General features: G+C 32.6%; 4 protein-coding genes across 4 annotated transcripts; 1 reads left to right on the top strand and 3 right to left on the bottom strand.

Moving 5' to 3' along the window:
- The first annotated feature begins 13835 nt into the window (after window positions 1-13835).
- Window positions 13836-29212, top strand: LOC134237614 (perlucin-like protein). The gene is made up of 4 exons (XM_062719781.1): window positions 13836-14163; window positions 24135-24214; window positions 24537-24633; window positions 29016-29212. Exons 1-4 carry the CDS (start codon window positions 13836-13838, stop codon window positions 29210-29212), a joined length of 702 nt encoding a protein of 233 aa, XP_062575765.1.
- Window positions 29213-30009: 797 nt separating this feature from the next.
- Window positions 30010-35359, bottom strand: LOC134238004 (DC-STAMP domain-containing protein 2-like). Its single transcript, XM_062720169.1, has 10 exons — window positions 35293-35359; window positions 35052-35117; window positions 34404-34617; window positions 33824-33981; window positions 33193-33357; window positions 32465-32632; window positions 31916-32156; window positions 31445-31572; window positions 31108-31207; window positions 30010-30926 (listed from the first exon to the last, which is right to left on the bottom strand). Exons 3-10 carry the CDS (start codon window positions 34583-34585, stop codon window positions 30440-30442), a joined length of 1629 nt encoding a protein of 542 aa, XP_062576153.1. The 5' UTR covers window positions 34586-34617; window positions 35052-35117; window positions 35293-35359; the 3' UTR covers window positions 30010-30439.
- Window positions 35360-37113: 1754 nt separating this feature from the next.
- Window positions 37114-41206, bottom strand: LOC134237537 (DC-STAMP domain-containing protein 2-like). Its single transcript, XM_062719662.1, has 5 exons — window positions 40978-41206; window positions 40063-40244; window positions 39171-39353; window positions 38474-38644; window positions 37114-37304 (listed from the first exon to the last, which is right to left on the bottom strand). The coding sequence occupies exons 1-5, from the start codon at window positions 41094-41096 to the stop codon at window positions 37114-37116; spliced, it is 846 nt and encodes a 281-aa protein (XP_062575646.1). The 5' UTR covers window positions 41097-41206.
- A 2386-nt stretch (window positions 41207-43592) lies between these two features.
- Window positions 43593-70141, bottom strand: LOC134237898 (uncharacterized). Its single transcript, XM_062720074.1, has 33 exons — window positions 69993-70141; window positions 68786-68995; window positions 67757-67984; window positions 67126-67251; window positions 66912-67049; window positions 65261-65419; window positions 61214-61354; window positions 60897-61046; window positions 60673-60813; window positions 57685-57834; window positions 57467-57607; window positions 56925-57074; window positions 56436-56576; window positions 56020-56157; window positions 55680-55814; window positions 54810-54918; window positions 54623-54687; window positions 54052-54245; window positions 53537-53630; window positions 53192-53259; window positions 52807-52843; window positions 51916-52013; window positions 51405-51533; window positions 50867-51015; window positions 47879-48014; window positions 47491-47640; window positions 46809-46902; window positions 46306-46379; window positions 46042-46176; window positions 45632-45757; window positions 45232-45383; window positions 44726-44861; window positions 43593-43896 (listed from the first exon to the last, which is right to left on the bottom strand). The coding sequence occupies exons 1-33, from the start codon at window positions 70075-70077 to the stop codon at window positions 43762-43764; spliced, it is 4314 nt and encodes a 1437-aa protein (XP_062576058.1). The 5' UTR covers window positions 70078-70141; the 3' UTR covers window positions 43593-43761.
- Between the last annotated feature and the right edge of the window lie 1948 nt (window positions 70142-72089).

The raw sequence follows: 72089 nt of genomic DNA, 5'->3' as shown, positions 1-72089 counted from the left end.
TCGATGGCTTCGTGCAGTCGTAAGTCAATTTTATGAATAGAAAATAATATTTTTTGAATAAATACCTGATTAAAACATTGTTGAATCCTTTGGATTTCAAAGTTTCATTTCTTTATTGTTTAGATCGAAAATCAAACCATTGAAAGTATTAAAGCTCAAAATATTCATGAGAGAAAGGTGTAAGTTTGTTTTTTATTTTATATGTAAGTTTTTGAATAATACATTTAAAACGTAGAATTATTTAAGAATTTGAGTTAAGTAATGTTTTGTTACTATTTACGTATACAGGTTTTGCTGGGTAGAGTTACCCATGCGTGTATTGTTCTATTTTTGTGCAATGTAGTAAGTTATGTACGCACGTAGGCTATTTTGTTTTGCCGCTTATAAAGTCAGTGTTGTGGGTTTAATTGTTAAAACCACTTTTGTTAAGAAATTGTGAATATTCAAAACGTTGCCTTTAAATTTGACAGTGTTTGGTTAGAATTACTAGTACTGTTTGTACGGTGTGCCATTAGTGAAATTGAAGTCAATGTTGACTAGTGCTTTTTTGTATACGTAACCTGTGACTTAAAAGTGTTATTTTCTCATACCCGCACTTTCTAAAGAAAGTTGGGCTATATTGTTGTTACTCATGTCCGTCCGTCAGCCTGTCCGTCCGTCCGTCTGTCACACTTTTCTTCCTTGAACGCCTTCTACATTTTACACAGTAGCTTAATCATCTTTTGGGAGATGGTTGGTGGTGTCAGGTAGATGTGCAGTAAGGTTTCGGAATGGGGGTCGAAAAATGACGGTTTTTTAATGCAAAAAGCCCTGTCTTCCCTGAACTCCTCTTACATTTTACACAGTAGCCTAATCATCTTTTGGGAGATGGTTGGTGGTGTCATGTAGATGTGTAGTAGGGTTTCGGATATTTGATTTTGCCCCGGAGGGGGGGGGGTCAAATGGGGGTCGAAAAATGATGTTTTTTATGCAAAAAAAACGTCTTCCCTGAACTCCTCTTACATTTTACACAGTAGCCTAATCATCTTTTGGGAGATGGTGGTGGTGTCATGTAGATGTGCGGTAAGGTTTCAGAATGTTGATTTTACCCCGGGGGTTCAAATGGGGGTGGAAAAATGATGTTTTTATGCAAAAAGCCCCGTCACCCCTGAACTCCTCTTACATTCTACTCAATAGCCTAATCATCTTTTAAGAGATGGTTGGTGGTGTAATGTAGATGTGCAGTAAGGATTCGTTTGGAAAATGATTGGTTTGTTTTGTGTATGTGTAAAATGGTTTCAAAATTTGCATTTTCATGTGGATGGCAAAAAGTGGCAGGAAAAAATAGCCACTCCCTAACCCAGGGGGTCATGATTTGAAGAAACTTGAATCTACACCTCTTGAGAATGCTTCCATATTAATCATGCTTTTGTTGTTTTTGAAAAGAAGAATTTTGAAGATTTCTTTCCTTTTATTCGTAAATAAAACTTTGATCCCTAATTGTAGCCTGACCCTAGCCTTTGAGGTCATGATTTGAAAAACTAATAATATGTCTATAGGACATGAATGTCCCGCCGGATGTATATTACTAATGCTACATGAAAATTTGTATTAGTGTTTAAGTTTGATGAAGATATCTAGAGCAGTTTCTTTTATATTGAAAGAAAAAATCTAAATAAATTGGATATCGATGATAAATTCTCACCAAATTTTGTATAAGTGCATGCTAAACATAAAAAATGTCTTCAATTATTTCTTTAAAACTAAGCAAATACAAATTAAAGAGGAGGGAGGTCAAGGTCACAGGAATGTGCAAGGTGAAGTTTTTGATGCAGTTGAATAGCTCTCACTAATACATATCAGCATGTTATGTTCGATAAAAATATCTTGAAAGATTCAATGAAACTGAGCTTAACATTTTTTTTTAGAAAAGAGAGGTCAAAGAAAAAGTTGGGTCAAAATGTTGTTGCAGTTGAAAAGCTTACATCGGTATGAATTTACTATTAGCATATGAAGTTTGATACGCAGGGGGAATAAGGAAGCATACAAAATATTTTACCTTGGCTAAATTAGTGCTGCATTATGACGTCATAGTAGGCAAGATGACGTCAATTTTAGAAATCAGGTTTTCGTAATATTGGTATTTAGCGATGTAATTTAACTCTAAAAAATGATTAGAAACCTGTAAACATTAACAAAAATATTTTTTTTTTTATTTTGCTATGCTGTAACAGTCATTATGATTGAAATCTACCATCGATGACGTCATATGTGTACATCAAGTAACTTGGAAATTGATCATGTCGTGTAAAGAGAATTTGGCTAACACAGCATGTTCAAAGATACGTAAAATGGAGTTTAAAAGGAAATATCAGAAAAACTATGTTAAATTCATATGGAGTTCAATTAATTTAACATGTATGCTAATCTATTTTCATCGATTATATTATCTTTCGAAGACAGTCAACTATATTACGTATCCCGGTCGGCCTATCGTCCGTCATTCTTGGCCATAAAATGCAATAGAACAACAATAAGCTGGATATTTCAAAACATACGATTTGTACAGATTGAAAGTTTCTGTTTTGACAAACTTGGAAAGTGCTGCTAGAATCCTGAGTTAAGCATGGTTATACGAAAAATCTCGATGCATATGTATAAAATTCAAAACAAAGGGTAAGGTTTCGTGCAAATATGTGGAATAAATATTTTACAGACAAGATAGTGGGATTCTAGCAGCACTTTTTAGACAATATAGATGTTTCTCAGCCATATTACATACTCAAAGAAATTATCAAACTCCGGGGTATTGTTGTTCTGTAAGCCTTTTTATTAAGGAAAATTTTGCTATTAATAGACGTCACGTGATGCCGTGGCGGTGATGCACGTCTTTGCGTTAGACACGCTTTTATCTGTATCCAATAGTAAATAACAGTTTACGTTAATCAGTGGTTTTAGTAATTTAATTTATAAAACTAAATTTTCTTCCAAAAGTCTAAATTTACCGAGAAATTCCTTATATGCTTCCTTAACATACCCGCGTAACACTATAAATAACGGTTTATTTAAAACTTAGATAAACACATATTTTAAAAAGTGAGGTAAAGATCAAAGGAAAATTCAAGGTCAAAATAAATTGATGCATTAATAGCTCTCAGCAATATGTATCAGCATACGAAGTTTGATAAATATATCTTGAATGTTTAGTCAAAACTGATCTAGACATCAATTTTAGAAAAGTGAGGTCAAGCTCACTGGAAAGGTCAAGGTAAAAAAGAGTCAAGCATTGTAAAGCTTACATCAGTATGTATCATCATGTGAGATTTCATTACACAACTTGAATGGTTTCTTTAAAATAAAGCTAAACACTAATTTAAAGAAAAGTTAAATGAAGGTCAAAGGAAAAGTCAAGGTCAAAAAATATTCCTGCAGTTGTATAGTTTACATCAGTATGCATCAACATATGAACTTTGATAAAAATATCTAGAAAGTTTCTTTGAGCCCGAAGGACAGATAGAAGGGTGGAGGACGGACATGACAAAAACTATACAGTCATGTATTCCTAATCATGGTGTGGCATAAAAAACTTAAATCTACATTACATGAGGTTGTTTCCATATCAAGACTATACAAGCAAATTCAAAGAATTGTGGTCCTCTGCTTTCTGTGTTTTAGTGAATGGGATGCCATAATTTATGGCAGATTGTGTGTCAAATATGCACCCCTACATGTATCATATGTCAATTTTTGAAAATTAGGTCAAATGGGAAAAAATCATAGCATGCTCAGAAACATTTTGTTGCAGGTAATGTACATGTCAAATATGAAAGTCCTATCTCTTTTCAATCAAACGATATATATATAATATATTATTTTTTGAAAAGTAGGTTAAACCTCTAGGTTAAGGTCACAGAGTCAAAAGTCATGATATATTTGGAAAAATCTTTTCACATGTAATATACATGTACAAATTGAATGCCCTATCTTTTCTCTTTCAAAATGATCAATTTCCAGACCCGTGTTTGTTCATGTATGCAAACTACTTCTTGTTTTTACATTTTTAAAAAATGTTTATATATACAAATAGCTTAACGTGGTCCATCTCTTTGAATGATTTTCATTCCTAATTCTGGAAGGATAGGTTGACACAAATTCATGAATAAAATGTCAAGCAATCTTATTATTGATGCAATTTTATTCAATTTAATTACAGTCATATTGTGAACATTTCCAGTTCATAAGGAGAGTGGGGATGACTATTTTACCCAAATCTTTACCAAAACTTGTACCTACCGACTGTCATACATGTAGGTCCTATCAACTTCATGAAATATAATCCAATTAAAACACAAAATGAAATAATTCCTACACACATACATGCAATGATGTGTACACCACAATGCACGTGCAGTGCAATCTAAAATGATATTGGTAAAACTAGTACTTAAGTTTGGTACGTGACGCAAGTCCAACGTGATGCAGGTGTTCAGATGCATGTATAGTACAAAGAACAAATTTAAAATTATCATTTATCTTAACTTTGCCATATAGGCCTATTTCCAAAAACAGGCAAATGGGCTGTGTTTGCGTGTGTGTGAGTTGATGGGAGAGGGGTGGGGGTTGACTAAATATATTGGGTATATGGCAACTTTCAAGGAGTTTCTGCGTAATCAAATATAAAAAAAAAGTATGGACATTTAGAAAAATTCATAAAAAACGCTATACACTAATTTGAATAATATTATTTGTTGTTGATCTATATGAGAAAATAGATTTAAAAAGTTCCAATTTTGGGCCAAAAATTTATAAACACCCCCTGCCCCTTTATCAAACCTTATCTACATAATTAATTAAAGTCTGTTGTTTAATTTCAGACTGGCAATGAATTAAGAATATGAAATATCTATAAGATCGAGGCCAATTGGACACATAGTCACCTGAGCATATTATGCTCAATTGTATTATGTAAATTATTGAATTATATTGACCTTTTCCTTGGTAAAGCCCAATTTGAAGGTGTGTGCATTTAGAGGCATACACCTTAATGCAGGTATTACTGTCTCATGACAGCATCTAGTTTAAAGGTTTGTGATGTAATCCAATTATAATCTAGCCATATGTGTGTTGGTGACGACCTAAACCAGACCGGGATACCCTTTGTGAGCCAGTTGGCGGGCGTCCGTAGTAAAACGGGGCGTGTCTGTGTGGACGTGGTTCTGAGCCAGCACTAGGATGATATTGAGGATTAAAAGAGACTTTAAGTTCTGTTTATTGTAAATAATAGCTGTAAAAATATGTTGTGAATATTGTTTTTATTGATTTTATTTATAGATTAAATTTGTAAATATAAAAAAAATCCTGTTATATCTGACTTAACAGAGCACAACGGCTGTCATGACACGGAGCTCTTATCTCGTACAGTACTGGAATGTTATTTCAATGATTGTTCGTTAAACAGCACACAATAGATTCATATTTATTGTTACATGTAATTTTTTTTTTTGTATTTTATTCTGATTGCCGTTGAATTAAAACTTGATTATTTCATAATATACTCGTAGATTTTTTTATATATATAATTGAAACAGGTTTAGAAGGGTAAATAATTCTATAATAGTCAGATATATTTGGGACCAAATACATGTATTCGGATTCACACAGACTTCGCCTCGTCAAATACGGATTTCCATTTCTCACCCTGTATGACTCCGTATTGGGCCACTAACTGTCTGTAACTGATAATATGGAATGTTTTGATACGAACAATATATTATTGTCTTTTCCAGGTTGCTCTGTCGGCTGGGTTCCTTTTAATGGACATTGTTATTTCCTGAACAAAACTATGACAAATTGGTACGACGCTAAGGTAAAATAAAGCAAAACCAAGGTAAAATAGAATGTCAATGTCAAAAAACGAAGCTTTGCATCTCTACTTAAATGCAAATTGTGTAGGCTGATCTCTTAGTATCTATTGCTGTGTATGTAGTAGTAAGAATACGTAATAAATTATACGAATTGTGTTCTCATGGAATCAACTCTTCGATGTTATCATCAAAGCAAAGAATTACGGTGTAATTAAAAAGTATGGTCTCTAACTTTACTCTGATGTAAAAGAGTCGATATAGAAATGTACATGTAAATATATCTTTTTCATAATGTAAGTTAATTTTGACGCAAATATATTACAGGTAGAGTGTGAACAAAATGGAGCCCACCTTGTAGAGATAGATACACAAGAAGAAAATACATGGATAATGGAGACCTTTCTTTCACCTTGGAATGATGGTAAATTGGTTATTTCATAGAGAAAATATAAACTTCCCAAACTTCTAGGAAAGCATTTTATTAATATCTGGTTTGGGAGGATTTCATGATAAATATAACAACATATTTACGTTTATAATCTTACTTTTCACATATCTCTCCTTTCAATTGCTACAGACTTTTAAGTAAGTGTAGATGACTCTGATGTAGATTCACCATTTACATACACATAGGTTTTTTAATCTTATTATTACCTGGAAAGCGCAGGTCTCATTGCATCATGTAAGAACTGCCATGGCTTCTGAGGAGAGTAACTGGTATTCATGCAGACGGATTTATTTCTTCTTGTTTTTGCTAGCATCAAACAAGTCTGATGAAACCCCTGTAGTATCATCCTATATGTTCGTAGCCTTCCTTTGGTTTGAATTTTCCTTTAGAACATACCTTTGACTTTGGGGATCTTAACTTAAAATAAAAAATATATACACGAGCAAGTATTATACAGAAATAATTCAGCTTTGTATAAGCATCCTAAAATTTTTATTTGTTTTCTCCATCTAGTAAAAAATCACGAGAAAGAAGAGTTATTTAGAATATCATGTTCCCCAACGAAATGAAAACTTAGTAAAGTAAATACCATATATAGTGAAACCAATAGATGAATTAACCATTTATATAAAAATATGTACGTTTTGAGAGATTATGAAGAGTTATGAAAACGCCATTGCCATAGATTAGAAAAATTGAATGAATTGATCGTTGTGGTTTATTTTATTTGACTGTCCATAGTTTATTACAGTTGACTGTCCAAAGTTAATTACAGTGGACTTTCCAAAGTTAATTAAAGTTGGCTGTCCAAGTATATCAAAGTTGTCTGTCCAAAGTTTATTTCAATATAGTTGACTGTCCAGATATAATTTCTGTTGACTGTCTAAATTTTAGAGAGGTTTAGCAAACCGACATGTACGCGTACGTGTACGTGTAGCACCTGAAATCTGTGCATTACGTCATCACTTTTACTTATGACGAACTTTCACACGTATCTTCTCACGCAGGTTACGTGTAGATTGCCAAGTAAACGTTCGTCAAAACTTGTAGCTTATAATTCTTTAACTGCTGCTTATTTTTCAAAAAACGTGCGTTTTTTCTAAAACCTGAATATTTATTGCAAATACTGTTTAAAAGAACTGAGCGTCAGTAATTGAAAATCATTAGTTTATAGGGAGTTAAAACCACAACATCAAGCTTTTCGAAACAGGCTTTGACCGAGTAAAAACATAAGAAATCAGTACAATCTTTTTTCTCATAAGTACATGCATGTATTTATGTAAAACGGTAAAATACGTATTAAACTGTTTGCGTTTTCGGGTGATTTTTTAATGTTAACCACTTTAACATTTGAAATCTTACAAGAACAAGTACAGGTTAAACTTTGCTAAACAAGACGTGTACGTGTAATTCTTACTTGTATTTACAAGTACATGTACACGTACAGTGAGTTTGCTAATTCTCTCTTTTATTTTGGTTGACTGTCCAAAGTATATTACAGTTGACAGTACAAAGTCTGTTACAGTTGACTGTCCAAAGTTAATTACAACTGACTGTCAAAAGTTTTTACAGTTGACTGTCCGAAGTTTATTACAGTTGACTGTCTAAAGTTTATTACAGTTGACTGTCCAAAGTTTATTACAGTTGACTGTCTAAAGTTTATTACAGCTGACAGTCAAAATTTTATTTCAGTTGACTGTCCAAAGTGTATTCATCTGACAGTCCAAATTTTATTTCAGTTGACTGTCCAAAGTGTACTACAGCTGACTGTCCAAACTTTATTTCAGTTGACTGTCCAAACTGGTGGGATTGCTGTGAGCACTGGGTAGGAGCTACTGATATGGACGAGGAAGGAGTTTTTATGTGGAATCGTCGTACCAACGTCACGTTTACAAGCTGGAATGAAAATCAACCTGACAATATTAACAGTGCAGACTGTGCCAAAGTTTGCCGGAATGGTCAGTGGGATGATGACCATTGTGAAAACCCTTACACATTCATTTGTGAAAAAGAGTAAAAGTCTGTTCTAAAGAACTCGATTAAAATATTTAAAACCAGATCGATCCACAATTCGTGTTCGACTGTTACGTTATTCTTCCTTTAATTGTTTCTTTTTTACATGTATTCTTAAGATATTCAAATAAAAATTTGGAGAGTTCGCCAAAACATTTTGTTTTGTTTTTTTATTTCGAAAATAAGTATAATTATTGAAACAGCATAGCTAGTACACTATACATGTACCAGAACATTAAAGATTTACGGAAATGTGGTAAAATTTTCATAACGGACGAATCCCATTGTGCCTTAAATATTCCACGTTTCTAACTATCACTGATATACATGACAAACTTTACTAATTAGACAGTGATTCTTTATATTACAATTTCATTGAGAAATAAAATAATATTTAGATTTTTAAAAATATGTTCTAAAGATTCAAGTATAACAAAGCATCCATATAAATTTAATAGGCCCGGCCTTCTGACGTGAAAGAAACACAGCTGCTCGAGATTTACATACAAATATTGCATCCGTGGCGTCAGACACAAAGACAGCTGTTCGAGATTCACATACCGATATTGCGTCCTTGGCGTCAGACACAAAGACAGCTGTACAAGATTTATATGCAAATATTGCGTCCTTGGCGTCAGACACAAAGACAGATGTACGAGATTTTTATACAAATATTGCGTCCTTGGCGTCAGATACAAAGACAGCTGTTCGAGATTTACATACCGATATTGCGTCCTTGGCGTCAGACACAAAGACAGCTGTACGAGATTTATATGCAAATATTGCGTCCTTGGCGTCAGACACAAAGACAGCTGTACGAGATTTATCTGCAAATATTGCGTCCTTGGCGTCAGACACAAAGACAGCTGTACGAGATTTATATGCAAATATTGCGTCCTTGGCGTCAGACACAAAGACAGCTGTACGAGATTTTTATGCAAATATTGCGTCCTTGGCGTCAGACACAAAGACAACTGTACGAGATTTATATGCAAATATTGCGTCCTTGGCGTCAGACACAAAGACAGCTGTACGAGATTTATATTCAAATATTGCGTCCTTGGCGTCAGACACAAAGACAGCTGTACGAGATTTATATGCAAATATTGCGTCCTTGGCGTCAGACACAAAGATAGCTGTACGAGATTTATATGCAAATATTGCGTCCTTGGCGTCAGACACAAGGACAGTGCACGAGATTAAGGTATTCATTCCCTAATAGGAACAAATTCAATGAAATTGAATACATTACAGATATGTAGGCACTGAATACTCAGTTTAATTAGACATACTTCCCATTTATTACTATTAGTATGTATAGTGGGATATGTCCTAATTTCTTACCTTGAATATTGGTAAGAGTTATCTCCCCTTTTTTTATTAATTAAAAAAAATCAATTAAAAAAATGTAGCCAGTAAAAAAAATTGTTCTCAATTGTCATCCTATTTTTAATGTTTCGATGCATCTTTCCACCGCAGGATTTATTGATATTCAAAGTAATTGAATTTTCATTTTGAAAAAACGCTTTTCCCCATAGACTTCAATGTAATCTTTGTTAATTAATTACTGCTTAGGCCTAAAATAAAATTAAGTTTGTTTGCAGTTGCCTACCGACCCACTGAAAATGCACCCGACCCAAACTTTTTTTAGCCATTTGGTAATTTTTTTTTTTTTTTCAATTTTTCAGAATATTGAAACAGTTTCATTTTCAAATTTTGACACGTTTTTTATCAATCAGTGGTTTATAACAAGAGGTGAGCTTATTCATGTCTAGTAAGTGTATGAAAACCTCTTTTATTTGTTATCTAACAAAAATCTGATTTTTTTCCAAATAAAAAAAAAGAGAATGCCTACCTACCGACCCAGTCTAAAAATTACAGGTTGGCAACTGCAAACAAAGAATTTTTTAAGCTTGGCCTTAATTAATGAAATTTTTGAAACTTTCTCGCGGTCAATCTTTTTCCACTATAAAATACTTTAATATAATATCAGAGTATTATGTACTTGACGGACATTTAAGGGTAGGGAATTTGGTCCCATTAGGGATGGAAATCCTTAACATGCATATTAGTCCTCCTCGACTCCTGACCTATCGCTTGGCGGAAATTGGCTTCCGGTAGTTTGATCTAGAAATCAACTCCAATAACGTTTGAGTGTTATCGGAGAGAAGGCAAAATATAGATAGAAAAAAATACACATACATTATACGGATGCTATTGAAGTTGGACGGAAGTTAGTGCTTATTTTGTACTTGCAGCTAATTGTATAGTTGATATCATTACGGAAAAGTTTAACCTGGTAATTAAGACAACTGTAATCCTTGCTTGCCCGGATCTAGAAGGGGGGGGGTCGCCTTAAATTTGCAGAGTAATCAAATGTATATTGGAAATCTAGTAAATAGTAAAAGTAACCTTGGATACCCACCTTGAAAACGGTGACCCCTCCTCAGAGAAAGGATCTATGTAATAATGGTATGAGAGTTCATTTGAAGGAAGCATTCACACAGCTTTTAGCTGTTCTGACCATGTGGTTCTTTAGAAGAAGATTTTTTAATCGATGTTCCCTATATATTACAATGAAATTCTTTGATTCCTAATTGTGAACCATTCCAAATTCCCAGGGGTCATGGCTTAAGAGTATAGAATCAACACTACTTCAGAATGCATCCACGTAGGTTTCAGCTATCCTGGGTCAGTTGTTCTTGAGAAAAGTATTTCTTTAAAACATCTCCATACATTTCATTCTTAAAATTGGACACCCTTTCTTGGCCCCGCCTACACTTATCCACTGGGTGTGAGTGGGATTGCTCTTTTATTAAACCCGCGTCAGAGAACTATTTCCCAAGGGCTTGCCAGATGTATAATATATTTCTTAGATTTGATTTTTTCAGTGAGATAATTCTGCAAGTATAATCTGAAATCCTTATGACGTCATAATGCTACTGAAATCATTAAGATATCATGAGTTTAAAGAAGTATCGCTGGAAATCAAAATTGACGGCAACAATTGCTCGAAACTTTTCTGAGTGTGGATAGTATACAGTTATGGAATGGGTACGAGGGAAATAGCAAATCTATAGTTCCCAGAGGGAACCGCGGAGGGAAAGTTTCCTGTCGAGGGGGACCATAAATTTTTTGCTATTTCCCGAGTTCCAAAATCATAACTGTTTTATTATACCGAAACAATCATAGGCAATATAATTTTTTATCAGATATTCCGAATTAAAAAAAAACACTGTAGTGGCATAATTACAAATGCATGCGGTTTAACACATTTTATGATAAACAATGCATCCTGTCCTAAAACAAATTATTTTTAAAAAGTATTTTCACTGACATTCCGAAGAATTATCGTTGTTTTCATTTTGCTAGAATTCAGGTATGATTTTGACATCGTTTGTCGAAATGTTTTGATATCATAGTTACATATATAGCTTATAACATGATGTCACAGACTCGAGATTCCTTGATCGCTCCGCCCACTGAACACTTTGATTGGTTAAAATTGCTAATAAATATGCATAATGGAGTAGTCCCAGGGAAAAGCTCTGATTTTCCAGGGTCTTCAGATGATGGCAATAGTCTCTTCGTGGGGGAATAGACAGTTTTATGGTATTAATTTTATAAAGAGTAATTACAGTAGAGGTATAATAACAAAAAATATACCCCGGTGTATAGCTTTGCTTTGCATGGACTATAAAGGATAAAGGATACCCGGTAGTTATTTTACCTTCCCAACTTTATATAAGAAACATTTACCAGAAGTATAATAATCTAAACTACCCCTGCATGCTTCCAACTCAATTTCAACTTTCCTGACCCAGTCGTTCTTAAGAAGATTTTTGAAGATTTTTCGATTCCCTACCGCGGCCCCATCGGGGGTCATGATTTGGAAAATTAAGAATCTACACTACCCCAAACTGTTGTTATCAGTTCTGACTTAAAGTTTTGAGAAGATTCTTCCTATCTTTTTTTCATTCAAAAGAAAACTGTAATAATTAAGTCCGGACACGACAAAGTACGGACTTTTACGCATATGTACCCTTTCGAAAAGACATGATCTTAAAAAATTTGCTGAAGTTTAGTGGGATTTTTTATTCTCATTTCAGCATGTTAATCTCAACTTCCACAATGTTGTAGTTTTATTATAATCTTCTCAAAAAACTAAAAATCCCATGGAAGAATGGGGGGATTTTTCAAACTTCTTGAAATCTCACCAAAATCTTACTGGAGAAAAATAAACTTTGAGGGACGTTTCCTCCCATGGTATTTATAATTAAATATTTTAAAAATTGTATTTTATCTTGAAGTTATTAAAACCCAATATTCATGAAAACAATCAAAGGAAGATTGTATAGTTTGTCATGGGAAATGATATTAATTAGTGTCTTAGGGGCATATCTAAATATAAGTATACTGATTTTATCTGCACAAGGGTAGAAAGACCTAAGACAAGAATTAATAAAAGGTAACAGGGAATGCCTTAAGGGATTAAGACTAGTAGGACTATGCATTATGTACTTTTCTTGACAGGCATCTTGTGACATAACACTCCTCGGTTTTCCTGTCACCTCAGAGCGAATATTTTGGTATGTTACCCTTGTAATATATGTTATAAGTTAAAATAAAAAAAAATTAAAATCATTTAAAATGCTTTCTTGGCGTTAAGAATAACGTTCCGTTGTTTACATTTGCATAGCAACCGACGTCATAAAATCTCAAACCTGAGATTAAATACGTAATGTAAAAACACGTGAACCTGATAGAGAGGGTGATATAACTGTTTCCGGCGTGTGACATAACTGTTTCCGATGTGATTCAGCATTTTCCAGGGTTTATAGCGAAACTTATTACATTTGTGACATGATAGGAAAACTTTTCTAAAATGTTATATTATGTATTATTTATTGATTAACCTTCGTGCCCTAAAAACCAGCTTTTGTTTGTTTTAATCTTGTCATGTAAAATTTGAATTTGTAATTGGATCTTGCAATATAATAAAAAGATATTGATTGTTCTATTTTTAAAAAAATGGTTCAATTCAATCAATTGACGTACGTGGATGCACTGCTTCATCAATCCAAGAAAAAATGAGAAATTAGTTCATTTATTCATTTAAAGCAATTAACATGCATGAATCATTAATGCTGTTACATGACCATAGGAAAAAAAGATGTTTTTTTCTCCCAAGAAATACGTTACTGCAAGTACATGTACAATATGTATAGAAGAGTACTTGCACTTGTTTGCAATGAAATATAAAGATTACAATTATTTTACAACGTCACAAGTCCAATAGAACAGCAAAACTGTAAGCAAAGCAAACACGGCAACCTCAGGGACAGGATTAGGTGCCACAGAGGAGAATATATTCCTTATTGCTAATAATTTCACATTTTGGAGAATATTTACAAAAAGGCTTATTCTTTTGTATTCAGTAGAAATTGGAAATATCGTTATCTTTATTTTTCTTAACAAGACAGTGATTCGAAAATTACCTTACAACGTCTGCAATGATGCTGCAAAGAAAAATGATACGATTTGTTGTTCTTGCATGCTTTCTCCTGAGTGTCTTTATTAGAAAATTCTCGAATTCCTTTTCCTATCAAGGAGAACTGACGAGAAACGTATCTTTGGACAACATTTTGCCAACGAACACCCTTTATTATATAAAGATGATCGAGAGCATAAGTCTGATAAAATGCAGTTCACAATGCTTTCTGCTGAATTCAGCATGTGTTGGTATCATATACAACAAGATATTCTTCTCATGTCATCTCCTGAAAAGTTATTTTACTGAACGATCAAAAAACAAGACGAGTGTTGAAGTTGGATGGGAAATTTGGCTAAAGAAAAATTGTAAGTATAATTAAAATAAATTATATAAACCTAAATGGAAATTTTTTCGATGATATGTTTCATTTATTGAGATATAAATAAAAAAATCCCTAAAACTCCCGAGTGTATTTTCTATATTTTTCCCCCTATTTGGTTTTTGATTTACCCATCATTCAAGCTGATTGTTTGGGTGTGTTTTTTTTTAAAGAAAACTTTCGCTTTGCCCATACATTTTGATTGATTTGGAGTTTTAATCTTACCAGACTGTAGGTTTAACCTTTCCTTTACATTTGAACTGTGAGTGTCAAAGTAATGATTCCTGATATTTTTATTTCTTGACACTTGAACTCTCATCAAATATATTTTTCTCACCTTTTGAACTTGGCCTTTGCATTTTGATTAACTTTGAATATCATTTATATACTGTATACAGGTTTTTTTTCGCCCTGTCTTATTTTCGCCTTTTTCACTCTTGCTAACAATTTTGCCCCGTTTCAAATTCGCCAAGTCATAGTTTTGTTTAAGAGATTATACTGTATTCTTTGAATTCGCCCCGTTTTAAATTCGCCCAAATGAGGGTAGGGCGAAAGGGGCAAAAATAAAACGAGGGCGAAAATTTCCCTGTATACAGTATAGATCTTTCCTTTGGAACCAATAATTTTGATCCTTTGACCAAAACTTTCAGTTTTATTTTTTTCACCAAAAAAAAAAAAAAAAAAAAAAAAAACTAGCCTTAGCGTATGAAGTGTTTGTTCAAGGGCTTTAATATTTAATTAGAACATATCTGTTTAAAAAAAAAAACTTTTAAATCAGTGCATTTTTTAAAATCTCGTATAAAGCCATTTTAGCCATTTTATCGGTATGCCATTTGAAAGCATGTACCTAACTGATATTGAAGATGCCTCACAGTGCAGTTTCACGAGGATGTAAAAAAAAATTTAAATTGAAAAACAGCAGCACTTGTTTAAGCTGAAGGGTGAAGTTTTGTTCAGATATCCTGCTTATATATAAAACTCTAGGGAGAACAATTCCATTGTATATAATAATGACTGTTGCATAAATCAATTACATAAAATTTTATCGTTTCATCTTAGAAACATGGTCGGGTCAAGGTCATCATTTTTTTCCTTTACATTAAGAAAAAACATAATAATTTCAGTAATGTGATGCCTTCTTCTACTTCACAAGAATAAAATGTTACACATAATGAAAACAATGTGACAATTTATTCATAAGATTTTTTGTATGAATTACTTAGTAATTTGTAACAGTAAAAGTTTTACAAAACACAACATATTTATCTAAAAAATATATATGTATGTTTGACAATATGGAAATTTTGTCTCATTTATTGTTCTTATGCATTTAAGAGAAATGAGAACTAAATTGTCTGATTTATAATTAATAAATTAGAAGCCATACACATTGTTTAAATAGAAAAAGAGGTTTTAATCGGGGTTTTTTTTGTTAGTTAGGTACATGTATCAATGTTATTCTTCACTAATTATGAAAAAGCCAATAAAAATTGGACTATTTTCAATCATTGCACTGCAAATATCCATGTTTCATTAAACATGATAAAATTTATTACGAAATTATTTATTTTTTCAACATAATTTTTTGGTAATCTTTTTTACATGTAAACACTATGAAAATAAACACAAGATTAGTAAAAGGTTTTTCTGTTACGTAAGTATACGAGCAATGGATAGTTATATAATAAAATCGGAAAGTCAGTGAAAATAATTGTGGACATTTATACTAGTCAGAAAAATTTAATTATTAATTTTTGAAAAGCTCTGATAGTTATGAAAATTACATGTAGAGTCATATGACAATCAACTTTGCTCTTTAATTGTTCCATATACATGTACTTTATCTAATTCTGGCAGAAAAAAAATTCAGATTTGAATTTTCATAAAAAAAGTGTCCGTATTAAACCAATAAAAGTCACAGGTTTAAACATTTTTATTTCATTTGGTGTAAAATTAATGTTTGCATTCAATTCTTATTGTCGAATCGGATTTTATTGGGAAATTTAATCTAAAAAAATCGATGGCTTTGTGCAGTTGTAAGTCAATTTTATGAATAGAAAATATTTTTTGAATAAATACCTGATAAAAACATTGTTGAATCCTTTTGATTTCAAAGTTTCATTTCTTTATTGTTTAGATAGAAAAATCAAACCACTGAAAGTATTAAAGCTCAAAATATTCATGAGAGAAAGGTGTAAGCTCGTTTTTTATTTTATATGTAAGTTTTTGAGTAATACATTTAAAACGTAGAATTATTTAAGAATTTGAATTAACTAATGTTTTTGTTACTATTTACGTATACAGGTTTTGCTGGGTAGAGTTACCTATGCGTGTATTGTTCTATTTTTGTGCAATGTACTAAGTTATGTACGCACGTAAGCTATTTTGTTTTGACGCTTATAAAGTTGGTATTGTGGGTTTAATTGTTAAAACCACTTTTGTTAAGAAATTGTGAATATTTATAACGTTGCCTATAAATTTGACAGTGTGTGGTTAGAATTACTAGTACTGTTTGTACGGTGTGCCATTAGTGAAATTAAAGTCAATGTTGACTAATGCTTTTTTTGTACACGTAACCTGTGACTTAAAAATGTTATTTTCTCATACCCGCACTTTCTGAAGAAAGTTGGGGTATATTGTTGTTACTCATGTCCGTCCGTCAGCCTGTCCGTCCGTCCGTCTGTCACACTTTTCTTCCTTGAACGCCTTCTACATTTTACACAGTAGCTTTATCATCTTTTGGGAGATGGTTGGTGGTGTCATGTAGATGTGCAGTAAGGTTTCGGATATTTCATTTTGCCCCGGAGGATCAAATGGGGGTCGAAAAATGACTTTTTCTTATGCAAAAAAATCCGTCTTCCCTGAACTCCTGTTACATTTTACACAGTAGCTTAATCATCTTTTAAGAGATGGTTGGTGGTGTCATGTAGATGTGCAGTACGGATTCGGAATTATCATTTTGCCCGGAGGGTCAATGGAGGTAGACATTTGTTTTTTGGTTTTTTTTAATATTTGATATTATTACATGTAATTACCCCGTTTTCAAGAACTACCCTAGTATTTTATGCATTAGCTTTAAACCATGATCGTTTGGAAAATGATTGGTTTGTTTCGTGTATGTGTAAATGGTTTCAAAATTTGCATTTTTATGTGGATGGCAAAAAGTGGCAGGAAAAAAAACAACTCCCTAACCCAGGGGGTCATGATTTGAAGAAACTTGAATCTACACCTCTTGAGAATGCTTCCATATTAATCATGCTTTTGTTGTTTTTGAAAAGAAGAATTTTGAAGATTTCTTTCCTTTTATTCCTAAATAAAACTTTGATCCCTAATTGTAGCCTGACCCTAGCCTTTGAGGTCATGATTTGAAAAAACTAATAATATGTCTATAGGACATGAATGTCCCGCCGGATGTCTATTACTAATGCTACATGAAAACTTGTATTAGTGTATAAAGTTTGATGAAAATATCTTGAGCAGTTTCTTTAATATTGAATGAAAAATCTAAATAAATTGGATATTGATGATAAATTCTCACCAAATTATGTATAAGTGCATGCTCAACATAAAAAATGTCTTAAATTATTTCTTTAAAACTAAGCAAAATACAAATTAAAGAGGAGGGAGGTCAAGGTCACAGGAATGTGCAAGGTGAAGTTTTTTGATGCAGTTGAATAGCTCTCACAAATACATATCAGCATATTATGTTCGATAAAAATATCTTGAAAGATTCAATGAAACTAAGCTTAACATTTTTTTAGAAAAGAGAGGTCAAAGGAAAAGTTGGGTCAAAATGTTGTTCCAGTTGAAAAGCTTACATCAGTATGAATTTACTATTAGCATATGAAGTTTGATAATAATATAATGAACGGTTTATTTAAAACTTAGATAAACACATATTTTAAAAAGTGGGGTAAAGATCAAAGGAAAATTCAAGGTAAAAAAAAATTGATGCATTAATAGCTCTCAGCAGTATGTATCAGCATATGAAGTTTGATAAATATATCTTGAATGTTAAGTCAAAACTGATCTAGACATCAATTTTAGAAAAGTGAGGTCAAGCTCACAGGAAAGGTCAAGGCAAAAAAGAGTGAAGCATTGTAAAGCTTACATCAGTATGTATCATCATGTGAGATTTCATTACACAACTTGAATGGTTTCTTTAAAATAAAGCTAAGGTCAAAGGAAAAGTCAAGGTCAAAAAATATTGCTGCAGTTGAATTGTTTACATCAGTATGCATCAACATATGAACTTTGATAAAAATATCTAGAAAGTTTCTTTGAGCCCGAAGGAAAGACAGATGGAAGGGTGGAGGACGGACATGACAAAAACTATACATTTCTGATCATGGCGTGGCATAAAAAACTTAAATCTACATTACATGAGGTTGTTTCCATATCAAGACTATACAAGCAAATTCAAAGAATTGTGGTCCTCTGCTTTCTGTGTTTTAGTGAATGGGATGCCATAATTTATGGCAGATTGTGTGTCGAATATGCACCCCTACATGTATCATATGTCAATTTTTGAAAATTAGGTCAAATGGGAAAAATCATAGCATGCTCAGAAACATTTTGTTGCAGGTAATGTACATGTCAAATATTAAAGTCCTATCTCATTTCAATCAAATGTTATATATATATATATAAAATATAATATTTTTGAAAAGTAGGTTAAACCTCTAGGTTAAGGTCACAGAGTCAAAAGTCATGATATATTTAGAAAAATCTTTTCACATGTACTATACATGTATAAATTGAATTCCCTATCTTTTCTCTTTCAAAATGATCAATTTCCAGACCCGTGTTTGTTCATGTATGCAAACTACTTCTTGTTTTTACATTTAAAAAAAAAAATGTTTATACATGTTTATACAAATAGCTTAATGTGGTCCATCTCTTTGAATGATTTTCATTCCTAATTCTGGAAGGATAGGTTGACACAAATTCATGAATAAAATGTCAAGCAATCTTATCATTGATGCACTTTTATTTAATTTAATTACAGTCATATTGTGAACATTTCCAGTTCATTAGGAGAGTGGGGATGACTATTTTACCCAAATCTTTACCAAACCTTGTACCTACCGACTGTCATACATGTAGGTCCTGTCAACTTCATGAAATATAATCCAATTAAAACACAAAATGAAATAATTCCTACTGACATACATGCAATGATGTGTACACCACAATGCACGTGCAGTGCAATCTAAAATGATATTTGTAAAACTAGTACTTAAGGTCAAGATCTAGTAAATGTCTTTTGACTAACTTTTTGGTGCTAGATCCATTATGACGTCATAATCACTTTCAACTTTCTTTTTCCCGTACTTTACGACTCTAATAGAAATATGTAGAAAATAAAATATTTTCAGAGAATTCAATTTGAAATCACATGAAAAGTAGCCCCGATACCTATGTTAAATTTGACATTATTTTAAAGAAGAGGCTACGAAAATACAAATTACCGTTTTCTGAGAGACTGTAGGCAATCTGGATACATTTTCTTTGTCTATTATTGAAAAAACTCCCATATTCATGTCTGGATTTCCTAATTTTTCATTGGAAATGACAGTTTAAAATATGATTTTTCATCTTGTTTACCTACAAATTATGCCCCGAAACATCTTATTTGACCAAGCTAAAGTTATAAAGCACCATTAAAGGAATTTATTTCTTAAATATGATAAACCTGTAGGCACCTTTCATTTACTAGATCTTGACCTTAAGTTTGGTACGTGACGCAAGTCCGAAGTGATGCAGGTGTTCAGATGCATGTATAGTACAAAGAACAAATTTAAAATTATCATTTATCTTAACTTTGCCATATAGGCCTATTTCTAAAATCCGGCAAATGGGGTGTGTTTGTGTGTGTGTGTGTGTGTGTGTGTGTGTGTGTGTGTGTGTGTGTGTGTGTGTGTGTGTGTGTGTGTGTGTGTGTGTGAGGGTGTGTGTGAGTGTGTGTGTGTGTGTGAGGGTGTGTGTGTGTGTGTGTGTGTGTTGATGGGAGAGGGGTGGGGGTTGACTAAATATATTGGGTATATGGCAATTTTCAAGGAGTTTCTGTGTAATCAAATACAAAAAAAGGTATGGACATCTTGAAAAATTCACAAAAAACGCTTTGCACTAATTTGAATAATATTATTTGTTGTTGATTTATATGAGAAAATAGATTTAAAAAGTTCCAATTATGGGCCAAAAATTTATAACCCCCCCCCCTTCCCTCCTTTATCAAACCTTATTTACATAATTAATTAAATTCTGTTGTTTAATTTCAGACTGGTAATGAATTAAGAATATGAAATATCTATAAGATCGAGGCCAATTGGTCACATAGTCACCTGAGCATATTATGCTCAATTGTATTATGTAAATTATTGAATTGTATTGACCTTTTCCTTGGTAAAGCTCAATTTGAAGGAGTGTGCATTCAGAGGCATACACCTTAGTGCGGGTATTACTGTCTCATGACAGCATCTAGTTTAAACGTTTCTGATGTAATCCAATTATAATCTAGCCATGTATGTGTTGGTGACGACCTAAACCAGACCGGGATGCCCACTGGGAGCCAGTTGGCGGGAGTCCGTAGTAAAACGGGGCGTGTCTGTGTGGACGTGGTTCTGAGCCAGCACTAGGATGATATTGAGGATTAAAAGAGACTTTAAGTTCTATTTATTGTAAATAATAGCTAGTAAAAATATGTTGTGAATATTGTTTTTATTGATTTTATTTAATAGATTAAATTTGTAAATATAAAAAAAATTCTGTTATATCTGACTTAACAGAGCACAAAGGCTGTCGTGACACCAAGCTCTTATCTCGTAAAGCACAGAAATGTTATTTCAATGATAGTTCGTTAAACAGCACACATTAAATTCATATCTATTGTTACATGTATTTTTTTTTTTGTATTTAATTCTGATTGCCGTTGAGTTAAAACTTGATTATTTAATAATATACTCGTAGATTTTTTTTATATATATAATTGAAATAGGTTTAGGAAGGGTAAATAATTCTATAATAGTCAGATATATTTGGGACCAAATACATGTATACGGATTCACACAGACTGCGCATCGTCAAATACGGATTTTCATTTCTCACCCTGTATGACTCCGTATTAGGCCACTAACTGTCTGTGTAACTGATAATATGGAATGTTTTGATAGTGCAAAAAAACGACGGCATCCTATCATCCAGACATGTCTTAAACTTATTAGAACCCGACACTCTTAATGAAGCATTTGGTCAGTTGCTCATTTGTTAAATCAATTAAGAGTGTTTCGGCAGTATTAATAGCACATGTCATTTTAAAATTGTGATACGGCCTGCCATCATCAGGGGTCTATCGTATGCATAAATCAATCAATTTCTTTGAATTTGATTTGATTTTAATTTGGATGTAATGATAAGATCGACTATATTCTTGTGTTTGCTGTATGCCACCATAGGGAGTGTTGTGAATAATTCTTTGCATACATCATCATCAAGTATGTAACTCCAATATTTCATAAGTCGTTTCCTTACGCAGGTATGTTAAGGTTACAACCAAATATTCTTCTTGCCTATATGACATGACGTCATAGTAAGCTACATGACGTGAAGTTTAGAGATGACAGTTTCTTTAACCGATATCTAAGATTGATTTGGGGTCGTAAAAATGAATCAAAATATGCAGAGGCATAATATAAACGGAATTTTGTCGTTTCTGGGTCTCTGTATTTATCACAGGGGTTAAATTCCAACGTCATAACTGTTGATCATGCAGTAGCAGAGTGAAAGTGAAACGTAACGAGAATTCATGTGAACAAACACAAGAAATCGGAGTTTAAAAGCATTTGGAATGAATATCATGTTTGATTCATGTGGGAATAAAGCTTATGAATAAGGTATGCTAATATTTTTCTACAATTTCTTCGTAAAATAAAAGCAGACAGGGTGTTTACTTGCCTATCAGCCTTTCCTCTGTCGTTCGTAACAAAAAAACATGCAAAAGTTCAACACTACGCCGCACACTTTGAAACTTAATTTTTGTTTCTATCTAAAGCTCTTATTCTATTGATTTTGGAAAGTGCTGCTAGAATCGTATGGTTTACGGGGATTGATGCAATTTTTTCCGATCTTTTGAACAAAATGTAAAAATTTCCGGAAGGTTTGGCAAAGTGTTGAATAATTATTTCTATGATAGGACAGTAGGATTCTAGCAGCACTTTTCATGGTACAGAGATATTTATACATAACTATTATTACAAATTGAAATTAATTATCCCCGGGGTAGTGTTGAACTTTTCACTTTTTCATTAAGCATTTTTTTCTAATTATAGACGTCACGTGGTGACGTCGTGGTGAAGTGCTTCCTGTAGTATAAGTCCCATTGAAGTCTATAGAATGCATAATGATAGCAAAAGTTTCATCCATGACTTTTCTGATTTATTAGTGTTAGGTATTATAAAAAACAGTGTTAATTCGCCGAATTCTGATCCGTGTGCTGTCGTTACAAACCCGCGTAACCCCTTTATACATGGGTTAAACTTGGTGACCAAAACGTTTGGTACAGCCTTTTTGTTGTTTTTCTTCTTTTATTTTTTAAGAAGATCCATTTTATTTGCAGAAAAAGTTTCTTGCATAATAGGTTCAATTTCTAAATTTTTATAACCTTTTTTTTCGAGATGAGTTTTGAAATCTCTAAACATAACTTCCAGTACAGTTTGATCACTAGTATTTCTCAGATGTCTGCAAGTATTGGAAGCAGTTAGCTTGGAATTTGATGAATTGCTACATTCTGTCGAGAAAGCATATTTAGCAGACAATTCTAATCTGGAATTACCTCGACCTTGCAGTTCTGATCTTATCTTCTTTCTCAGATGTATACTTGAAAATAATTTTTTCGAGTTCAATGGACGATACTACAAACAAATCATAGGTGCGGCGATGGGGGCACACCCGTCACCAGAAATTACAGATATACGTATGAAAGACATCACTGATGATGTAATATCTAAATTTCAACATGCCGACAAACTTATTTATCACGGCAGATTTAGAGATGACGGCTTTATCCTATTTAATGGAAGCCCAGATGATATTAAAGAATTTTTTGACATTGGGAACTCTTGTTATAAATATTTGAGATTTACTTATGAAATATCTCACACCAGTGTCAATTTCTTAGACACCACTATTTACAAAGGATCAAGATTCCTAGATAGCCAGAGAATAGACATTTGCTCGTATATCACACCTACTAACAGCTTCCAATACTTGCACAGGCAAAGTGCTCATAGCCCATCAGTTTTCAAGGGCCTAATTAAAGGAGAATGTACCAGACATCTGAGAAATACTAGTGATCAAACTGTACTGGAAGTGTTATCTTTAGAGATTTCAAAACTCATCTCGAAAAAAGAGGTTATAAACATTCAGAAATTGAACCTATTATGCAAGAAACTTTTTCTGCAAATAGAATGGATCTTCTTAAAAAATCAAAGAAAAACAACAAAAAGGCTGTACCAAGCGTTTTGGTCACCAAGTTTAACCCATGTATAAAGGGGTTAAGGAAACGAATTATGAAATATTGGAATTACATATTTGATGATGATGTATGCAAAGGATTATTCACAACACCCCCTATGATGGCATACAGCAAACACAAGAATATAGCCGATCTTATCATTACATCCAAATTAAAATCAAATCAAGTTCAAAGAAATTGATTGATTTATGCATACGGTAGACCCCTGATAATGGCAGACCGTATCACAATGATAAAATGACATGTGCTATTAATACTGCCGAAATACTCTTAATTAATTTAACAAATGAGCAACTGACCAAATGCTTCATTGAGAGTGTCGGGTTCTAATAAGTTTAAGACATGTCTGGATGTTAAGATGCCGTCGTTTTTTTTGCACAATATGGAATGTTTTGATACGAACAATATATTATTGTCTTTTCCAGGTTGCTCTGTCGGCTGGGTTCCTTTTAATGGACATTGTTATTTCCTGAACAAAACTATGACAAACTGGTACGACGCAAAGGTAAAATAAAGCAAAACCAAGGTAAAATAGAATGTCAATGTCAAAAAACGAAGCTTTGCATCTTTCCCTAAATGCAAGTTGTCTAGGCTGATCCCTTAGTATCTATTGCTGTGTATGTAGTAGTAAGAATACGTAATAAATTATACGAATTGTGTTCTCGTGGAATCAACTCTTCGATGTAATCATCAAAGCAAAGAATTACGGTGTAATTAAAAAGTATGGTCTCTAACTTTACTCTGATGTAAAAGAGTCGATATAGAAATGTACATGTAAATATATGTTTTTCATAATGTAAGTTAATTTTGACGCAAATACATTACAGGTAGTGTGTGAACTAAATGGAGCCCACCTTGTAGAGATAGATACACAAGAAGAAAATACATGGATAATGGAGACCTTTCTTTCACCTTGGAATGATGGTAAATTGGTTATTTCATAGAGAAAATATAAACTTCCCAAACTTCTAGGAAAGAATTTTATTAATATCTGGTTTGGGAGGATTTCATGATAAATGTAACAACAGTTTTACGTTTATAATCTCTCTCCTTTCAATTGCTACAGACTTTTAAGTAAGTGTAGATGACTCTGATGTAGATTCACCATTTACATACACATAGGTTTTTTTAATCTTATTATTACCTGGAAGTTTATTCTGTTAGTCTAATTAATTCATGTAATTGTCGCTAGTGATGATTCCCATATTTTGAAGCAAAAATGCATAACAACTCGTCGAGCCGTTTTTTCCCCATTTCGACAATCCCTTTGATCAATTCAAGAGAATAAAACAACAATGTTTATAAATGATCAATGTTTATTAGCTTTGTATTTGTGAATCTTTTGGTATATTGTATTTGATAATATGACGCCAAATATAAAAGATATGGACACTGTGACATTACTTTTGGATCAACCTTCGTACTTGGAATTGAATTTGACTATCCCCTATTATCTGATATAAGTGTTTCTTATTTTTCTGGGAAGCGTTTACATTACAGTGGCTGCAACGTTATTGTTGACAACTTACATGCACGATCACGTTACACGAACGATTCCACACGACTAACACACGATAAAACCTGTTACACGAACGACCCTTCACGCACACGACTCTACACGTTACACGATCTTACGCAAACGCACGATTCTTCATGCAAAATGGTTCAAATAATTTAAGAATGAATATTTTCAAAAAAGGCTTTATACCTATTTTAAGGTTCATCTAATTATTTTTATTTCATTGACTGCAAAAATACTTGAAAAATTGAATAGGATGTTTCTGGAAGTACATACATCTTTGTATGACTTATCGATTATTTTTAATTAAAAAGAATTAAATATTTATCTATGTATGAATTATCAATAATTTTAGATTAAAAAGAATTATTTACGTGAATCTCCGACTAAAGAAGACTGAATTTTCCCCTTCTACTTATAGAACATTTACATGTAGGCGAACCGTGAATTTTGATTGCATTTAATTTCTTTATACCCAGTAAGGGGGATAAGAATTAAAATGAATTTCATCATAAGTTATGCGTAAATCCATGTTTTCATTTGTTAATCTCTGAAATTCAACAGTTTTTTTACAAATCATTTTTTGTTAAGAAATTAAAAATTGAAAATGATTGAAAGTAACATATGTAGATAAACACGGGTACTGGAAACTCTGACAATCATGTTGCGTAAAAGTACATTCGCCGACTAAATATTTATGTATGTATTGAGAAATGTTTTATATCAAAAATATCAATTTTGATGTATTTATTTAAAAAATATCTTGACCTTAATTATTTATCAGTAAACATAATGAACATCAAAGAAAAAAAATCACGCTATTTGCATTGATTAGAACATAACAATGTACGACTTACTGTATTACTTATTAACAGCGATAATTAGTTCGTACCGCTTTTAATTATGTAAGTCGCCCTTTATTTATTACATTTTGATTTTTAAAAAAAATACAAGCGAAATGCATATTAAACAAAAACATTCCAATAAAAACTTACAAAACGAAATTTACACGTTTCTTAACGCACGTTCACGCACGATTAAAACCGCAAACGATTGAGTCTGATACACGCACGATCTCGCACGTTAAACGAACGATCAAGCACGATACACGAACGATTCTACACGATTGGTTTGTCAACAATAACATTGCAGCTACTGTAACTTAAGATTGATTGTGACATTTGGATGAAAGGTCAAGGTCATTAAAAACCAACACCTCTTTAACTTCTATCCTGCCAACCGAAATAAACTCTGAAAGATGTTTCTAGATACATGTACATGTACTTCATGTTTCTTTTTACCCTTGGGTTAAGGACAAAGGTTAAGGACGATTTCAAGTTCATAGGTCAAGGTCATTTTGGTAAATAGCTCATATCAACATTTCATTCAGGTTACCAGTGACCTTGACCTAAGTTTCAAGGTCAAGGGTCAAAAGATCTGCATGCTTCAGTATGTTACATGTCTTGACATTTAGAAGTTCTTAATTCTGCATGAACATCAAAAACTCAAGTATACTGTCGTTTAATGCATTGTGTGCGGGCGCATGTGCATGCACGTCCTTGCATTTACTTTTGATAGTAGCATAATGTAGGCATTCATTATATCTATTCATATCCGAAATTTCACCCTGTATTATTGAGAACCAAGAAAGTTTTAGGCATTTAAAGTTTTAGCCAATCAGATTACAGCACACGTGCATGTGCGAGCGTTCATGATTATTCTTACATATCATGCTGTAGATCTTCATAATGTATGACTATGTTCAAAATTTCAAAGGATTTTGTCAGAAAACAAAAAAGATATTTAGACTTTTAGTTTCAGCCAATCGGAGCAAAGCGCACGTGCATGCGCGTGAGATCTTGCTAAGTTGACCATGTCATCATGTCTATATTACTAATATATCCTTATATTATGAGTTTCAAAGCATTTCATCAAAAATTTAAAAAGTTACGGCTATATCTATTATATTGGTCATTTCACGTGTCACACGTGTGCGCACATGCACGCACATGCGCGCAAACTTACCTTCGTTCCGCACATCTACATAACATACCTAGTGACCCTAAAAAGGTTTCACCTAGATCGGATGAGTAGTTTACGAGAACACTCGCGGACAAAAAAGTACCGGAGAACAAAGAAGAAAATTCAGAAAAAGTAAAAACAATATGTTCACAAACTTCGTTTGGGGAACATAATTATTATAAACAGTTTTGAGTGCTAGAAAATCATGTCAACGACTTGATTCAAAGATTTTTATGATTTTTCTACTCCTTAAAGTATTTCCTGTTTATACATCTCCTGTTGTGTAGGCATTGATCATAACAAATATTACATCATAAATTTCTATACTGGTTGTGTTAGACCAAGCCAAATGCTCATCACATTAAACAGTATCTACTGAATTAGTCTTGACAACTTAACCTTTCCAAATTTATTTTGAAAATAAATTTTAAGGCTGGCCATCAAATGTCATATTCTATAAACTGACCAGCCTATTTCCCAAAGGATACAGATAATACTGATCGGAGATGCTCTATAGAAATGATTGAGACACCTAGCCTTCCTACATTGAACTCATTAATTAGTCTTTGACAGGATTCTTGTCCACTCATTACCCCCCAAGGATGAATGGACCTGCACTTTCTACCATAAAACATTTTTTTTTTTGATACTTGATGATTTTTTTTTATTTAATGTCAGACAGGTTTTAATCTGCAATTCATAAAGATAAATGGAATGCTTATTCCTTCCCCCAAAACCACCGCATTAAAAGAAGTTTTTAATAAATGATATTATATAAGATTATTTTATCATGCAATATCAAATTCGTTTTTATTACTTTTCATCAAATTCATTTTAAAACTTAGGCTAGCCAACAAGAACTATTAATATTTGATTCAAGGCTGACTCAATTCCCAAGAGATATAGATAACACCTGCTTCATCAAAGATGCTCTACCATTTAGCTCTTCACACTATAAAACTCATTAATTTCTCTCTAATTTGACATGCAACTTTTTGTTATCAAATTCTTCTTGACCAGTGCTTGATAATTATACCCATGGGAGAGATAGAATTTAAACAACATTACATTTGTTATAGATTGCTGTAAACTATATGCTGAAAAAAAATGTTTTTGTATAGATTAAACATTCTTAAAATAAGGATACTGCAATACTCTTACATTTTTTGGGATGTGTAGATAAAAAGTAAACAGACACAGTTTTTTTTTAATTTCACTTAAGTTAAAGGTCACACTGACCTTAAAATAGGTCGCGACACACCTTCTACCTTAGATGCAAAAACTGGTCAAGTTTGATGATTCCAAGTCTAATAGTTTTCTAGTTATGAGCCGGAAAGGATTTTTCCATAATTGGCTATAACTTCTTTTAAAATTAAAGGTCAGAGCGACCTACTTTCAATGCCCGACGCACCTTCTACCCAAGATTTATCAGCTGACAAAGTCTGACAACTCTATGCCTAAGAGTATTAAAGTTATGAGCCGGAAACGAAAAAGCTAACAGACGGGCGTATAAATTATTTGCGTCAGTTCCTGTAAATATTTCGGGAAAAGTTGGAAAATTTGCCTCTTTCTCAAACACATAACTACCAGGGAAATGTAAGCATCTCTATAGTGCATCAGTTACAAGTTAAAATTCTGATCAAGAAATGGTCTAATGGTTGATGACAAATGACTTGATTCAATATTTTTTGTGATGACTTATTACAACTAATTTGTATTTCAGTCGAATGCTCTAAGTGGTGGGAGTGCTGAAATAGTTGGATAGGGGCAACGGATATCGACGAAGAGGGAGTTTTCACATGGAATCGTCACACCAACGTTACGTATTCAAATTGGCGTAAGGGCGAGCCTAATAATAGATGCATGTACGACAAAGAACACTGTGTACAGATATGTCGAAATGGACTTTGGAATGATCGAAATTGTGATAATATTTATGCATTTATTTGTGAAAAGGAGTAGTAATTCAATATCTTTCTTCAACGGGAAAAACTAAATCGTTTTTGTTATTAGGGAATGAAAATAGCATTTTTTTTTTCATTTTTTTTTTATTTTTTTTTTTTTTATTTTATCATTTCGTTGTTGGAATTTTTTTTTTTTTTTGGCTACAAAAAAATTATTATACAAAAGGGTTTTCATTTTCGCACATTTCTTAGGTCTTTATCAATGCATGTGTATCCGACCAAATCTCTTCTTGATCAAATCAAAGTTACTGTAACTCTATATTCTCTCAATGCGATTTTTCTTGGACTGTTCAAGTACCTTTTATGTTTGCATTGTGTAGTAACCTTTATTGATCTACCAAATACAGAAAATTGAGCATTTAAAGGAATTATAGGCATCAAAATACGCATGACTTAAAATATAACCAGAAACTGCTCGATATATGTATACGAGACATATGGTCGCGATGCAGATTTCATAAATTAGCAGTATATCAAAATTAGACTTACAAGACTAATTACACTGAGAATTCCATTTAAGCTCTAATGTTAAATTCATGTGATAATTGTAATGTAAAATATTAATTACTTGCAATTTCCAATAACCCTTGTTATTTGACATTTGTAGAACAGGTCACAATTTACCCTAGGGAGACCACAAAGTCGAGTTTATAGTTTCTGACCACTTTAAATTGGTTTATAAACTGGTTCTATCATTATGGTATTTCCCTCATGAATGCTAATATTATTTTACAATTGTTAAATTTACTAATCAACTAATAATATACTAGTATAGTTTGAAAAAAGCATTTTATTCAAAATGCTACATAAATATATTACACCTGTTGCTCCTGTTTATTTCTAAGTTGTTATAAGAGCACATGCATATTTTACATTTACCGAAATATGCATGTACAAGTAACATATTTTTAAATCAAATTTCATGCTGAGTTGCTTCTACCTGTTTGTACACAGCTGATTGAAGAGTGTGCACAAAACATCAATTTTTGAAAATATTTTACAGTTTATCCACTTGAATATAGCATAACTTCATTCATTTATGTTGGATATTATCCAAATCTGTAAACTTTTGTTTGTTTTTAAAACTATATATACATTTAAATGGACGATATGGAACTCATACTTGTAGATTATGATTACAAACTCTTGCAATTAGAAGCTTTATAATAGGCAAATTTCTTGTTTGTTCAGAGTGAGCATGTATATAAATGCAAAATAATATTTTTCACACTTCCAGTTCAGTTTTAGAAACAATGTCTCGATCCATGTCTAATTCCTCGGGCTCGATATACGGATAATCATAATCCCCAATGAAATCATCCTCACCATCGTCAAAAATATCGTCAGTGACGTAATCCGTCTGAGATTTATCATCGTCGGCATCGTATTCCCCATCATCATATTCATCTTCCACACGACGAATATCTTGATAACTTAAGAACTCCTTTTCTTTCAAGTCCACATCCTCCCCTTCTTCGTAATATTCTTCAAACTCGTCATATCCTTCTTCATACGCCGCGCCATCTTTCTGACCCTTAATCCCAGCTTCCGCTCTGATCTTAATAACGGATTCGGTTATTCCGAATTGCTTCCTCATTTCTCTCATCTGTTCACTCGGTCGCCTCTTTTGTAACTGTATTTCACGTTCTTGACGAAGTTTCTCTGCTTCCGCCCGGCGCTTTAACATTTCTTTCTCATCTTCACTAGAATCTCTAAGAAAACGGGATGCATTTGTGAAACACTGATAAACCCACGTTGCAGCTTATAGCTTGCGTTGAAGTTTCTTAAATACACGTCAAACTTCAAGGTTAAAAAAGAAATTATCTTGTTGGGTATATTTCTTAAGGTAATCAATTTATCATCCGAAAGAAGTTAAAAAGTAATATTTGTTACCTTTCCTCGCTGATATCAGAGTGATCTCCATAGTCAACAGGGTTCATACAGACAGTACACATGTTGTTAAGGTCCGTGAAACAATCAAGGCAATATACAGCTGTAAATAGAGAGGTCAACATTACCGCTATATTGCCAAAAATTTCAACTCATTACCGCTACATTTACACCAATAAAGAGTAGAAAATAAATTTGTTGAATAAGAATTATATTTCGGCAGAGAACTATATATTCATTGAAACTAGATTTAACTCTTAAATTATTTTGTTTGTCCCCTTTATACTATCCTTTATGTCTTAATAAAAATCAATAAATTAAATGATTATCATAACCATGCCTTCGCAGTCTTTATTTTGACAATGGTGGAAATTCACGTTATCATCAAATCGACCCTCATTTCCACAGGACAAGCAATGTTTTCTTTTGAATCCAAGAAAACTGAAGAACCTTCTGCAGAGAGGAAATCTACAAAAGAAATTTAATCTTGTATGAACATCATATTGAAAAATAGATTAAACCGCTTCTCTTATCCTCATTCAATGCACATTGTAGCGCCGCTCAAACTGTTCTCCTTTCTCAAAATCTATTGTTTACTTATTAATTCACAAATGTTTTTATTTATTTCATCTTTTCTTTGGCGATTCCACAATATTATTGAATCAGATATATTATTATGTGCTAAATTTCAGGCACTTGAATAAAGGCTTTATAAGTGTTTTTCCTTTTTTAAAAATATTATTTCGACTGGTGATTTTATTTTATTAGTTTTTTTTTTTTACATTTGAAACCAAATGAGGTAAAATCTTACTGCGCCATTAATCTACTTCTTATACTAATTTTCTCCTCCTCCTTTAAAACCCCAGCTTTCCTTCTCAGCTGTCGTCTCGCAAATTTTAGGAATCCGCCCCTGGTTTTCAGTATGTGGTTATAGAGCCAAACTGCTCGCGCTCTTTCCCGCCTAGGATAGTAACAGGCGCCGATCACGTGACGTAACCTCAAGCCGTAGGCTTGAAAGATGGTCATTAATAGGCATACGAGGTAAATAAAGCCTGAAAAAATTCAAATATTAAGATCATGCATATAAATGGAGTCTAAAAAGGAAATTTTGTTCAGTCTGATTAAAATTAGATCCTTTGATCCACTCACATTGATGATACACAAGTGATCGGATGTGAGCGGATCAAAGGATCTGATTTTAATCAGATTGATATTAATTTTAATTTCATCTTATTTCCTAAATGCGGACACCTGTAGAAATATTTTGTTGGATCACATTTAAATGTGCACTTTAAGTTAAAAATTATTTACTGATAATTAAACATATCTTAAGGATTGATTTATTGAAACCGAAAATTACCTATCTGCCTGTAAATTCGCCAATTTGGTATGCTCGGGGTCGGGATGCAGCCTGCCGGTTTCAATTTCCCGCCCTCCATTGCCATGGGGTCAAATGACGTCAGCAATGACCTATACATGTCAGACAAGGAACCTTTACCATGGACGTGAATTTTCAAATGTGGTGGAACTGTACGAAAATAAACAGATTCGTCAAATACCGTGAATAATGAGGTATAGACGTAGGATTATTCATTGAAATTTAACGTATAGGATTTCTTTATCAAGAAATCATTCTAAAGTAGCAAAAATAACCAAATTACTGTACATGTACATAAATGTTGCGTATTAAAAATTTAATAGAATCACTGCATATCAAGTTGTTGGCATACATGTATGTATGACCTACGCGCCATTTGTTGTAATTATGATTTATTCATGAACTATAGTGCATAGTTGTCCGCGATAAAGCTCTTAAAAATGTGCATCCCGCTTTTAAAGTACTCATATGTAGTATATTAAAAATATGAAATACAATTTCTTCACAAATTTTAACACATTCTGTAAATCTAGCGGCAGCTCTCTGCAGTCAACAGCACAAGTTTATCAACAACGTTATATTTAAACAAAACATGATTTATGCAGCTTTCCTCATGTCATTTCTATTCACAAAAAATATATAAATGTTCAAATCGTGTGAAATATCAAACATTTTTACACCTAGCTAAAAATAAAAACAAGAAGACATACTAGGCGCCGCAATCTTTTTGGAGAAGAATCCCTTTAACATGTTGAGAAGCCAGTAAAGGCCGTAGTCACACAGCAGATAGAAGCCCGTATGACAACCGCTAATCAAAAGAAGGAACAGACCCTTAGCCAAGGCCTTTATCTCCCTCAAAGCCATTCCCGGAGACCCTGAAACAAAAGCATAGAAATTGATAAATGTACATTGAATAACTTAGTTATATTTCTTTTCTAGCTGATGTATACTGTATAATATCGACTGGTTGTCCGCTTGACTTATTTGTAAGAGCGTCTGCTCTAGAGTCGCGAAGTAAGAAGTTGATTTTTACGTCGCGGGTTCAAATCCCACTGTGGGACATTGTGACCCATTGGATGAGACGGTATAAACCGAGGTCCGGTGTCGCAATAGGTGCTGGCACGAAAAGATCCCTCACTGCTCGATGGCCCTAAGTGCCGGGTATTAAGGACAAAATTTGTTGATCTCCGCCGACCAGTGATTATAATACACCCCTCTTACTTTATTAACGAGGGTGGATTTTTGTAAGGCACAATTTTAATCATTTGGTGGTATAACTTTCCGCCAAACAACTAATTGAAGAAAACACATATTATGATCAAACTTGCTTCCTTTGCTTACTTGTTTTGATGTACTTTTTCTCTTCTTTCCAAGTGAGCGGAAATATCCCCTCCTTTCCTAGCTCTATCCGCCGTTCTTCAACGTCTCGTAGTTTAAAGGTTATATAAATGTTATCAAACTTGTCGTTTGTCTGAAATTTCTTCTTATAAATAAGAGCCCTGAAAAAAAAATATTGTATCCCTGTTACATGTACAAAACAAAAATTAAGATATCGGTATTTAAGTTTCTATCGATTGCCAATTCTTTGGCCTTTTTTCCGCTTGTCGGAAAGACCGGAAATCCGATTACGAGTTTGCCCTAATTAATACCGGGACAGTTTTAATCTGATTCTTTCTCTTTATTGCTCAAATTCTACAATGAAGCAGCCAAGTTCAGTAATATTTATTCAAAACAATATAATTACTAAGAAATACAATACTTTCCCGCAATATTAGTATCAAATATTTTACAACTTACTCAATGTATTTTTGTTTTGATATTATTTACTGTCGATCGCTTTGTTCTCTCGTACATAACAATGAAAGGTCAGCAGCAGTATATATCTGCACATGCGTCAATTTAAAAAAGAAAATAAACTAACTTGATGACAACGAAGATGAGGGACACCATCATGACGTTTTTCAGGAGACCGAGGACGAAGACGTATCCAGACAGACGTTCATTGACGTCCTTGAGAATGCCGTCCTTGACCTCCGTGTAGGATTTTGATTGGGTAGCGTTGTACTCGTACGTGTAATTGAGCGTGACGTTAAAATAAAACATGTTCTTGATGTCTGTGATGGCACTTTTTATGGCTGAAAATTAGAAAAAAAATATCATTTTAACTTTCTTTCATGTATCATTTTTTCATAAGTGCGTGGATGTGTAATTGGGTGTGTGGAAAGAAGGATGGGGGGGGGGGGTTCTAGGATGACAGTAGAAAATTAGGAACGTCTATCTTTGTAAAGAGGGGGTCGTTTCGATGGGAAATGAATTGATTACATGAATGCAGGGTAGAAAGGAAGAAGGTGTTATATTGATTTAGATGTGGTTACTACATAATTTAAAATAGAGATATAGCCATCTTTCTCTGGCCTTGTGGCCCTCGGGTAACTTTAACTAGTTTGTGTTTCCTTCATATTACAGGACGTAAATGAAATTATTTTTGTCAGAGGATTAATGAATATTTTTACTTAATCAAAAATTTTTTTTTATCTTTTAACATGATTATATTATATTACATTCTTACGTGTATATATGGCGGCCTTAGCAAGCGACTTGATTGCTGCAGCTATCACACATAGTAGTTCAGTGACTATTAATAAAAAGAAACAAATAAAGTGTACATGTATTTAGCAATTTCATTTTAACAAAATTACGTGCCTAAAGTTCCATATCAAATAAGACAATTTCGTGTTACAAGTATCAAAAAAATTGTAGAAATTAATTCTATATCTGATTCTGTGTCAATGGAAGAGACTGATACTTACTTCTAGCTATATTACAGACAAGGGAAGCCGCTTCCACGATGTTACATATCCAGCCGAGAAACCATCCAAGTGTTTCCCTATTTAAAAGGAAAAAAATGTAATTATATCGGCAGAAAAAATGTAGTAGAATGAAGGGGTCAAAAATCATAGCATGCTCTTTTCACTGGAAAAGCACATGTCAAATATGGAAGCTCTACCTTCTCTCAATCAAACATTATAGTGGAATAATAATTCAATAATATGGAAAGACTTACCGGTAATTACATTAGACGTCTTTAAAAAGATCAAGAGGGGTGGGAGGGGCACACAGTAAGAAATTAAAATAAAAAAATAAGTAGAAGTCTTTTTCTATAAATATAAAAAAAAATTATGCAGGGTACATTTTACAAGTTTTACATTTTCCACCTTTTAGAATGGACCCGGAGAGAGAGAGAGAGAGAGAGAGAGAGAGAGAGAGAGAGAGAGAGAGAGAGAGAGAGTAACAACTGCAACACCGTTCAAAAATAGAAATCAAAAACCGATACACAGAATTATGTACCTTAGTGTATTTAACTTGTGTGCCAAGTTATATTAAAATCAGACCTAAATTACGGGGAGTAGCATTTTGAAAGAATTTCACAGAAATTTCTATTTTCAGTAACCACGGCAACATCGTTCATCGAAATCAAAAACCGATAAACAGATTTATGTACCTTAGTGTAGTCTACATATGTGCCAAGTTATATTGAAATCAGACCAATTCTGTAGGAGGAGTAGCATTTTGAAAGAATTTCGTTGAAATTTCTATTTTTAGTAACAACGGCAACACCTTTCATCGAAATCAAAAACCGATATACAGAATTATGTATCTTAGTGTAGTCTAATTGTGTGCCCAGTTATATTGAAATCAGAGAAACATATGCTTTTGATGATGAGGAATCAGATGACATTTTGAAAGAATTTGATGAGAAATTTTGATTTTGATAACCACGGCAACACCGTTCCGTTTTCGAAATCAAAAACCGATATACAGAATTTTCATGCTTTGATGGTAGCTCTACTTGTGTGCCAAGTTATATTGAAATGTATTAAAAAACTGTATACGAGTAGCATTTTAAAAAATTGTTTACATACACATTGAATTACGGAAAATCGATTGTGTACTGTGAAGTTGACCTATGTCTGAATAAATTCCTACATTTTGTTTATTTGTATGTAAAAAATCAGGTGCATTTACTACAATTTTTAAAATTTCCAACGATTTTTACTATGAGGTCATGAGAGAGAGAGAGATTTGAGAGAGAGAGAGAGAGATTTCGAACCTGTTAACTGGATCGCATTTCATTAAATCTTTACATTTTTTCTATTTTTCTTACTCTTTCTCTCATCTAAATTTGAATATCTATATCAATCCACTGTTGCACTTTTCTTGAACAAAGTCTTTTGAAAATAAAGAAATTATATTTAATGGAATGCAAAAATAGTTATTGGTAATTTATAAACATTAGTATGATGACGACAACGATGTCATGATGTTGACGGCATTATGATGATATTACTGTTTGCAGCTAACTGTAAAGTTTCACGTTTCGAAAACTTTTGTCCTTTGTTGTGTTGGTCAACTCAAATTATCAACATTTTAATTTCTTATTAGACATTTTCCTGAGCATACCATAATTTTTACGTAGCGCAGTGCTCCATGACGTAAAACTTGGCTGTGTTTAAATTATGTGTTGATCAGTTTATAAATGGCTACAAAACTGTCATATACCATCCAATTTGACGTAAAATTTCGTGATGTTTTATAGTTATGCAAACAGGTAATATATGACATCTTTTGCACTACAATCGTGCAATTTTATAATATTTATCACTATCAGAAACATATGCTTTTGATGATGAAAACATTGATTTTGATGACGACCACCTACCTATTTCCTGTATGGCCGTTTTCAGAGCGTTGAAAGCATCTCGTATTTTCTCGGCGAATCGTTTCAGTGCTTTGATGGTTGCTCGAATAGTTCCAAGGGCCCCTATAAAATGTATTAAAAAATCTCCTGTTATACATATAAGTTACATTTTTTACTGAGGAAAATAAATTATTTCATGGAGATGCGCAGATACAGATGTACATTTATCTTGTAAATAACAAGATCTACATGTAAAACAACGGTAATGTGTCGACCAAACACTTAATACAAACTTTTGTTGCACTAGTATTGAGACGTCAACATTTGCTGGTGGATGAACTGTACGATGGAAAAATGTGCGGATTTGTTGTCATACCACCGCCTACTGCAACTTGGGACATCAGTTAATACAGACCGCAGTGGAATCAAATCTGCGGCGTAAGGAGCAACTCTTATTCTGTGACTCAAACCACTGCACCACGCCAAGAACTCACCAGATGTAAAATGTTATAAGACTGGAGATCGTTCTCTCGTCTGAAGTATAACTGGCTGATATTATAAATGCATTTAATAAATTTTCCTACATTGTACATGTACGGATAGTAGAAGCTAGGTCACATGAGGGTGTGTGTGAAGGTGGGGGTGGGGGGGAGGGTGTGTGTGAAGGTGGGGGAGGGGGGGGGTGTACACATCTTAGATTGTGTACACATCGTTTTGATTTGTTTGACGCCCATCTCGATTTTTCCTCCTATTGAAACGCAACAACTTGCCGTATACTCACTCAGCACTTAGGCCATAACATTGATGGATCTTTTTTCTTGCCACCATAGTCCTTTTCTAACACGGAATCTCACTGAGTCTATAAATAAATACGGTCTCAAACTAGGACCAGTATCCACAACCCGCGGTATTGTAAAAATCAACTCCACCTTCTTCCACTATAGAGCAAACGCTCTAACTACTGCACCAAGCGGATCACATAAGATTTAATTCGGACGATGTAGAGAGCTAGAGAGGGAGTTTTAGGAATGTATACCCTTTGGAATCTAAACTTTATAAAAAAAAGTGATCTGGACATTGATACTGTTGAACTTGAAAGTGATAAGGTTTTTATCAAAATAAATATTCTAAAGATTTTGGGAATAAATAAATAAATGTATGTTACATAAGGTCTGGTATTGAAAAGGGAGGTTGGGGGGGGGGAGGGGGGGGGGCTAAGAGATTTTTATGCATAAGAGGATCTCCGCCCACACACGACCGACTTGATATTATACATGTAAATCTAAATCTACCTGCCAGTGGGTTGGATATTTTGTCCATGGCTTCCTTTGACTGATTGTAGGCCAGTTCCTGTCCGCACGTGATGCTGTTGGACATGATCTTGATGTTTTTGTTGAAGTTAGCGGCGGGATACGTCATCACCAGTATCATGGCGTATAACAGTAAGAAGGAACGGCCCTTACCTGCAATAAATATAGAAATCATTTTTTTTTTTAATGATCGACTTTTCATCTCTTTTCAAATTTTTATATTTTTTTTTTATTATCAATGTCCCCCAATACCCCTCCGGCTTGTTTAGGGAGTCAAATATGACAACAAACATATTTTTTTTATTTAAAACTGACTGTAAGAGGATTACATGTGCATAAAAGATCTAGAGCAGTTTTTAGCCCTTTATAACCAACATTACTCTAAAGAATATTTTTTTCTTAAAAAAAAATAGGATTGTACCATAATTTTTTTCGCATATTTAAAAAAACACTTGGTTTTTTTTTTTTTTTTTTTTTTTTTTCAGGATAAGTTATAGTTTGCAGTCTATAAAACAAATATATAAAGAATTATTGTAAAATATTTACTAAATTAAAACAATAGTACATATTCCTGTTAATTTCCTTTTGTTTTTGTTTTTTTAAAGTAGTAAAGTAGTTTTGAATTACAAATCGACCCTATTAAACAAGCAGAATTGAGTAGTCATGTATATTAACTTACTTGAAAAGAACTGCGGAATCATCAGAAGAATCACACATCGAACCTCCATAGAGAACGCTAAGCCAAGTGTAAAGATAGGACTTAGTATGACCCCGATCGTCAAGGCAACGGGGGGTTCATAGTTAGACTGGAAGATCATAACCAGGTACAGGAACACCCCTAGGAAAATACCGCTAAAGAAACCTGAAAAGATCGACGCAAAGACAATTTAGTGTTATGTTCGAAGGGAGATTACTCAAGTAAAAACAACGAATTTGTAAATATTAAGATCGGACATCAAGGGGTATAAAAGATTTTTGCCGATCATGAATATCGGAAAACATTTGATCGGGCCGGGGATATAAAAAACGTAACAAAGATATTGCATTCCTCATATTAATTATTTTTACATTATAAGAACTTGAACGCAATCCCTCTGCCTGTCCAAAAAAAAAATGCAAGATCTACGTGTATTAGAAACATTTTTTTTTATTTTTATTAAAAAAAAATCTATTTTCAAAATACCTTTCATTGACACTACCCTCCCATTAAAAATAATAGATCAAATATAATTTTTTCCGCTAATGGAAAAAAAAAATTAAAAAAAATACTAAAATAAAATACCTCCACAGTAATAAAGTAACACCGAAATTGAGTAAAAAAAGGATCAAAGTTTGTACATTTAGCATTTTCAAGTGTTTTATAATAATAATAATAATAATATTTAATATAAAAAAAAAAAAGGAATAAAAGGAGAAATGCTAACATTTGAGTCAGTTTACATATTTTAATTTTTATACATTTTAAATATTTTCTTATTTAAAGATTTAGATTAAAAAAATATTCTATTTTAAATTGTTTAATTATTTATTGATTCATATATCCGTGATAATAATTCTGTATTTTAAATTACCCAGAAAATGTTTCAGCATCTCGTGTTCGTGTGTGCCCGCATGGAATGCCCGTCTACACCCGGAACTCGGAACCTCTCTGACTCTTAGGTGTCTGTTGCGGTCGTAGATACAGCAGGGACAGAACAGCTCGATCAGGAAGATACGTATTCTCCGAAACAACCAGATAGTGATTCTCTCATACCTGTCAGATCCAAGGAGCGGATCCAAAAAAAAAAATTAAAACGCAATCCTGCTATTTTAATTGAAAATATGAATGTGACAATGTAACATACATGTATAAATTGTGTGTTCTGCAAAGTATTTTTACTTTTATTTAAAAAAAAAAAAACTGTCCTAGTTCAAATCTATAGGTTATACAAGACGATGTATAAATGGTAAGCCCCCCCCCCCCCCCCCGATTACAATGAAATTACCTTTTAAAAAATGAATTCTCTTTCGATGTTGTTGATACATGTAAACATGTACAGCCTGATCAAACTGTTATACCGAAGGAAGGAGAGGGGGTGGGGGTCATGGAGGGGAACGACCACCAGTCCACTGGCTACTTATTCCCCTATACATGCCGCATTTATAAAACACATATCAACCCATGCTATGTGCTGTAAATACCTTTGATATTTATAAGCATTCATAAACAAGAAGAGAGAGAGAGAGAGAGATCCCCCTGACTGGGCTGAGATTTTGAGATTAGCATGACACTGAGTGACTGGCTCGGTGTCTGGGGCAGGGCTGTATTATACACAGACAGTCTTCTGTACATATATATGAGTAAATCAAAATACATGCCGTTGAGCAATTATACAGCCTTAAAAATTATAATTCAGTATTTTCAATGCCGATGAGTTTAGATTTCATTTGGTGACACTCACAGCCATAAGTCTTCCTAGCTGAGTAGCATAAGAAACTGAACTTACCAAGGGATGATAGGCGGATACCCGTAGTGGAGACGTACACCATTTTCCTTCGCGCGAGACAAACGCATCAGCGCCAACTTTATCTTGATCATCTTTATAATCATTCGTGGATCCGACATTTTGTTAGTTTGGTTGTGATCTTACTATGAACACCTATAGGCCCTGTCTTCTGTTTACTTTTCGCAGAAAATTCCTGTGACGTCACAGTGAGGGAAATTGCGTCATTTCATCAAGTAGCTTCAACAAGTTCTTTTCGACATTTCTCCTAGAAAATCTAAATCTGCTCATTTACTTGATATAGGCCTATGTAATGAATATATTCCATTATATTTTGAAATGTAGATGTAACATAAAACATGTTCACCTCATTTTTTTTAATCTTGAATAGTCCTAGAATATAAAACGTTAGTCAGCATATTTAAAATTGAATTAAAAAAAAAAATCGTCGCCCTGGCCTCAGGGCGCAGTGATAAGAGCTTTAAATCTTCAATCTGCTCCATGTACTCTATAGTAAATATGAATATTTGATCATTACGTCGCGGGTTCGAATCCCACTACAGGAGTATGAGACCGGTACTTCTGGTGAGACGGATATCGATATAAATCGAGGTCCCGCGTCGCGTTACGTGCTGGGCTGCTGGCACGAAAACGATCTCTTAGTCACTGCTTAATGATCCTAGTCCTAGTGTGGAGTAAAAGGTCAAATGTTCCTGTTGTAGCCCTCCTAGTGGAGGCGTCTCCGTATGGAAGGGACGGTAAACAACAAACAAAAAATAATAAAATGTCTAAATTGTTACAGATAAATATATTTTTTAATCGGACGAAAAAAAAAAAATAAACAGTCAAACTCTATAGACATAAAATATAGACAAATTAACTTGTGTCATTTCTATATTTCGGTTTCCGATATCCTTTTCCACCTTTGTTAATTAAGTTATATACCGTAAAGAACAGGTCGGAAATGATAACTATGGAAATAGCTAATACAGGAATGATATGAATATAAGGTTAGCATTACGAAAATGAATATTTAACACAAGTACCCCCCCCCCCCCTTGCAAAGATAGACATAACATATACGTATTACATTTTTTTTTTTTATTTGAGTAAACCCCGTCTCCTTTTTTCAAGATTTCTTTTTCGACGCCAATTTTCAGCTAAACCAAAACTAAAGAGAATACGCTCAAAGCTTGTTTAAATAAAATGACGTTTCTTTATTAATCATAGAATTATTGATTAATTTTGAAATAAATCAAAATTTCAATCTTCTAAAGACATGTAATGGACTAGCTGGGACGTGGGATATCGGCGTGGGCAATTTAGTTGGTAAAGGGAGAATCTGGCTAGCGATTCAGGGTTTCAATTTCAGATTTCCAGTCCCGTCATACGTTTCCTCCTTTCGCGATCCACTTGTAATCAAAAGCACATGATATATTTTCTATGCATAATTTTATTTTAAATATTTTTTTAGCAATATTCAACTTTTTCAAAAAACATAATTCATATAAATTTTTTTTTTCAATATTCAATTTATCAAAAAAAATAATTGATATAAATTAAAAATAATCATTCAAATACTAGTATATTCAAGAAAAATCCCGAAAAAATGATTTCTATGTAGATTTGTGTCGGGTTTAAAAGACTAACACTGCTTGGTTTATAATTTCCGAAACTTTTCCTAAAATGTTCTATAACTCGATCTGTTTACAACCAGTCTACTGCTACTGAAATATAAATACTTAATGTAAAAAAAAAAAAATTAGGCCCTATAAGTAATTTAAAAGTTATGTATATACTCGTACCTGTAAAAATATTTGTAAAAATCTACACTTCCTGCTAACAATAGAATTAATTGATGGCTCAATTTCTACATGTACAGATTGTGTAATAAAAATGTACTGCAACTCCCAACTCCTTTTCATGCATTATTTTTTTATTATCTGTGCACATCAGTCTCGAAAAGATCAAAATATATTACATGTACATGTATATACAGTGTACTTCAAAGAAAATAATAATTTGAAACAAATATGGCATAGACGTCGGAACCGGGGATGGGAGGACTTACCCCCCCCCCAATTTTTTCCAAAGGTAGACATAGTATATGGCCTTGAATTTTGGCCTTGGGCGAAAATTAAGCCCTCCCCCTCACTTTTAACAAGCATGTAGCAGTTTAGTCAAAAAAAGGGTGTGTGGTACTGTAAGTAAAAAAGAACTGAATGACGCTCGATCCTAACCCCCACCCCCAGCCCACAAAATAGGATTTTCGTGTTTGGGGAATGGATGGATTTTACCTTGTGATTTTGTTTTTATGCTTGTCAATTTTTTTTTAGGTTTGAATTTGTTCTCTTACACTTGCCCCCCCCCCCCCCCAATATTTCAATTTGCTTTCGACGCCAATGTATGGCAATCAACCTTTATTTATTTATTTTTGTTGTTTTATTGTATATAACATTTTACGAGTTTAATTTTCTTAAAATTTCTTCCGTGTTCCGTCGTTCTTTGAATAAAAATATGCATACAAATTCAAAAACTACAGTGCCTGTAATGGACATGTATGTGAATAATGGGAACGTGTATCAATATATATTCTAAAGTAAAAACTATACACAATTAAATTCATAAACTACAGTGCCTGTAATGGACATGTATGTAAATAATGGGAACGTGTATCAATATATATTCTAACGTAAAAACTATACACAAATGTACTAATTACTTAAACAAAAATAGATATATTCAATTTCATAAAAAATCAGTATATGCCATTCACATAATTAGTTCTTAAGGACTTGTATTTGCGTAAATATTTTCCTCCATTTTGGTGACCTCCTGTCGTCCTTGAGCATTCTCATAAATGTGGTCTTTGTAGGCGGAGAAGAAATTTGCCACAACCTTACAGCAGCACTGGTATTCGGACTACAGAAAAAAAAAATGGAAAATACAAAAATAACACATAACAAAGATGATGTTACTATGCGTATTTAAAAGAAATATTAACTTAAAAGGTGGTTGAAGGTAAGTCTGTACTCCCCCTCTCACTCTAGATATATGTACATGTATTTATTATACTTCTGTTAAAATGTTTCCTATATAAAGTAATAAAGGTAAAATAACTATTTTTCTATAGTCTAAAATTTCCACGCATAGGAAAGCTATACCCCGGGGTATAGTTTTTACTATCCACCCGGGAAATTTTTCATGCAAATTTTAGCACCAATTTTCATTTTCTGTCATTTGATTGGTCAGCGGTACCTCAAACACTGAAGAGTTCCAACCGTGCATCAGTATAATAAAACGCTTATCCACTGGCTGTGAGTTCTCGGGGAATAGTTCCCTGTTGCAGGTTTGATAAAGAAGCTATCCCACTAACAGCCAGTGGATAAGTGTATACTTTTAATATAGACCACTGCTACAGTACTGTCATGTTGTAAATTTTGAATTTACCGGGTGGCAGTAAATACAAAATTTACAACATGACAACTAGACAAAACTACAACATGAGCACAAGTTGTCATGTAAGTTTTGTATTTACTGCCACCCAGTAACTCCACTATTTTACAACACGACAGTGCCAAATAACCATTTTATTTTTCAAAATTCACAAAATCAGAAAAAAAGATCTAGGTTTTGACCTTAAAAAATGTCTGTTTTCCTTTTATAATTGACCCTAAGCTATTTTGTAACACCTGTAATATAATTTAATGTATTTCCAGTGAAAACCTAAATTTAACGTTCCAATGCATACCATGGTAGAAATCATTTCCGGTCTACGCATTTGTAACTGCCGGACTATAGTAAACATGTCTACTTCATTGTCCTGTTGTAGCTGTTGTATGGCGTTATACACGGCACAGAAAATTCCACATCCAGTCGCACCATCTCTGTCAGAATCAAATATATTTTATATGAATATCTTCATTTAAATCACTCCTAATTTGAAAAGCTGAACAAAATAGACAAGAAAAAACTCCCCCTTCATGCTATGAAAGCAAAATTACATTTATTTAGTTTTCATATATGTAGTTTACATAAGTATTTTTCAACAACTTTTATTATAACGATATAAAGGGCCCTATTAACACAGAGATCATGACTATTTCTGGACTAGGACAAATTAAGATGCTTTAATAATCCAGAAAAAAAAAAATCTTCAACGACAATAAAGAATTGATAAAAAAAAAAACGTTTTTACCTTCGCAAAAAAATAATTCCTCCTTTTTTAATTACACAAAAACATGTTCCTAAATTCACCTTGACAAAACTGTTATTTTCGTGGACGGATCCTTGACGTACTCCTGAATTGTGTTCATCAATTCTACAAGCACATCCTCTTCTGCTGGAAGTTTTTCACTACCCTTCCAGTTAAAAACTTCGAACACTTTTACTGTGTGCCATTCTGAATCCTGAAATTTCCGGTAGTATAATTTTTTTTTTATATAAAATACTAGCCATGGATACATTTAATTTATATCATCTAGCAGACATACAAACATTTCGTGGATAATTGAAGGAAAAAAGGAATTTTAACATTTTATCTTTATTTTAAACATAGAATTAATTGTGAATTTCATTGTCAAAGATTGTCAACTGCAAAAGTCAGTGCTTCTCACAAAAGTCTATTAGTTGATAACACTTCAGTTCTCTATTTTACCTTGTCATGCTTCATTTTTAAAACAGTCATCTTGAGCTTGTTTGACAAACTTCGACCTGTACCAAGCATCGTCTTATACGGCGAGATGACGCTTTTCTCTGCTGAAGTCGTCATCCACTCTGCTGACTTTGAAAAGAGTTTAGAAATGTTGAAATTTTTTTTATTGATTATTAGTAAGTGGACCTGGTGAAAATTAATTATTTGCATCCTAAAATTAATTCATTGTTTTCTTATTTTGGTTCAAGAAGAAAGAACTTTAAATGAAAATAAAACATTTATTTTTATTTTTATTTTTTTTTTTTGGCTATAATTATGTTATAATTTTTGTTGTAATAATTTCCCCTTTTTATTACATTAACAATAAATATTCTTTATCAAAACTAAATATTATGATAATAATTATTTCTTACAGATGCAATATCTGAGAGTTGGTTGACAGACACCAAAATAGAGCATTCCTGATCAATGAGCAAGCGCACTAAATCGACTGCAGCGCCCTCTACTGGGTACTGTGCAGCAATTATTCCTCCTTTTAGAGTGTACGACTGTGCATAACGTGAAAAATATAATCTTATGAAAAATACATATTCTATATAGTTATATTAAATAATTTTGAAAAATTAAATATAAAATTACCAATTAAAAATGAAACTGTGTAGAATTGATTGACCTACTGAAATTGAAACGGCATTGTAGTAGCTGCCACGCCCTCGAACGTATGACGTCAGCGATACTCTTACATCGTCAGCTGTTTAAATAAAACAATTAAAACATATATAGATATGGATATAATAAAACAAATGATATCAATTTTCGACAAACTATTTTAGCCCCGAAGTACCAATTTGTATTTTATATAATTTTGAATAATTTTTTAGGGGGAAGGTTAAATGTTAAGAAATTCTCGTTGTTTTGTCATTCTTTGTTGTTAAAAAGGCCAAATATGAGGTATTTGGCAATGTTAGGCATCATCATACAAGAATATTAAACATTTTTGAAAATTAAAATCATCAATAGACCATACATCATTGTATTATGCAGAAGAATTATCTATGCTGTGGTACTCGAAAATCACAAAATTCTTAGTCATCTTTTTCAGATTTGAATGTATTTTCATTGCTTCCATACAATACATTAACAATATTATTATTTTGTTTTCTTTCTCCCTGTTTTTTACCTGGAAGAACAGTTTGCGTCATGTTTAGATCGAGGTTTTCTCGAGCTTCTTTAGTATCTTTCTCCTCCAATACAGGTCTGTCTGAGAGAAGCTCCTGCAGAAAGAAGAAGAAAGTTAAGTATCTACTCACAACGAAAATATAATTTATATTAAAGCAGTTGTGTGTGTACATTTGTAAGTAAGTGTGTGAGTTAGTTAATTCTGTGCAAAACGGAAGTGACATAATTTGCATCGGGATCTATGTCGAATTTGCCATGATTTATTGGTATGCCCTTCAGCTTGTGATGCAAATATTTGTTATAGAAACCTTGACACTGATACTAAAAAGTAAGCATTTGTAAGTGTGGCAAAATTTCATTCATCAAATACATTAAATACATTTAACATTGAAGGTAATAAAAAAATGAATAAGTCTTTGTCAATCACTTTGTATCATTATGATGATTTTATACTCACATATTTTTAAGGACATATTAAGGAGTTAAACAGACTACACATTTTTAAAAGACAATATTAAAATTACTTTATTCAAAGTATTCCGTTTTAAAGACCCCGAAAAAAAATCATGCATGACTAGAAGTAAAGAAATTTTTAGAAACATACATTAAACCGCTTTTATTTTTCCTTACTCGATGACACTTTGAATTTCTTTCTTAAACTCCTCAGACTCGTCTATACTCACATTGAACTCTTTCTTGAACTGAGAGGCGTTTGCAGCTTTATTTGACATTAACTGTGACGTCACTTCCTCAATGAAGTGTTCCTTACTCAGTAGCCTCCCTTTGGTTTTGAAAATCTCGTACAGAGCTTTGTACAAGAAGACGTACTGATCCTGAAAATAACCAGATTTTCTGCGCATTGCTTAAAAAAAACTTCTTTTTATTATATTACTATATAATGAAGATTGAAAGATGAGGTCATGTAAGTTTTAACCATCAATGAAATTTCCAGGCGAGGTTTCAATATCAGAATACATGTATTTCGACATTAATTACCGTAAGTATGATAGGACATTTAGCAGACATTTTAATAAACATTGCTAATAGACAAAAAAACCACACATAACATACCTCATTTTGTATCATGTTCATACGATCTTCTCTCATGATCTTAACGTACTCTACTATGTCTATCTTTCCCTCTTTCTGTCCGTGTTTGTACAGGGCGTCTAATGCAATAAAGGTCCCTGTCCTACCAATTCCTGCACTGAAAAGGAAGAGTGAAATGAATGTGATATTCAAATCAATGTGGTTATATGTATTACCTACCCTCAATTACATTTTTATTTTGCAAAAGCCAAAATAGGATTTTACAAAAAGACATGACACTTGAAAAACGTACTGGGTGTACAAAAGCAGCAATACTGATAGAAAAATGAGAAAAACAAGATGTTTTTCGTGAAACACTGATGCCCCAAGACGGTCACCGTATGGCAGCTTTTGGCGAGGGTTGAATTCTCTCATATGCATGTAAAACTCCAAAGGTCAAGGTCAAAAGGTCTAAAGTGAAAGAACCTAAAGGAAGGTCTTGCTACAAGGAATGCATCTGTGATTTACATGTATGAAAGCCCAGGTAGTTCTAACAGTTCAAAAGTTATGACAAAGGTTAAAGTTTTTATAAAAGGGGGTCAAAATTATTTATACCAGCTGTAAAGGTCTTGTCACAATGGATACACATATGAATAATGAAAACCTTAGCTCCAATTGCTCAAAAAAATTATAGCCAATATAAAAGTGTGGTAATTTTTGTAAAATTAGATCAAACCCAAAGGTCAAGAGGTAAAATTTGGGGGTGCTTAAAGAAAGGTCTTCTCAAAAAGAATACTCTTGTGAAATATGAAAGCCATAACCCCACCATCTCAATATACCCCTGTTTTTGATGGGCATATTGATTTAAAGATCTATCATCGCCTGTACTTTCAATTTTTCAACAGACAAACAGAGAGACAATATTTGACAAAGAGATTATAATTAAGATTTTTTCAATCAAAATGTTGGTATTTGGTTCTATTTTTTTTTTCTGACTCAAAGTAGGTATTAATGCAAAAGAAAAAAGAAAGAAAAAAAATGAATAAATAAAAAATAAATAAATGTATCAGAGTCAAGGAACCAATGTACAGAGTAAATTGAGTTTTCAACTTAAGCTTTCTTTAAGTTTTTTTCCCTTGACCAAGGAAATATGACTCATGTTTTAATATATTATGCACATGTGCATGTGCATAGCAACGCATATTGCATGTTCATTTATTCAGTAATTTAATTATGCATATGATTTTACTAGCAGCACACTTCTTCAGCTGAAATACATAATTATTCATTTAACCTGTAGGTATTGGTTTTTAAATTATTCTATTCCAGAGAGGTCCAGAGTTAGCTATATTCTGGCCAAGATAATTTTGTATCTTGTAGTTCCATTGTTTTTTTTAGTGTTGTCTTATGCTTTTCTAGTGTTTTTTTTTCCTCCAAGTTTTCTTTGTGTTTTTGGTCAATTCTTGCTTGGTTGCCACATGTGATGGAAGTGCAGTTTTGTCATTGAGTATACTTTGTTTTACGTATTAGACATTGACATTAAGGCATACATTTCCTTGCATGGTAAGTAAATCTTTCATATACTAATGAGTAATAAGATTCTAATTTTAATTAAATTTGAAATCTGTAATTTTTGCACTTAATTCCTTAAATTTTAATTTTCTTGGGGTAAATGAATAGTGGGAGTGAGACCTTAGATAAAGAGTTATGTGTAAAAAGTTATTATATTGCTGTCTCACTTTTTCATATTTTCAAAGTAAACTTTATTTTATGATTAGTGTAGATATCTATAAAGTTGTTTATTGTTGATTAGTAGATATTGAGAATTTTTACCCTATAGCTGTCTAGTGTAGGCAGCTTATTTACTGTTCAGTATATGACCCATTCCCATTGAATGGTGTGGATGTTCATTGTTTTTATACCAAACCACAATTCATAATGTACATATACATTGAAATAATAATTATTGTAAAATTTTCATTATAAATATTCATTGATTAATATTTACATTTCCAATAAATTTCCCTTATCATTCTTTACAAAATAAAATGCAGTATATTTTCTGGGATGAACTACATTAGGTATGTATCAAAAAGTATGATTATATCTGTCTCATTGTTACGTCATAAGTTCAAAAAATATAGTGCATATATCACTGTTTTGTTTTAAAAATGACAGCTGAACGGCAAAAATTTATGGCAAATCATCAGAAAAATAATGTAAATATAAGAAATGAATTTAACTTTTTGAAGATTCATGATGTTATGAACTACGACGCTTCACGTCGGCATATTTCATGAAGCGCGATTCAAAAATTAAATTCATTTCTTAAAAGAAGTGGAAGATATTATTGTGGAATTTTCATTATATATAATTATTGAGTTATTGTTATTGAGTTATCTCCTTTGATTCTGATAAAGCTATCTATAATATATTGATTGTAAATGTTTATTGATTAACAGCTTCATAGTTTTATGCTAAATATTTATAATTTGTTATTTCATTATAAGGTTTTGATCATTTTCGTATTCCATCGTAAAAAAGAGTCATCGTCTTGTTCAAAACTCGAACCAACAGCCTTGTCTCTTTAACATCCAGCGCAAGTCACAAAAAAAATGTAACTGAAAGATTTAATGACAGCTTTTGATTGAATATTTAATGAATGAATTTAATTTTTGAGAGTTCACGAGGAGTTGAACTATGACACTTCACACAGGCATATTTCAAGTCATGATAAATATGCATGAAACGTAATAATTTATGTACCTCATTAATACTCAGAAATTAAATTCATTTCTTTTCATATGTTCATTATATTTCTGATGACTTGCCAAATATATTTAAATAAGTAATTCAACGATTATTTTTTGAAAAAAGTTTGAACTATCTTCTCTTACTTCAGTTACATCGCATTGGAAATATTTTTACTCAAGCATGCTAGTTCTTGAAGAAAAAAAAGAATTTTTCCTAATTTGCAAGGAATCTTGGGGAAAACATTTTGTAATGTAAATATATGTTGTTACATCTTACCTACAGTGCACAACTAGTAGGCTCTCGGGATACATCAGCATTAAGCGCATGACATGGCGATAAAAGACGAGGAGTTCTATTGGTGAAGGCGTTCCATGGTCGGGCCAAGCCGTAAATTGAACTTGATTGATAGTCTTCACAACGTTTGTCTGTTGTAAATGAGGAACACAATTAAAAATTTACATAGAGTAAACGAAAGAACAACATTTTTGCTGGTAGTTTTTAAAATGTCCTTACAATTTAATTTGAAAAGATAATCAATGAAAAAAATTATACCAAGAAACATTAGGGAAGCATTTCTGTAAGTAAGGTTTCCCCATAAATGATATAAAATATTCCCATGCACCAAAACTCCTGGCCCAGGGCATAGCTCACATTTGATCTCGGTCTCACTTTTCAAAATTTAATGTTTTAAGTAAGCTTGTCTGAATTTAAGTTTTGTGTGTCAATGTATTTCAAATGTTAAATGTGAAAACTATGAACCATTTTTGTTAAGTATTCCATAAAGCTATTTCTGTCTTATTGTTTCAAAGCTGACCTTCTTATTTGTCATGTTGATGTCACGTTGTGTGTAGTTGGCGTAGTCCTTTTGTGACATCAGCTGTAGACAGAACTGTCCTGACGTCATCTGTTCCCCTTGTCCCGGCCAATACTGCTCACACTTTATCTGTTTTAAGGGATCAATATGAGGATCAATGTGGAAATTAAGTGCCAGGGCAATTTTTATAAAACATTTATAAAGGAACTACTCAGCTATCAAATCAATGATTTAGGTCTTAACCTTTGAGTTGCATTATGTAATTCAAGTTTGCTTCACGCTAAAAAATATGCAAAAGATGTTGGTTTCATATCAAGTTGCAAAAAATGTATTTAAAGGACATGTTTATCTGATTAGTAGATTTTAAACTAAGTAATTTCTATGATTTTTAGAAAAAAATTGTCTTTCTCCAAAAATACTGTTTCATTCAATATATTTATTTAGCTGTAGAAATGCATGCGGAATTAAAATATACGAACGTGTGACTAATTAAAATAAATTATGAAGATACCTTTGATCCTTCTATCAAATTAGTAACCATGACAATAACCCGGATGTCTTCTTGCCAAATCATTTCCCAGAAATCTTGTACCGTGTTTTTTCTTGGCCCTATAAAATGCACAAATATAATTTTACAACTACTCGATGAAAAAAAAACAACACATTTTCAAAATTAAATTATTCCTCGAGGGCACCTTATCCCACCCCTGATGTTTTGGAGGTCTGTGTTTTCTCTGCTCCTATTTTGTATTGGTTTATGGACTTTTGATTTTGAATACTGTTCGTTTTCCCAAAGTGTTTCATTACTGCAGCAAACATATATAGATTTTTATGATTATATTTATTTGTTTTTAGGGAAAAAACCAAATGATTTGTCTTTTCTTAATGTTCTATTGTCGAGAAAACTGCCAAAACTATTTTTACAATCTAACAACGCAAGCAGAATTTTGTTCTTTAACAAAATATCTGGAAACAAAATTTTGATTCTAATTTTGCTTTGAGCTGGTCAACCGTCTACTAGAAATATCATTACCTTGTTTATCTTTCGATTACTTAATATTTACAACTTTTCTTCCAATTTGGCATTGATCTTATTTATGAATGTAATATATGGAGATAACGAACAATATCCAAGCTCAAAAGTCCATGAAACAATACAAATAGGAGCAGAGCAAACAAGGGCCTTTAAAACATCAGAGGTGGGATGAGGTGCCATGGAGGAGTCGGTATCTTCTGTCTACCGTTCACACCCGCCGTGTGCTCCTTGTCAAGATCAGGAAATAACGGGAAAAAAATTCGTCGTCAATTCAATGTGTAAATAATAATTGATAAAATATATGGTTTTGCTGCTGATCGATTCCTCAAGTGTTACAAATTTAGATACACTTTTAAAGAGACTCACCTTGGGTAGCAATATAACGCCTCTTCCCTGCCACATCCTACAAAAATGTTTTGATTCAGTTTTTTTTAATTCCTTATTCTCTGTTCATTTGAAAAAAATAGATTAAAAAGGACATTGTTGCAATTTTATAATGCCTAGTTATAATGGAAACCTCCTTAAAAATAGGAATCATTAGCTAAAACTAAATTTGTTGATTTTTTTGTGTAAGAATATTTTATGATATCTAAAATTGACATGTATCATAAAAATTATCAGTGGAAAAGGTACGTTGTAGAGTCTGTGCACATATACCTTGCATATGCCTTAAAATGTTCATAAATTGATAAATGTTTTTATGTGTAAATTGTAGATTACTTCAAATTAAGAAATATTGAATAAATAGTACCTTAATGTAATTTGCATTGATGTAGTCATTATCCGGGGAAACATTCAACACCACGCGGGAATGGTCATCTTACGAAAAAAAATTATATTGACATTAAATTGTATGATATATGGCCATGCATTACACCTTTTTGTATATGTAAATATGAAATATTAATGAGGTTAATGCAAAGAGAATGTCCCGAAAAAATTAAAGATCTCTAAAAAAGAAAAATTCCATGTTTCAAAGTAATTTGAAATATGAATTTAAAATTGAATAAAAAAATATAAAATGGTCAATCAACTATTTAAATAATTTTATTTTTTCATCAACAATACCGTTTTAGTACTTTTAGCGTTTACATACACGGGAATGTAGTTTTGTATCTGTTTTTCGGCATGTTCTGTTGTAGTTTGGCCACAGAACAAGGGATATGCTTTTGCTCTCCATATGGTATTTGCTGGAAAAAAAACAGAATTCTTCAATGAAGAAGTGAAACATACAAAAACGTTAAGTTTAAGACATTTCAAGTTATATAAATGAATTTCGTATTGGATTTTATAACCAACATGTGAAAGGTGTTTTTTTTTAATTAGAAAATAGAAAAATCTGAATATAAAGGTGTAACATTAACTAGAAAGATTGGCAATTTCATGGCAAATCTTAAACAGTAGCAAATTCTTAATATTGTACAATCTCACTTGTTTGATTTCACTGTATAAATGCTCTTAAATACAATACAAATGAAATTATAGAGTTTCAGAAGAATGAATAACTTTTTTTTGGCTTGAATTTTAGCTGGCTTCTTTAGAATTATTTCCTTTGATTTTGTACATATGTATGAAAAGAAATACAAACTAATTTAATTTATTCTGATTTACCTTAAATTCTTCATTGAATCTCTTATTTTCCTCCGACGAAAATATTTTGATTATTTTTTCCAGATCAGTTATTTTGATGATTGTGTTTGTTAGACTGTTGTCTGTGACATAATTCTCTAGTAAAGCATTTTCTTCTACATTTCCACCGTACCCAGATGTGACAACATTGCCATTTGTTTCATTTTCTGGCGAATCTAAATAATTTTTCTTTATAAATATGTTTATCAGATTTAAATCAAATTTCAAACAGACAGGTCTGCATACAAAAGACTAATGTATATAAACATTGTGCCATATATTTAAATGGTATTTTTTTGAGAAAAAAAAAACAAACTCTTAAATCTTTCATAATTCAAAAAATTAATTCCTTTGTTACATGCACATATACATGCAATTTGCTGTTACTTATTAAATATCAATGTAACATTACTGTGATATATACTAAATAAATTTATGTATTTATACAACGAATTAATAATCCATAGGGTTTTATTATTTAAAGTGTAAGAAAGGCGATATACATAATATTTTTTTTTCTTTCCTAAGCTCTTCAATGTACATGTAGTCATACCGTTAATAGATAGTTTTTTCCTCTCTGGCAGTTCTAAATCAGCAGCTTTCTTTAGTCTTGCTTTCCTAGATACAATATATTTATAAATTTTGACAATGAAAATTAATGAACAGACTGTAAATAGTTTCTAGAAAGATAGTACAGAAAAAATAACATTGTTACAAAAGATTTCTCTTATCCTTCTTACCGCAAGAGAACAACCGCTAAAACTGTGAGTGCTATGATGACAAGTATGGTAATTGGAACACCTACTCCTGCAGCAGGGACTGTCGAATCCTGTGCTTGTGATTCTGCAACTGAATTGTTCCTCTTGAATTATTAACACGCTATTACTTGAATATATTTTTACATTTTTGCACAATCAAAATCAACCAGGAAGTTCCTTTTGATGAGACCATTTCAAACGATATCTCATGACACTACTGGCAATACAAAAAATTTCCAATATGAGCATAAGTGCCTAGTCCAGGTCAAAATATGGAGCCTTCAATTCAACAACATTTAAATTAATCCCGATATTATTTGAAGTGAACAAAAATCTAATATTTTGCATCCATTTTTTTAAAGAACATATCGTATATTGTCTATAGCAAAGCATTTCTGGCGATTATACAACGTAGTATACGACTTTTTAATGTAATTTTATATAATCCGGATGTGCAAGTTGTTTACTTATTGAATTTGTATTCGTTTAAACAGGAAAACATTATATGCATGATAAACACAATAGTCAGCATATGATTAAATATGCCTTTTTTCATGTTTTTAATAATGATCTGATAAGGATTTTCCCTGATTTTAAAAGCCTGGTTCTGTTAAGACCATGTAGATTGAGAATGTAAATAAAATATACAGGACAATGAGAATTTTTTTTATGTATTCACACATGCTAAAGTCCTTATAATAGATTGTTGTGTAGAGAAATCTGTGTTCAAGTTTAATACAAATGGTTATTAAGACGTACATGTAGAATGAAGAAAATGCATAGGTATTCATTTATACAAATTCTAAATCCGTTAGAAACCAAATTTTCTTTGTAATATTCACTAAATTTTACCAGTTATATTGCAGAAATCTCCTATATACCCCGATAGGCACTGATCACAGGCTCCTATTTTCTTATTGCAGATTGACAAACAACCTTTAGCACAAGAGAAATTGCAGCTAAATCCAAATGCCCCGTCGTCACACTCTAAATTACATTAAAAGCAAATAAAAAACATTTCGTAGATAGACAAGTTGAAAACTCAGTTTAATTGAATTTAATTGAATTTCGGATTAGATTTTTCGATTCTTAAAAGGCATGATCATAGTTTGATGAATACTTGTATGAGAACAAAATAATATAAACAGAAACATATGAACAAAAAGCATGCTGCCTTGAAATAATCACAGACCGATGTCACACTTCTCTCCTTGGTATCCAGGTTCACAATGTCTTAGACATAATCCGTTGATATGATTACAGGTCTCATGATCTCCACAGTGACCACACTTTTCCTGGCAGTCCTTGCCATATAGCCCGATACCACATGCTACAATGACAATTTTAAGAAAGGACTCTCATTCTATTTTAATATATTTACATTGTGCATATATCTGATATTATCAGAAATTATCTCTCTATGTCTTATCATTTTTAACGGAAAAGATATATCCAAAACAATATTATCAATAACATGCCACCAACTTCCTATGATATCCAGATATTTTTTAAATAAATCAAGGCAAAAACTAAACAAAATAAATCTTAAGCCACCAATCACATTCTTTTATTTTCTTATCTTTATTAAAAATCATCTAGTCGACTTACTTTCATTGCACTGGTCATTTGTCCAACCGTCACTACACCCTCCAGAACAAGCCCCATCAACTACATTACAGTGAACTCCCCCTGCACAGTGTCTACTGCAGTTATACATACAGTGCTTTCCAAAGGTTCCTTCATCACATTCTATAAACAGATATTTATGTGTACTAAAACTGTTTCAATGTATCATTTAACATGAAAATTTCAGCAAAGTTACTGAAAATGTATTATTGATTTCCATATCTTTTCTTTTGTCTGGCCAAATTGGTGAAATTTCACCTAAAATAAGATTTATTGTAAAATTATTTTAAAGAGTTTATGCATAAAGTGGCTCTGTTTTTGAGTCCAAAAGTATGTAGGTGTGTCAATGCTTAAAGTGAATTTGAAATGAAAACATTGTGTGCAGAATTGTCGTTAGCTAAATACGTCATCGTATAGGGGAATGATCACTTACATAAATGTAACTGGTTACTAGAGCAGGTTACTTTTTACCTTGATCACATCGGTTATCTCGTGTTTTCTTCCATCCTGGTTTACAGAGACCGGAAGGGCAGGAACCGGTCACGTGATCACATGTTTCCTTCAGAGCACAAGATCCACAGGACAAACTACAATTTGTACCGTAGTATCCTGTCTTACATGCTGTGAAAATAAGACACAATTTTCGACATGTTACAAAATCCCAAATGTTTTCGGTGTTTGGTTGATATATGAAGTAAAATACATATATACATTATTTACTCATGACAACCTGTGAGACAAACCAAATAGATATTGTCCTTATAAATCATTTGTTTCGAGTTCAGAAAAAAACCTAAAGCAAAGTTTTTTTTTTTCGAAAATAACTTTGAAGAGATTGTAATTAGAATTCAGATAACATATTCTTGCAATTACAAATTAACGTAAGGGTACAAAATCCCGAAAAATATGCTCTGATTGCAATACATCTTCAATTGCTAAGATGATTAAAAAAATCAATGACATACAACTGAATGTATCGTAATTATCAATTACATCATACAACATAGATTTACTTTCATTGCATTTGGGTGATATCCATCCATCTTTACAGCCTCCGGGACAGGCTCCGTTGGTTTTATTGCAGGATATTCCTCCTGCGCAGTGTCCACTGCAGTTTTTCTCACAGTTGTTTCCAAACGTTCCGTTATCACATTCTAGAAAAAAAAATGATTTGAAAATTGACATTTTTCCTCCACAAGATCTGCAAAATTGAAAAGACTCATCAATATACCTTTATTGCACATCTGGTCGTCTGTTTGTTTAAATCCAGGTATGCAGTCGCTAGAAGGACAAGAACCATTCACATGGTTACATTTTGCGTTTTTGGCACACTTCCCACAGCGTAATCTACATTCCATTCCATAAAAACCACGACTGCATGCTAGAAAGAGAATATTTTTCGCTCAACTGAAGAGCAGAATAGTTGTCAAGAAGATAAGATAATTTAGGATAACTATAATTATAAAGTCGCATTTCAGAAAAAAAGTTAACTTATATTCAAGAACAAAGATGTAAAGACAGAAAATTTCAGATGGAATAACAACTCTGGGTATTATAACATATCCAAAATAAGTACCGCGGTATTAAATCAAGATTGGTACCACATAAGCTTTTATTCAAACAAAAAAGTAACACTTTTTAAATAATTATTTTTGACATTATAATGATATATCAAAATAATTTAAACAAACGCTATGTTTAGCACACTGAATATTATGAATAGAATGTTATATAATTCGTTTGAAAGGAATTATACGCATGCATATACTATAATACTAAAAAAATATCTATGTTAGCTTTACCATAAAATCATTGTATCATCTATTAAAATAGCTTTCAAATTGGCACCAATAAAGTTATATAAATGAGGTATGTATCCAGGCATTTTACGCTATCATACAAAGGAATGAAATACGAGGGGCATTTCAAAAGTTCTGGCAACTGTTTAATAAAAAAGTAACTGTTTAAGGGAAATTATTGAGTTTGATATCAGTGGGAAAGATCAGAAAAATATGCACATATTGTGATGTCACGTTATAATTTTTTGTGACTTAATAACTCGAAAAATGACGGCAAACTTCCGCATGTTTAGCACACAGACCATAAAAATGACGTAACATAAGACACAATTTGATAAAATTGAAATTCTAAAAACAACTTTTGCCCATTACTCGGACGCAACTAACGGACGCAAATGCCAGTTGGTGGAATTTTAACATAGACTACAATCTATCATATGGTGTTCTATTTCAGAGATCTTCTTGTTCTGAATTGGTTTCAGCGATTGTCAAACTTAGCATGTTTTTATCGAATTTCGTTCAAACTTTAGCTTAAAAGAGACCTAACTGTGAGAAAAAGATAAAGTTGACAATCAAAGAAAATTTGACGATCCTGTTAGAAAAATTTGATGGCATAATTTCATCATGACTTTTTACCAGATGTATGGGATCGATGAAGGCTCAAGAGAAATAAAGTTTACTGTGCCTAACATTTTCTCATAAAATCCAAAATGGCGCCGCGCAATTGAAACTCCACCGAACCTCCGCATCTTCGTAAATTTTAATGCATGGGAAATAAACAGTATTTTACATATCTTTGTAACTTATAATCCTGTTGGGAGTCAAAATTCATAATCAGTACTGAGTTTTTGGGCGCCGAAGTTGAATTAATATGAAAAAATACGAACAGAAACAAGTAAGGGGCAAAACTTTTGTAAATTTTATTCGTAAATGGTAACAGTCTTTTTATTCAAAATATATTTGTTGAAAACTGCATTAATATACTTCAGTTTCATACAGAACATGTTTTATTTTGATACAATTGAGAGCTATATATACATGTATTCAATGAATGTCGATGATAGCATAACCGGATATAAACCGTGCTTGTTTAGAAACAAAACATACGATGAAATATGGAAATGCTGATACACAGTACCATATAGTCCTACTTTATCTCTTTGCAAATGAATTTTTTTTCAAATATTTTTTTTTTCAAATAAGGCTTTGGCATCACTTTTACGATCGTCTTATGTGGGTTAAAACGTTATTTTTCAATAATTCCAATCTTAATTTTATTTATTGATTCCCTGTGTTTTGATTGGACGAAAACAAATTCAAGAAAAAGTTTACACATCGATGAATTCTTCGATCAGAACTACTTTCTTGACTGTTGTAAAAACAATGAAAACAGATACTTCTAGTCCGTTTTATATTTAAATTATGATTAAAAGAAACTTGAAATAAAAAATGAATGAATGATCGAATGAATGAATGAAAGAGAGATAAACAGGACTGACAGACGGTAATATCATGTTTATGTCACTGTACGTCGGATCACGAGTGTGAATTTTAAAAAAAAATCGCTGATCATGCTGTCATTTTCTCGACGTTCCATATCAATTCAGTTGGTATGGTTGTGATAGGGAAAAGAAACGTACCTCAGACTCTTGCCTTTTTAGCATGAAATTCATATGTTTACATCCTACAGATCCCATATTCTCCCTAAATTTTTGAACGAACCAGGGTAAATCGAGGACGTCGTCGGTCTGCTACTTTCGTTATGACGTTGTTGTTTATGTCAACATGGCCATGGTCAAACACGAATTATTCTGGAGAATACGCGTATTTACGATATTTGTTGACTTAAACAACAATCAATGAGTTTTTATAAGTTTATTTATTGATTGTTTTGACAATTTAGGTTGGATTTTATCGATATTCATCTTGTATACGTTTCTTTGCAGCATAAAGTATTCCTACGCCGTACAAAATAACGGATTGTATGGCGGCCTCAAAGGGAAATAATTTTAATAATTTAAAAAATTCGTAATTGGAATTATAAGAATTAAACGTTCTTTTTTCAGAATTTATCGATGTGTAAACTCTGCCTTTTTACTCACAAACTTTACATAAAAGTGCTTCGCACTTTTATTCAGTTTGTGAGTAAAAAGGCAGAGTTTACACATCGATAAATTCTGAAAAAAGAACGTTTAATCCTATAATATATGCTAAACATTCTATATTCTGATGTCATTTTTGGAGTTATTACTTCATGAAAATTTTAACATGACGTCACAATGTGTGTATATTTCCTGATCTTTCCAAATATATCAAACTCAATAATTTCCGTTAAACGGTGAATTTTTTATCAAACAGTTGCCAAAACTTTTGAAAAGCGCCTCATAATCTTTCGTTTGGTTTCTTTTATGTTGACTTACTTTCATTGCAAAATGGATTCATCCACCCCTCTGCACACCCTCCACGGCAAATTCCATCGGTTTTATTGCACGGTAATCCCCCTCTACAGTGTCCACTGCAAGTTTCCATGCAGTTGTTTCCAAACCTTTCGTTTTCACATTCTGAAATAAAATATGCCATTATAAAAAAACAACATATTTCTAGTTAAATATTATAAACATCTTTGAAAATTAATTCAACCTACCTTGATTACATTTTCTATCGGGTGTAGGTTTGTGTCCAGGTGCACACTCTCCAGAAGGGCAAGAACCGTATACGTTGTTACAAGTTTTGTTTTTAGCACAATGACCACAAGTATTGTTACATTCCTGTCCGTAAAAACCATGGTTGCATGCTGTAAAGCGAATTTTGTGATCTTAAAGTCCACCGATCTTTATATTTACAGCAATCTTAATCACTGAATTATTGCATTTATTCGATTAAAAGGTCTTGAGTCATTTGTACAAGCACACAGAAAAAAACACATTTCATGTATGTTTTTAAAAATGAAAATTTATTTACCTTCACTGCAGTTCGGACTTTTCCATCCAGCTGCACAACCTTCAACACAGATCCCATCCGTTTTTCTGCATGGTAATCCTCTTGCACAGTGTCTGCTACATTTATCCTTACAGTTTGATCCATAGTTCCCATTCCTACATTCTAAGAGTAAAATATATGTATTTTGAAACTCTATTAAATACATGTAGCATAACGTTATATACAGTAAATGTTAGTTTAGCTAACGTTTAAGCTCTAGACTAATGCCCTGTTCACACGGAGAGTTTAATTCGAATTAAACGTAAAGTTACTGCGAATTAGCTTCGCTTAGCGTTCACACGGAGAGCTTAATACGGATTAGTTTAATTCGAATTAGTTTACTGCGCATTAAATTACTTCGCATTAGCTCCGTGTAAACGTTAAGCGAAGCTAATTCGAATTAAATTTTGAGGCATGCGTAATGGCAAAATTAGATCAAATGCTATATTTCCGTGGTCAAATTGAAGTATTTGTGCTATTTTTGAGTGAAAAACTAAGGAAAATTAATCACTTAAATGTGTGTACAGACACTGTAACATTATGTCAAATGCATCCGCTCCTGCATAAGGTGACGTGATTTGCAAATTACGTCATAATAGCCTTACTGACGCCTGGCCGTAGAAGTAGATTTTTAATTCGCATTAGTTTACTTCGCATTAGCTGTCGTGTGAACTCAATTTAATTCGCATTAGTTTACTTCGCATTAAATTACTGCAAATTAATGCCCTGTTCACACGAAAAGTTTAATTCGCAGTAAATTAATGCGAAGTAAACTAATGCGAATCAAACTAATGCACATTAAATTGCGTTCACACGACAGCTAATGTGAAGTAAACTAATGCAAATTAAAATTTCACTTCGACAGTCAGGCGTGAGGAGGGTTATTATGACGTCATTTACAAATCACGTCACCTTATGCAGAAGCAGATGCATTTGGCATAATGTCACAGTGTCTAGAGACATATTTTAGTGATAAACACATTTTTTCTTAGTTTTTCACTCAAAAATATCACAAGTACTTAGAGCTGACCACCGACAAGACGCATTTGACTAAATTTTGCCATTACACATGCACCAAAATTTAATTCGAATTAGCTTCGCTTAGCGTTCACACGGAGCTAATGCGAAGTAATTTAATGCGCAGTAAACTAATGCGAAGTAAACTAATTCGCATTAAATTCTCCATGTGAACGCTAAGCGAAGCCAATTCGCAGTAAACTTACGTTTAATTCGAATTAAACTCTCCGTGTGAACAGGGCATAAATTCGTCGTGTGAACAGGGCATTAAACTATCTCTCTCCATTTCATGAATATTAATGCCCTGTTCACACGGAGAGTTTAATTCGCAGTAAATTATTGCAAAGTAAACTAATGCGAATCAAAATAATGCGAATTAAATTGCGTTCGCACGACAGCTAATGCGAAGTAAACTAATGCGAATTAAAATTTTACTTCTGCAGCCAAGCTTTAGCACGACTATTATGACGTCATTTGAAAATCACGTCACCTTATGCAGGAGCAGATACATTAATTTGACATAATGTTACAGTGTCTGTACACACATTTTAGTGATTAACACAAGTTTCCTTCGTTTTTCACTCAAAAATAGCACAAATACATCAAGCTGACCACGTACATGTGGCATTTGACCTAATTTTGCCATTACGCATGCCTCAAAATTTAATTCGAATTAGCTTCGCTTAGCGTTCACACGGAGCTAATGCGAAGTAATTTAATGCGCAGTAAACTAATGCCAAGTAAACTAATTCGCATTAAATTCTCCATGTGAACGCTAAGCGAAGCTAATTCGCAGTAACTTTACGTTTAATTCGAATTAAACTCTCCATGTGAACAGGGCATTAAAGTTTTATAGGCTACATTTTTAAAAAAAAGAGCTTATTTATACATGTATCTAGTAGGCAGTTTTGTTTGAGGTTTGTGCAGAAGGGGAAGTGAGACCCCTGGCATACCTTTAAGAAATTATACGACGCAGATTTTTCCCAAACGCAAAAATGAAAGAAAAATATATTGGTAATCTAATAAATTGAATATCTCTGGATGTTCTATCCGCACATGTATACTACCATAGAAAAAGTACGTCTCGTTACTACTTTAGAAGCTGGTCAGATGTGTCTGAAATTTTGTAACATCGGAATGCATATTGAGGTAAATACCAAGATTATCCGATTAAAATAAAAAAGGTGTCATACTCACGATTTGCACACAGTGAATGAATAAAAATAAACATGGATTTTGGACTCTAATTTACTTTCAGTAGTAATTAAGTTGCTTGCCTACCGGCTTCCTCAATCACATCTAAGGTGATCAGACATAACATGGATCGGACAGATTTAACAAAATGGATAACTGATTGAGTTATCTATAAATAGAAGAGAATCCCTGCAGAGGTGACGTGAAAGTGTTACTTTGGGATGAAAACAAAAAAAATAAATAAATGAAGCTTTATTTTTCACTAAATTTTATATGCATATCACCTTTTTTCAATTCTACAGTGAACGTGAATTGGAACATTTTTTTTTACTTAAGATGTCCCTCCACTATGACTACATGTAGTAATTTAGTTGGTGTCTCTTCAAATATAAAAAAAATCTGTGGTAAAGTAGTGATTCTGACGAATAAAGGAGCAAAAAGAGAAAAAAAAAAACGTTGATGAACAAAATCAAATGAAAAAGTAGAGGAAGTAATCGAAATATAATTCGTACAATCGGAACTTCTCGGGCCTTTCCGACGGAAAGTCTCGAGATATTCGTAGTCTGCTTCCCGCCACCGCCTCTTCGTTTTGGCCCAAAACACTCGAAGCTCTTTGGGTGGCTCGTACCTCGAATGAATGGAGCGTGAGGGATTCAGCCGAGGATTGCCGATTTGGCCCAAAACGAAGTGGCGGAGATGGGAACTATACTATTTAATTCGTCCCATTTCCGGGTAGTACTATAATGTAATTCTAACCATGCTGACTGTGTATAGCGATTATAAATATTTTATATGAGTGTAATATTGGAGACAAGCAACAATGCTCTGCTGATTAAAATAATTGATTTTTTTTCAGCAATATATAAAAAAAATTTATTATGCAGTACATAATAAAAATGTTTTAAAGATTAAAACGCTTAATTGTCTTACGTCATACCCCCCCCCCCCCCCCACCCCACAAGAAAGAGCATAAGAATCGAAAGAATGTGATTATTTAAATTTGAATCAAAATGCACCATATTTCGTCTTGAAAGGGGGTTGAATGATAAAAACTAAGAAGTTATGTGTATTCATTTACTTTTATGTTCTGAATTAACTTTGATCTTGTCATAAAATCTGATAATAGACACATCAATATTATCTAGCTGATTATGATATAACTAGAAAAACTCGTATTTAGGGCTACAATATACCATATACCGGGTATATACATGAACTTGTCTTTGAGACCAAATTCACTTTAAAACTTCACGAATTATGCGAGACATTTATTCTATTGTCAAAATGCACAAATAAATCGGGGTTCGCCACATACACAAAACATACTCACTCTGATAATTTTATTTGAATTTCTTTATAAAAGACCCAGATTCTTGCTAAGAAAAAGGTTAACAATTACTGCGCTGGGATTAATAGACAATATAATGTCATATGATGCACTGACATACTAGAATATTAAATACTTTTTAGAATACATGTACAGATGAGAAAAGAACTATTATAACGCTCAGGTGTACAAAGGTAAGCAGTTACTAAGTACTGTAGAATGTTCTATTGCAAAGAAATTGTTTCGACGTTACGATGTAATGACGTTACGTTACAATTATTGACGTTCCTCTTGTAAATTTCATTCAAAAACAATGCAATATTGTCAAATCTCTTTTTGGAAAAGTATTATTGATATCTAATAAAGGAAAACAGTTATGAAAAGCTACAAGTCTACACTATCCTTATTGAAATTCTCATTATTTTTTTTAGTTACGGCGCATATTTCAATTAATGATTCGTGGCTTTAGCTCTTTGAAAAAAGATACACACCTTTATTGCATTTTCTCCCCCTTTGTACATTTCTATGTTTCCATCCTGGTTCACAAATTCCAGAAGGACAGTTGCCATTTACAGGATGACATGCTGTTTTGTTTGCGCAATGTCCACAGGATTTACTACAATTCTTACCGTAGAAACCTTTATTACATGCTGTAAATGAAAGATATGTCACAGTGTATATACCAAAAAACTGGAAATTCATGTTCTTTTTTGATGAAATTTAGCTGTAGACTAGAGGTTCATGGTTGACATGTGTGTCTGATATTGGAGTTAAGTTGGGCTTGTACATAGAGTTTTTAATGCCGAGAAAATAATAACTGAAAGAAAATATATCATGCAGAGCTGTGTAGAGCATTAAGGACCTAAATTTCCCTCCAGGCAACAAAACGTAACAAGAGGCCCATGGGTCACATCGCTCACCCGAGCATTGTGGCTAGGAAAAAGTTGTAATTGGTTTTCTATTGAAAAATTTAAATCCAAAAGTTTCCCCCCGCCCTACCCCTGGGGGTCATGATTTGAACAAACTTGAATCTACACTACCTGAGGATGCATCCATATAAATATGAGCAATTATGGCTTCGCTGTTCTTGAGAAGAAGATTTTTAAAGAGTTTTCCTATATATTTCTAAATAAAACTTTGGTCGGTCATTGTGGCCCCACCCTACCCCCGGGGGTCACGATTTGAACAAACTTGAATCTACACTACCTGAGGATGCATCCATATAGATATGAGCAATTAGGGCTTCGCTGTTCTTGAGAAGAAGATTTTTAAGGAATTTTCCTATATATTTCTATATAAGACTTTGGTCGGCCATTATGGCCCCGCCCTACCCCGGGGGTCACGATTTAAACAAACTTGAATCTACACTACCTGGGGACGCTTCAGTATAAATATGAGCAATTATGGCTTTGGTGTTTTTGAGAAGATTTTTAAAGAATTTTCCTATATATTTCTTTATAAAATTTTGGTCGGCCATTGTGGCCCCGCCCTACCCCCGGGTTCATGATTTGAATAGATTTGAATCTACACAACCTGGGAATGCTTCCATATAAATATGAGCAATTATGGCTTTGCTGTTCTTGAGAAGAAGATTTTTAAAGAATATTCCTATATATTTCTATATAAAATTTTGGTCGGCCATTGCGGCCCCATCCTATCCCCGGGGGACATGATTTGAACAAATTTGAATTTACACTATCTGAGGATGTTTCCCCATAAGTTTCATCTTCCCTGGCACAGTGGTTCTTGAGAAGAAGATTTTTAAAACATACCACCAAATTTTCACTAATTCTCAATTATCTCCCCTTGAATGAGGGCGTGGCCCTTTTTTTGAACAAATTTGAATTCCCTTTACCCAATGATGCTTTGTTGCAAGTTTGGTTGGAATTGGCCTAGTGGTTCTTGAGAAGAAGTCGAAAATGTGAAAAGTTTACAGACAGACGGACAGACAGACAGACAGCTCGACGGACGGACAAACAGACAGACAGCTCGACGGACTGACGGACAGACAGACAGACAGACAGCTCGACGGACGGACAGACAGACGGACAGACGGACGCCGGACAAAATGTGATCAGCCTTCGGCTCCGGTGAGCTAACAAAAAAGTGCACATATTTTACAACCTATTTATATCCACTTACGTTGGTCACATTTAATGTCTTTCCATCCTCTTGAACATCCCTTTTTACACACTCCACTCACGTGGTCACATTCATTTTTATTCACGCAGTTTCGACAACGATATTTACAGTTTGCACCATACCAACCATTTTGACATTCTAAAATTCAAAATACATTTGAACATGTGACTATTTCACATATTTTGCGTGCATTGTATAAGAAGGTGGCACATACTTGTTTTACATTTAGGAGGTTTATATCCTGGGTTTGTGCAGCTGCATTTTCCAGTTATGACATCACAGGTATCTTTACAACGACTACATCTGGAACAGTTCTCGCCATAATGCTTTTCTGGACAACCTAAACCATCGAATACCGATAAAAAGTTTTCTCAACAGTCTTACAAAATGTTGATTGATCTGATAATGTTAAACTCAATATCAATGTATATAAATTTTTTATTAAGATATACTTTTATATAAGAGTAGTCTTCTCATTGTGTTCGATAGATAAGATGAATAAAAATAAAATCGTCACATTGTTTTGAGAAAAGATTTGATAGTAAACAAATTAAAAAAAAATATTGGGGTAGATGGTGTTGCTTTTTGGCATTCATACATGTACTGGTAATCATCTGTACGTTTCTATTGAAAATGAAACATGTATTTCACATTAAAAACGCATAAAAACATTTATAATTGATTCACATTTGAAAATCCCTTTACGGTAAAACAGATTAGTTATCCAAAAGAATAGTAAATAGAAGTTATATTTTTTTTCTAATTCTTACCATAACCTATATGACATTAAATTGATAAGTTTTGTTCAAGTTAAAAGTTTGGAAAACCCACAAGTTTGGTCTTACCGTAAACATGCACTTCACAGATTTCCAGGAACACTCCACCACCATTGTTTTTGTCTGTGTAGAACCATACATACCGGGCCACACCTTTACAGGGCCTCGCTATCATGACCGGAAGTGATTCATTTCCAGGATCCTGATAACATTTTTCAATAGGAATTGGTTCCGGTGATTTGGACAAACGGATAGAAAACCCTTTCAATCTTTTGGTGTTTTCACTTTCATTCCTTTCTAAAATAAAAAAAATTATAGAAATAACTTTGGAAAAAAAATCATATAAATATAGGAAAAATTCTACTGAATTTTTTTTTCAATTCATTTTTTCAGAAACATTATATGATTAAAGAATTTTTTATTTGTTATAGGATGTAAATCACAGGGCATGTGCTTTATTGCAATACATTTTGCCTAATTCGACAAAATCTTATTTTATGCAAAAAATAATTTGTCTGAAAAAAATTAATGTGATTTTTAATCTTTTTGAAACTGCAATAAATAAAATGATGGCTTCACCTGAAAGAAAAAAACTTTTCAGAAATAAATTCTTTTGTGTGATACAAAAAACATAATATAGGCTATTAACACACTAAATTTCAGACAATTAAAACAAACAATAAAGGAATTTATATTAAATATCTTACCAATTAAATGTTAGTTAAGCTCTAGTATTTAAGATTTACAAAAAAAAAGATTATTTACATAACCATACACTGAAAAAAAAAACATAACTAGTAAAAATCACTAAAAAGACATTTTTATGTTCATTCCAGCACAACCTCAAAAGTAGTTTTACTATGTATTTGGTAGAATTACAAGATAACATTAGTAAATAATGTTATTTATATGTAATTTTCACTAGGTATCTAAGTATATTTACGACCCCAGTTCACCTCTCACTATCTTAGCTAGTAAACAGAATGATTACTAATCACGACGAATGTTTTATGAAGCACATTAGTTAAATTAACCAGGTATTTCTTTAGGTTAAAACTAAACGTATAATATATTTGAAAAAAAAAATAAATTCCTTACTATCGCCCCTGTACCAAATTTTGACACTCTTCAAATTATAAAAATTTCCTAAGTCAATTTTCAGCCATTCCTCTCGGCGTCTTCCTGCTGTGTGCATGCAGAATGTATAATTGTTCTGTGAATAGTTTCCATCGACTGTCTTGTTTGCAAAGCCTCCCCATCCCACTGAACTACTTGTAGCCACAGTTATTCCTGGTTTGATAAGTTGTTCTGCAAAAGAAACCACAAGGAAGGTTTTGTTTATTATAAAATTATAAGAGAACTTATTTTATCAGGTATACATTTTTTTTTTGAATTATTTAGTCTTCAAAAACTTCTTCAATTAAGACAAGAAGGAATACTCTTTTTATCTGATTTCAGGAAAGAGCTTGAGATGGGCAGGTAGCAGTTTCTGGTATTTTGAAAATTAACTTATGGGGTTTATGATCGGGGCAACTTATAATAAAGTGTCATGTATACAGTATATTCTGAAACATTTCAAGGTTTGAATACTCGTATGGATGACCGAACTTTTCCTATGTACATCTTGTTGCTATGACGAGGGTCAGACTGTGCAATATATTGTCCAAGATGTATTATACACTATATCTGAGACCGTTCTTACTAAACCCCCTTCCCCTTACTTTGTTTCAGTAATTGTGTATTTCTTCTTTCGTATTTACTTTTTTAAATGCCAAATTTCACTTCTACTTTAAGTTGTGTTTTTCCTACAATTATCAAGCTCACTCATCTGGCAGGAGAACCATGGTACATAGTAATCATTATTTGATTCCAGTCAAAGAGCAGCTTAAAATTGAACATTTGTTGTTTTATATATTTCTAATTTCATGCATTTCAAGATGATGCAAAATTCTTTGAAGTCAAAAGAATATTCCCTGAAAAGGTTCTAATCATTTTTTTTCATATATATAATATGCCAAAGTATAATGATAAAACTTTGAAAAAATACCATGGGAAATACTGTATACACCTTGTTTTTAAATTCAAGACCCTGTTTGTCAATAAATTTACTGTTGATTTGGAAACCATTATGATTATTTTACATTAGTCTTTTATTTGTTAATGTTTTTTTTAATTAACAATATAATCTTTACAAGCATTTAGGTGTTTAAGAATTATACGATTCGACGAAATTTACGATATATAATAACTGAAACATTTCCTTCTACATAACGAAATGATAAATAGTAAAAATCATTCCACTTACCAAAAGAGTTCACTTGGGAAAAATAGTGTAACGAAATATAAATAAGAAATATAATCTTCATGTTTAAAATCATAAATGTGTCCATACAACTGGGAAGTCACAAACTAGTAAGATATTCCATTTTAATCCGGTCAACGTAGTTTGTTTAATCGCCTCTTTCCTGCAGACTTCCAAGAGTCATATTAGTGTCTTTCTTCCTCTTTTCAAATCAAATATCATCCATCGTCCGTATGGGAACGTGCAGCAATGATTGTACGGTCAGGTTTTTATGTATTCCAAAGTGTTTTTCTTCCTTTTGATATATAAATAGCTGGTTTGTAATGTATCAAATATATTTATGTGAAGATGTTTCACGGCGACCCTAATTTTAATATATAGTATTATTCTTCCTTGTTATATTGAAGACAGGTGTAAAAGTTTCTTATGACTTTATTTAACATTAACAACAGATCATTTTATTCAAGTTTCTTCAATGTTATGAAGATTAGTTTATCTTAAAATAAATGTTTAATCTAATTTATTGAAAAGAGCATTTTTCCGAGAAAGAGATATATTTGTATAGCTCTATATTTTTGCTAGGTCATAAATTGTAGTAAATTGTTCTAGATATGTACTTATGGGTGGTTTGTTAAAGATGAGAGACGAGCTTTGTAGACGAAAAGTGTAGAGTATGAGAATTTCACATAAAGGAGAGTGAGAATTATGTCAGAAAACGGAACGATGATACCAGGAAGATAATCAATTTAATTAATTGATAATGTTAGCAAAATGGTCAGTAACATCAAATTTAAATAATCATGTACAATGAAAGTTTTTATATCAATTACATATTACAGACCTCATTTCAGATTTGTTTTAATTGTACATTGTTATATATTATTATAATCGATTTTTTTTGTTTTAAGAAAGGTAGTCAGAGCGTTTCTCTAAATTTATTTCCAATTCCAATCAATGAAAAATAAATAATATGAAGACAATTTAAAGAATGTTTTCTCACATTTAAATTTTGCTCTAAAATGAAAAGCACTTGTATATCAGACGTTATGCGACCATGTAAAGTATTGACATGTATATCAGCGAATACAGTGTGTAACGTCCAACTAACACGAAGTACTTTGACACTTTCGTCTTAAGAGCTTTCATACCAGGAAGTGGGGAAATGACAATTAGAATACATCTGAATAGAGAAGATTTATCTACTCAGCTGTAGTGTCGTTTTATAAATACTGAAAATGATGCTGAACCAAGGGTTTTAACAGCTACTAAGTAATATTGACAGGAAACATAAAAGCATTTTGTGGATCAAATTATGATAGAAGTGCGTCGCAAAAATATGTCATTCATTATTTTGCTAGTCGGTCATAGACATCACCGTCCTATTTTCCATTCTTTACAAAGTTGTAGTAACTACCCAGGATACAGGGTTTAGATCTGGGGACATTGTTTCTTTCTTGCATTTACATTTTTGACTCAGAAAAAAATAATTTTCTATACTTGCCATCAAATTATTATGAATATTTACATCTTTGATTGTTTCCCTGTGTTATCTCTTTGAAGGTTTTGTGAGTTATTTTTTCTTGCTACACCAACCGGAATGTTAAGCTTGCTAGATAAAAGTTCAGAAATAAATATACATGTACATGTTCATGCCAATCTCGTGCTTCTGAGATTTTGTCTGACATCACTGGAGTATTGAAAATAATGTATGGGGCCACGTGTGTTTTGATAGATGTTAACAATTATTTAATTTCAAATAAATGTAAATTACAAAGGATCACTGCATAGTTGTTAAGATGAAGTGCTAATTAGCATTGAGAGTAACAATACAAGTGTAACTGAAATTGAGACAGAGTCATTATTATATAATTACTTCTATTGACATTGAGACAAACTCATTAAATAAATACAACTGCAAAGAAGTCACTTTAAAATATTTCTTTAATTTTGCTTTCTTTGAATGAGTATGAATAAAATAAATAAAACAAATAAAAAAAAATTAAAAGCAAATTAAAACACTATAATGAAATACATCATGTTTAAAAAGAAACATTAAAATCGAACTTTAAAAATGATTATTTTAAAATGACCTTATTGTAA

The sequence above is a fragment of the Saccostrea cucullata genome, unplaced genomic scaffold (assembly GCF_032062105.1).
Source record: "Saccostrea cucullata isolate Sc308-1 unplaced genomic scaffold, CSIRO_AGI_Scuc_v1 ctg738, whole genome shotgun sequence".
NCBI classification, from domain to species: Eukaryota; Metazoa; Mollusca; class Bivalvia; order Ostreida; family Ostreidae; genus Saccostrea; species Saccostrea cuccullata.
The sequence above is the reverse complement of the archived record's forward strand: the minus strand, read 5'-3'. Positions and strand labels throughout refer to the sequence as shown.

Excerpts from the sequence above, each read along its gene's own strand:
- LOC134237898 (XM_062720074.1), bottom strand. The coding sequence starts at position 70,077 with ATGGACACATTTATGATTTTAAACATGAAGATTATATTTCTTATTTAT. Across the intron at positions 54,688-54,809 it reads TTAGCGGTTGTTCTCTTGCG|GAAAGCAAGACTAAAGAAAG; the intron begins GTAAGAAGGATA and ends TATTGTATCTAG. Across the intron at positions 43,897-44,725 it reads CGGAAATGATTTCTACCATG|TCCGAATACCAGTGCTGCTG; the intron begins GTATGCATTGGA and ends TTTTTTCTGTAG.
- LOC134238004 (XM_062720169.1), bottom strand. The coding sequence starts at position 34,585 with ATGTTTTATTTTAACGTCACGCTCAATTACACGTACGAGTACAACGCT. Across the intron at positions 33,358-33,823 it reads GAAAAAGTACATCAAAACAA|GGTCTCCGGGAATGGCTTTG; the intron begins GTAAGCAAAGGA and ends CTTTTGTTTCAG. Across the intron at positions 30,927-31,107 it reads TCTGATATCAGCGAGGAAAG|AGATTCTAGTGAAGATGAGA; the intron begins GTAACAAATATT and ends CCGTTTTCTTAG.
- LOC134237614 (XM_062719781.1), top strand. The coding sequence starts at position 13,836 with ATGATACGATTTGTTGTTCTTGCATGCTTTCTCCTGAGTGTCTTTATT. Across the intron at positions 14,164-24,134 it reads AATTTGGCTAAAGAAAAATT|GTTGCTCTGTCGGCTGGGTT; the intron begins GTAAGTATAATT and ends TGTCTTTTCCAG. Across the intron at positions 24,634-29,015 it reads TCTTTCACCTTGGAATGATG|GGGCAACGGATATCGACGAA; the intron begins GTAAATTGGTTA and ends ATAGTTGGATAG.
- LOC134237537 (XM_062719662.1), bottom strand. The coding sequence starts at position 41,096 with ATGTCGGATCCACGAATGATTATAAAGATGATCAAGATAAAGTTGGCG. Across the intron at positions 40,245-40,977 it reads TATCCGCCTATCATCCCTTG|GTATGAGAGAATCACTATCT; the intron begins GTAAGTTCAGTT and ends TGGATCTGACAG. Across the intron at positions 37,305-38,473 it reads AATATCCAACCCACTGGCAG|GGGCCCTTGGAACTATTCGA; the intron begins GTAGATTTAGAT and ends TACATTTTATAG.